At 32.8% G+C, this 72,089-nt stretch overlaps 1 protein-coding gene and 1 long non-coding RNA gene across 2 annotated transcripts; both read left to right on the top strand.

Moving 5' to 3' along the window:
* The first annotated feature begins 14,762 nt into the window (after positions 1-14,762).
* On the top strand, positions 14,763-25,041 carry LOC105956956 (copalyl diphosphate synthase 1, chloroplastic). The gene is made up of 15 exons (XM_088821896.1): positions 14,763-14,865; positions 15,091-15,180; positions 15,285-15,346; positions 15,453-15,732; positions 16,480-16,666; positions 19,441-19,655; positions 19,742-19,862; positions 21,267-21,382; positions 21,771-22,003; positions 22,647-22,762; positions 23,289-23,387; positions 23,531-23,779; positions 23,885-23,987; positions 24,477-24,677; positions 24,741-25,041. The coding sequence occupies exons 1-15, from the start codon at positions 14,769-14,771 to the stop codon at positions 24,966-24,968; spliced, it is 2,397 nt and encodes a 798-aa protein (XP_088678022.1). The 5' UTR covers positions 14,763-14,768; the 3' UTR covers positions 24,969-25,041.
* A 41,078-nt stretch (positions 25,042-66,119) lies between these two features.
* On the top strand, positions 66,120-67,189 carry LOC148768478 (uncharacterized). Its single transcript, XR_016032847.1, has 3 exons — positions 66,120-66,243; positions 66,458-66,622; positions 67,056-67,189. It is a non-coding gene; the product is annotated as an uncharacterized LOC148768478 (long non-coding RNA).
* Positions 67,190-72,089: the final 4,900 nt, after the last annotated feature.

Below are 72,089 nucleotides of genomic sequence, written 5' to 3'. Positions count from 1 at the left end.
TAATAATAATAATAATAATAATAATAATAATAATAATAATAATAATAATAATAATAATAATAATAATAATAATAATAATAATAATAATAATAATAATAATAATAATAATAATAATAATAATAATAATAATAATAATAATAATAATAATAATAATAATAATAATAATAATAATAATAATAATAATAATAATAATAATAATAATAATAATAATAATAATAATAATAATAATAATAATAATAATAATAATAATAATAATAATAATAATAATAATAATAATAATAATAATAATAATAATAATAATAATAATAATAATAATAATAATAATAATAATAATAATAATAATAATAATAATAATAATAATAATAATAATAATAATAATAATAATAATAATAATAATAATAATAATAATAATAATAATAATAATAATAATAATAATAATAATAATAATAATAATAATAATAATAATAATAATAATAATAATAATAATAATAATAATAATAATAATAATAATAATAATAATAATAATAATAATAATAATAATAATAATAATAATAATAATAATAATAATAATAATAATAATAATAATAATAATAATAATAATAATAATAATAATAATAATAATAATAATAATAATAATAATAATAATAATAATAATAATAATAATAATAATAATAATAATAATAATAATAATAATAATAATAATAATAATAATAATAATAATAATAATAATAATAATAATAATAATAATAATAATAATAATAATAATAATAATAATAATAATAATAATAATAATAATAATAATAATAATAATAATAATAATAATAATAATAATAATAATAATAATAATAATAATAATAATAATAGTAATAATAATAATAATAATAATAATAATAATAATAATAATAATAATAATAATAATAATAATAATAATAATAATAATAATAATATTATTATTATTATTATTATTATTATTATTATTATTATTATTATTATTATTATTATTATTATTATTATTATTATTATTATTATTATTATTATTATTATTATTATTATTATTATTATTTTTATTAATATTAATATTATTGTTAATATTATTATTATTATTATTATTATTATTATTATTATTATTATTAATATTAATATTATTATTATTAATATTATTATTAGTAATATTATTAGGGATTATTTTGTAGACCCCCCTCATTCCCAAATTATATAGAACTAACTACCAAGTGGATTACACTCTAAGGGAAACCCCCCTAATTTCGAAAATATTTTGAAATACCCCCCTAGGCCCCTCTGAAGTACCTTTAATACCCTTTTAAAATCAGTTTTAAACCCTAGACACTCACATTTCGGTCTCTCTTCTTCTCCCAGATTCAAAATCCCGCCTCCACAAACCTCCCACCGGTGAAATTGCTTCCCGGAGCCATAACTCTCTCTCCGGTGGTCGGAATTCGATGGTTTAACTACCGTTGGATTCATCTCCTCGAGCTCCTTCTTTTGGTGGTGATTTCATTCAGTTCGGAGCGCAGATCTGTTTCTGCAATTTTTTTCATTCGACGACGGTTGTCTTGCCGGAGGTGTATTTTGTGATCCACCGGTCGAAATAAGACGGGTGTTGAGTGTAGATATTACACTCAATACTTTTTACTATGATCTTTTGTTTAGATTTAATTATATTTGTGCTTTAATTGATGTATTTGTGTTTTATAGGTGAAAAACGAGAATTAGGTAGGGGTGGGTTTGGTAGGGCAGCCGTACCAAATCCCTCGAATCACTACCATTACCGAAATTTCGGTATTATGAAATCCATTACCATTGCCCTACCAAAAACTTTGGTATACCGATTTCGGCATACCAAAATTTCGGTACGGTAGGGTATGGTAATGGTAATTACCAATTTATATTATCTACTATTTAAATCTAAATTCAATATCATTTTTTTCAAAACCATTCAAGGTATATACATGTTTAAAATGTTCAAACTAGTATTTATGATATAAGTATTCTAAATATATGTTATTAATTTACCTAATATGAAATATTTCGTAAATACAATTATAAAATAAAAACTTTTAATATCAATTAAATCATTATTAATGAAAGCAATTTAAAATATTTTTGACATACCTAAAGAGCATAATTAATTTTAACTCATAATAGTTAACTCATAATAGTTAGTTAGGATACTATATTAACTTTCTATATATAATAAATTAATTATTAAAATAAAATTTTATTTATTAATAATATTTCGGTACGGTAGGGCAATACCATTGTAATAATATTGAGTGTCGTTGCCCTACCAAAACATTTCGGTAGGGTACGGTAGGGTACGGTAATAATTCGGTAGAAATATTTCGGTAGAGAATCGGTGGGGCTCGGTAGGGCAACGGGTTGGTAGGGCAATTTGGTAAAAAAAACCCACCCCTAGAATTAGGTGTCCATGAAGGAAAAAATATCAAAAAGAAAGGAAAAAGTTGCAAATAAGGAAACAAATCAAATTGGAAGAAGGAATCTCGCCACAGCTTTGACAGTGTCCACCATTTCGAGCATATCTCTCTCATACGAACTCCGAATTAGGTGATTTTGACGGCATTGGAAAGCTAATTTCAAGGGCTACAATTCTTATTTACACAACATTCCAAAATTCGGACTTCAGCATGGCACACATTGACGAACAAATCCTGATGGGGGAAAGTGGCGAAAATTGATTCCTATTAGGTTTAATTTCTACTACTTCCTTATCAAGAAAAGCCTATAAAAGCAACAAGTCTCAACACCATAAGTACGAAATTTTACACCACATAACACGAAGAACGAAGATCAACGAAGACTCAAGCATAGTTTTTCTTATTTCTTTTATTTTTATTTTGTTTATCATAAGAATTACGAGTAGCTAAGCTTTTAATCTAGGATTTTGTTGGAACCCTATGTGGGGATGGTGAACCCGTTTTCTTGACATTATGCAATTATGATTTTATGATTATTTCTTCTACTTGTTATGATTGTTAGTGCATGAACTTGATCAATTTATGTGCTTTATCTGTGATTATTGGGATTGACTCGACAGAGCTATTTTGATAATTAGACGGTAAGTAGAAGAGCCTTCGAGTAGTTTTCACCGGATGAGTGTGTCAATTGCATGTGGTGTCGTAGACGTACAGATATCACCTTAGGTAGCCATTTACGAGACTTGTTAGTTAATGCTTTATTCATAATTTGTTTGCATAGACATATAGTGAACCGTTTATGAATAATAGACTCATAATACACGCGACAACGGGTTATGAGTAAATTAGTGTCTCGGGTTAATAATCATGAATCATATATTTCATCATTGAGGGATTTGGGTGAGCAATTCTTGCATAGGGGGAAGATAAAATCCTAGGTCCGTTTTTATTGATATTTTCTCGTGTTTATTTGCTTTCATAATTAGTTTAATTATTTAGTTGATTATATTTGACAACTTTGCGTAGGCTGGATAAAAATCATAGTTGTTAGAATTTGGTACTTAGGATTAGGTAATTTGAGTATTCCCTGTGGGATCGACATCCGACTCTCACGAGTCCACTTTTACTACTTGTTTGCGATACGTGCACTTGCGTGTTAGGTATTTAGCACCCAACAACGGGCTATCCACCGTTGGATTCCTTTCGTTGAGATCTATGTTTTGATGGTAATTTCGTTGTTTTTATGTTTACAGATTTATTTCTATAATTTTTTGCATTTGTGGGTGCGCGAAACTGTGGGTGGTTATTAGCGGCGCCTAGGGTTTTGGTAGGAGGCGAGGGGGGTGAGGATTCACTGTCTGTTTGATTTAAAATTTGTAGCATTTCCCAGCAATAACCTCTCTCTCTATCTCTCGATTTCTTAGTGTTTGTTGATTTGTGAGTGTTTTGATGTTTCTTCAAATTTTGTTGAATTGCACTAAAGTAGTTTTTTTTGTTTCGATTTTGTTATTGCAGCTTAATGAAAGCCATTGTTTCTCTTCTTGAAGGTGTCAAAAATTTGGTTGAAGTCACATGTGATGCAGTGTTCAACAAACTGTATACATTACTATACATTACTATAGTAACATGTAGTTATATATGCATATATTTGTGTATTTTCAATTTTTTTTTTTTTTGGTTCTGAGGTGATTTATAATAAAAATATTGACATTTGTAAGTTTTTATTGGGGCTTATGAATTTCTTTTGTATAAACCAATATTCGTGTGTGTAGACAATTGATCGACTAAAAATATGGGGAAAATTAACGAACATAACTACGAATTACTATAGGTACTATAGTTACATGTAGTTATTTTCAGTACAACAAACATATTATTTTGAAAATTAAAAAAATTAAAAAAATTAATTTTTTTTTTATTTAAAAAAAAAATTAAAAAATTAAAAAAAATAAATATATATAAATTTAACAAACAGGTTTATTATTATTTATAAAAAAAAAATAATAATAATAATAATAATAATAATAATAATAATAATAATAATAATAATAATAATAATAATAATAATAATAATAATAATAATAATAATAATAATAATAATAATAATAATAATAATAATAATAATAATAATAATAATAATAATAATAATAATAATAATAATAATAATAATAATAATAATAATAATAAATAAATCAGCGAAAATGATAAATACAGTACCAGAAATGCTGAATGCAGTTTGGCCGAAAAATGCATATAAGGGTAGTATAGTACTTTCCCTTCTCTAGGGGGGTATGTCAAATGATGATTTGGGCTTGGGTTTATCCCTAGTTTATTTGGTGGCTAGGGGGTTATGTAAAATAACCCAGGACATAAGTGGAAAAATGGGTGTCTAAAATTTGGAGTGAATTTTTATCAAATGGTGTAAAATAGTTTGGGCATTTCTCCATAAAAAAAAGTATTGAGGAGTTATATCATAGAGCCCCAAGACTATAAGCCTCTCCTTGCCATTTATATTTGGGTTAATGCCAAAAAGGCCTATGACAATGACACTCAATTAAAAAAGGGGACATCCAACGTTCTTGTCTTTTAAATATTTCCAACTCATTCAAACTTATTTGCAAATAAGGAAAACGCTTTTATATACACCAACACCCAATTCATTGGAACCCAATTCAATTCCATTTCATGATTTACACCCAAAATAGCCCAATTTCACAAATTAATCAATTTTGACCATTATTCCAATTTGAAGCCCAATTTTGACCCGACACCGTCAGAAACCGCCGGTCAGCAGCCAGTCTTCGGTGTTAATTTTTTTTTCTTAAAAAAATATTTTAATTAATATTACTATCTTGGCTGCTAAATTACTGTTTCCAACAGTAGTTTAACTGTCGGAGACAGTAATTTAACTGTTAATTGACACTTTTTTTATTAAAAAATATTATTTTAATAAATATTACTGTATTGTCTGCTAAACTACTGCCTCCCACACTAATTTAACTGTCGGGGACAGTAATTTAACTATTAATTGACTTTTTTTCTAGAGATTTTGTTTTTTTCTTAAAAAAAATTATTTTAATTAATATTACTGTCTTGACTACTAAATTATTGTCTCCAACAGTAATTTAACTGTCGGAAACATTAATTTACATGTCTGAGATAGGGATGGCAACGGGTCGGTTCTGGGCCGGGTTTGCCTAAACCTAAGACCCGACCCACGAAAAATATTAAAAACCCAAGACCCGCCCCAACCCGTTTTAGCTAAGACCCAGACCCGCCCCAACCCAGACCCTAACTAAACGGTTCTGACCCGCGAGACCCGCTAGACCCGTAACATTCAAAAAGTTTAATATTTTTTGATTTTCATAAAATTTTGCTTGTATATTTTTACCAAATAATCTCAATACTAAAATACAATATTTTAAAAAATCTCTACAAGTTATATAACATGAACAATAAAATTACAATTAACTATATTTAACTTCGATAATAAGTAAAATTCAAAATGCAAGATAATTAGCGGTGGTCGACAAATGATAAATATTACCCACGAGAAATGAGATTCAAAAAATAAAATAGTGAAAATAGGTAAATGAGAATAGACAAGATGGAAACTGATAGTTTGATAAATGAAATCCGAAATTATATATATATATATATATATATATATATATATATATATATATATATATATATATATATATATATATATATATATATATATATATATATATATATATATATATACGGGTCGGTTCTGGGTCGGTTCCAATAAGACCCGTAACCCGACCCAGAACCATCCGGTTCTAAAAACTTAAACCCATTACCCGACCCAGAACCATTTAGCTGACCCAGACCCGCCCCAAACGGGTCGGTTCCGGGTCCAAGACCCGCCTAACACGTACCCATTGCCATCCCTAGTCTGAGACATCAATATTACTGGTTAAGACAGTAATTTTATTGTATTAATTAAAGATATCGTCTTGATCTGCAATTTTGCTGTCTTCGACCGTAATATTACTGTCTCTGACCGTAATATTACTATCTCATGCAATAATATTATTGTTTCGGACAATAATATTTGTAATATTACTATTCAGAAAAGTAATTTTCATAATATTACCGTCCCAAACAGTAATATTACTGTATGAAACAGTAATTTAACAGCCAAGCTAGAGGACCTCCAAGAATCATTGACAAATATCATAGAGATAAAGTGTCGTGAGAGAAATAATGAATGTACCTTTCTCTTGGAGGTGAATAACATATATATATAAGAGGGAAGTGAAACCCTGGGGGTTAGAACATACCTCATTTATGCTTGTGGGTCTTCCAAATTATCAGGTTTTGGACCGACATTAGTGAGGTCCAAGGAAATTGGCAAACTAGCCAATATCAGTCATTTTAGACTGAAAATATCTTATTTTCCTCCAATATCATATGTTCTCAAAACCACCATTCACTCCTACATAATGGCATTTCTTCCACTATTCTGCCTCTCTACTAATCCCGACCACGGACTGCCTAATTTCCGCCACACTATCATTCGAAATAAAATTATTCATCTAATATGTCTATTTTAGTCCAAATTCTTAATTACACTGCACGTTTTTAGTCTAAGTTGTCTATTTTCAATCTAAATTCTCTAACTAAATTGTATATTTTCAGTCTAAGCTATCCAACTAAACTGCCCATAATGACTTTTAGCAAATTTAAAATATCCCAATGGACTGTTATCCATACAAAATATTTTTGAAGGATTTTTAGGCAATTTTCCCATAAATTAAATGCTGATAACCGAAAGCACCTAACATATCAAACTAACCATACAATAACTTCAATAGTTAAGTCACACCTAATTAAAACAAGGCATATCTCCACATGTCATATAATAAGTTGAATATGTTTTAGAAATGTAGATGGACCGTCCGATTTAAATTTCGTCTTTTAATGTCGTCACGCACAATAATAGAAATAATAGACGGCACAATCTTCTAATATCCTATTAGATTCTAAAAAAATAGCATTTCATATTGAAATTTATTATTTTTCAAGTAGCAATTAAGAATAATAAAACCAACAAAGAAAGCAATAGTTTGGCAACACTACTAGCTAGTTAGTTGTATAGTAAAGTACTCTATGGAAAACAACGTTAACCAATACAATATTCAACGGATTAAAGTTCATGTGTATACGTGCACGTCTCTCTTTGCCATTTATCCGGAGTTCTTTTTTATCGATATTTATCTGGAGTTTGAAACTTCATTAATTTGTGCATATTGCTCAAGGTCTTCTCTATTAAGCTTTCGCATCTATACGGGAAAAATACTACCTAGTTGCTTTTAAAATTAGGAAGAAGGAGCTTTCAGCTAATTATCCCTAACTACTGACTCGTGGCAAATATATGAAGAAATTAACTATCTATAAACTTAGGCACTACAAATTACCAGTTTGGCAAGGCTATAGAACAATGTTCATTTATATTTTTAGTAAGTAACTACTACACCTACTGGTTGGACAAGGTTATACTCTATAAGCTAAACTTCAACTTCTTAAAGTATTCGCGTTTCGGACACATTTCGTGTCCAACACTCGATAACACCTTCCAGACACCTTATGGACCATTTTGTAATTTTTAAAAAGTTCGAAACATTTTTAAATAGTTAATTTTCCAATATAGTTGTTGCTTCCTTAATTATTTACATTATTTAATGATTAAGTGCAAATTAATAGATTTTAATAATATTTATTTTGAATATATTTGTATGAAAATATATTAAAAAAAATTATATATAAATAAAAACTTGTATATGTATGTTTATATAGCATATTTATAAATATATTCCTATACTTTCACGTTTTCCCTAGGATTTCTTATCCCCATTTTTTGGACATTTTGCCGTTTTCCCATGCCCATTTTTCCGTGTCACCGTTTCCGTGTCCATACTACATAGCTCTATTATAATGCTTTGTGATCTACAATACATTCTCTTGCATGTAAACTCAATGGAAATTATGTTAAATGTCATATGTAAGCAAGTAAATTTTCCAACACCATGTAATATTAACATTATCAATAACTATATTAACAAATATTAAATATATAGTTTGATTAGTTCATAGCAGATATGACCATATGCCTATAGTTTGTTTAATATTGTATTTGTTAACGTTATTTTCCAAAGCATTTAGTGTACAGTTAGCAGATATTTTTTTTATTCAGAAAATAACTTTTTTTCGGAAATTTTTTTTTCTGGGCAGATCCCGGCGTTGACCTTTTTTTTTTTTTTCCTTGAATTTTTTTTCATAGAAAAAAATATTTTAATTAATATTACTATCTTGGCTACTAAATTACTGTCTCAGACAATAATATTACTGTTTGGGACAGTAATATTATGAATATTATTTTCCCCAACAATAATATTATTAATATTATTGTCTAAGACAGTTAAATTACTGTTGGATACAGTAATTTAGCAGCCAATGCAGTAATATTAATTAAAATAATATTTTTTAAGAAAGAGAAAAAAAAAAAAGTCAATTAACAGTTAAATTACTGTCTCCGACAGTTAAATAGTTGCTGGAGACAGTAATTTATCAACAAATACAGTAATATTAATTAAAATATTTAAAAAAAAAGTCAATTAACAGTTAAATTACTGTCTCCGACAGTTAAATAACTGCTGGAGACAGTAATTTAGCAACGAATACAGTAATCTTAATTAAAATATTTTTGAATAAAAAAACAAAAAAAGTCAATTTACAGTTAAATAACTGCCGGAGACAGTAATTTAGCAGCCAAGATAGTAATATTAATTAAAATATTTGTTTTAAGAAAAAAACAAAATTATACAAAAAAAAAAAGTCAACGCCGGAGACACGGCGGTCAATTGACAGGCCGGAAAAAAATTTCAGAGAAAAAATTTTTTTCAAAAAAAAAAAAAAAAAAGTCAACGCCAGAGTCCGACGGTCTCCGGTGGTGGCGGGTCAAAATTGGGGTCAAAATTGAAATTATGGTTAAAATTGGTTAATTGATGAAATTCAGCTAAATTGGGGTGTAAATCATGAAATTGGAGTTCAATTGAGTTTCAATGAATTGGGGGTAATTTTGGTATATATAAAATGATTTTCCTTATTTGCAAATAAGTTTGAATGAGCTTGATTTATTTGAAAGAAAAAAAAGTTGGATGTCCCTCTTTTAATTAAGTGCCCTTGTCATGGGTTTTTTTGTGATTTACCCTTATTAATAATGTATTGGTAACGTTGCTTTCCAAAACATTTACCAAACAATTAGCTTGCGGCGGTACCAAACTATTGTTATAAAATACTTGAAAAATAATAAATTCCTATACTAGATGCTACTGTTGTTTAGAACATAGGTGATGTTTTTAGAAATAAATTATGAATTTTTTTCTGCATATAATTTGTTTTTTAGGTGTTTGCAAAAGAAGCTATTGTTTTTGCTTCTCTTAAAATAAGCTGCCATAAGTTATAATTTTAAAAGTACCCAGTATACCTGCTTTTCCCATTTTGGAAATAATCACTTAATTTCAAATTAATTCACAATCACTAATTTGTACCTTTAAATAAGTTTTTGCAAACACCATCTTAGTACGAGATTAGAAGATTACGTGCCCTATACTATCTCTATTATTGTAGACACGTGACATTTGAGTAGTTATTAAGAATTAAAATTTAAATGGGGCGGTCCATTTAATGAGTCGTGTAATACATATTCCACTTATTACATGACATGTGGAGAAATAACGTTAATTTAATGTTTGACTTTAACTATTGATGTTATCATAGTTATAAGGGTGGTTTTAGGTTTTCACCATTTATTTGGTTGCCGGTGATGGGAGACGGTAGGGGCAAGGGCGGGGGAGGTAAGGGAAGGATTTTATTTTCTTTTAACTGTGTTTATATCCTCTTGTAAGGAGATTTGATAAATAATCTCTATTAATAATAGAGTAGAGGTTGGGTTCCAATCATGCCCCTATCCCTAGCTACTTCCTCAATTTGTAGCATGATTTGAATATTGCTTAAAAAAGTTGTGTTTATTTCTTATTTATTTATATTTAATATTAAAAAATATGACACGATTACGTAAATTGATAGTATGCACTGTTTGTATAAAGTTCAATGTATTTAATTATATACTTAAAAACCTTATTATTTAGGGGTCATTACAAATAAACCCATTAATGGGTACTTATTTATAAAAAGATTCAGAAAAAAACTTTTTTACCAATAAGTCCACATATGGTCCAAATTTCATCCTTAACTTAATTTAACCTCAATTTGACCCCAAATTTCACAAATTATTCAATTTTGACCCAAAAATTTATTTAAAAATAAAAATCCGCCGGATTCCGGCTGTGACTTTTTCGATTTTTTTTTCCTTCCGGATTTTTTCGCCGGTTTCCGGCGTTGACTTTTTTTTTAATTTTTTTTTCTTTTCTTTCTTTCTGTTATTTTTTTTTCGTTTAAACAACAATATTGTTGTGATTGATAGTAATATTAACTATATTACTATTAAACACAGTAAAATTAACTAAATTACAGTTTAACACAGTAATATTGCTATATTAATCTCTAACACAGTAATATTAACACAACAAAACTCATTATTATTGTGTAATAGAGTAATATCACTATGTTGACCGTTCAACAAATGTATACATAATAAAAAGCCAAAAGAATTAATATTACTGTGAGTGACAGTAATATCACTATAACAACAGTAATATTACCATCTACCACAGTAATATTACAATAATAGACAATAATATTATTACGTTACTCCATGAATAGCTCAAACAAACAAAACAATACAAACAAAATAATAATATTGATGTGCTTGACAGCAATATTACTATAACAACAGTAATATTACCGTCAACCACAGTAATATTATTGTGTTTACAGTAATATTACAATAATAGACAGTAATATTATTGTGTTTCAGTTATTTTACTGTCAACGACAGTAATATAATTACGTTGACTTGTCAACAAATCAAAAAAATAAATAAAAAAATAACAAAAAATAAAAAAATAATAACATTACGTTAGTTTACTGTCAACGACAGAACAATTACATAAATGTATTGTCAACGGCAATAGAATTACGTTAATTAACTGTCATTGATAGTATAATTACGTTAATTTACTGTCAGTGACAACACAAATACGGTCAAAGTTTAGCGGCGGACATAAAAAAAAAATAAAAAAAAAAAAAACTTAAAAAAACACTAATAAAAGTCAACGCCGGAAACCGGCGAAAAATCCGGAAGGAAAAAAAAAATCCAAAAGTCAACTCCGGAATCCGGCGGGAAAAAATGTTTTAAAAAAAAAAAGTTTTCGAAATAAAAAAGTCTTGAAGTATTGAACCGTGATTCTATATACATTTTTAAAAGTTTATTATATTGCATTTGTTAATAATTTAATTAAAAATATTTAATAATAATTAATATGAAAATTAATAATTTATTTAACATATTTATCATTTTACATTAGCATTGTATTATATAAATTTATTGTCTACATTTAGTTAAATAAGTTCGTTGTCCCAGTGGTTAGAGTTGCCTAATTATGCCCCATTCACTCGAGTTTGAATCCCCCAATGTTCAATTGTTGGACAAAAAAGGCCCAAAACCCGGGTTGACCTGACGGGTCCTCGGGTCCCCCCGCCGGGTAGACCCGTCGGGTCTCGGGTCCAAAATATCTGGACCCGAAACCGACCCGTGCTTGGGGGGATCCGTGGTCAATGGGGCGGGGCGGGGCAGTCAACCGGGCGGGTCTGGGTCAAACCCGGCCCGTGGCAATGTCTAACGGGCAGGGACAAAATTTGAAAAAATAATGGCTAGAAATAGATGTGGGCTTTTCTCTAATGGAGAGAAATATTTTGGGCATCTCTCCATTAAAAGAACTAATGAAGGGGTTTCCTCAAAGAGCCCCTAAAAAAAAACCAAGATGGTATATTTATTTTGGAAAAATGGTAAATAGGCCTATGACAAGAAACATTCTTTTATATATACCAAAATCACCCCCAATTCCTTGAAATCCTAATTCAACTCCAATTTCATGATTTACACCCTAATTTTGACCAATTAACCAATTTTGACCCTTAATCCAAGTTTGACCGCCACAGCCGGAGACCGCCGGTTTCCGGCGTTGACTTTCTTTTTTTTTTTTTTATATTGAAAACCTTTTTTTTTCTGATTTTTTTCGTTAGGTCAACCGCTGTTGACCGTCGGTCTCCCGCGTTGACTTTTTTTTTAAAACAACCTATTTTTTCCTAAAAAATATATTTTAATTAATATTACTGTCTTGGCTGCTAAATTATGTCTCCAACAGTAGATTAAGTGTTGGAGATAGTAATTTAACTGTCTGAGACAATAATTTTAGTGTATTAATTAATTTTGTCGTCTTAGTGTGCAATTTTGTTGTCTTCGACCGTAATATTACTGCCTCCGGCCGTAATATTACTGCCTCATGCAATAATATTACTTTTTGGACAATAATATTATGGTTATTACTGTTCGGGAAAGTAAAATTCATAATACTAGTGTTCGGCATAGTAATATTAGTGTTCGGCACAATAATATTACTGTTTTGGTATTCAATATTACTATTTCAAACAACAATTTTGTTGTTAACACAGTAATTTAGAGATAAAAAAAAAATGTTTCAAAACAAGAAAAGGTCAACGCCAGAGACCATCGGCTGACCGGCCGGAAAAAAACTTCAAAAAAAAATCAACGCCGGAAAAAAAAAACATTATTTTCTTAAAAAAAATAAAAAATTGTAAAAATGGGGGTTAATTTGATATATTTGTTCAAATCAAGGGTCATATTAAATATTAAAGAAGTTATAGTATAATGGATAAAATTGATAAAATTAAATTATGAAAGGTATTGTAGACAATAGACATAGAGGTGAGTTTATTTACAAGACTTTTTTTTTTTTACCTATGTACATTTAAATCCGTTGTCGTTAGCCTATTTGTCATCCGCCCATTTATTTTAAGGTTTACTAACTAGCTTAGCCCTATATCAACTTACATTATCGGAATCAATACCAAGCACCTACTTTTTTGTTTATTTTTTATTTTTTGTTCTTACATGAATCCCCCTTAATTAAGGTCTAACTTTCGTTTGACATAATTCTAATAATTAACTTATACATTTCTACACATTTCAAAACTCAATTAGGGCCTTTTCTATTTATTTATTTTTTATTTAAAACAATTTAACGCTTCTATTTCTTGTCGCCAACAGCGGTGTGTCACTAGAGCTCTGATTAGTTAACTTGTATATACTTAATGATTAAGCTGAGTTGATTTAGTTGTCACTAGAGCTCTGATTAGTTAACTTGTATATACTTAATGATTAAGCTGAGTTGATTTAGTTGGTTGGTTTGTATTCGAAGTGTGGTGGTAGAGTGGCTGGTGGTGGATCGTTGGAGCTCTAATCAGTTGACTTCCAGTAATCTAACTTCCGATCAGCTGACTTCATTTACTTGAGTTGATTAGTTGGTTGAACTTTTAATTTTCCGGCGATGGTGGATTGTCGGAGCTCCGATTAGTGGACTTTTAATTAGTTTATAGATTAATTCACTGACTTTGATTTTGTCGCCCAATGTTTTCGGATGATGGCAGTAAGTCGTCGGAGCTCCCATTAGTCTACTTGATTAGCTAAATTTGATTGTTAACTTGATTTAGTGGACTTTGACATAAGTTAACCGATCAAAAGTCGCAAGTTAGCTGAAGTGGGAAGTGAGCTAACTAATTAAATCAAGTCTGTTTAATCAAGTTAAAAGTTAATTATCATAAGGTAACTAATCGGAGCTTCAGCGTCACACCGCTGCCGGCCTAGATATATTTTTGAAAGAATTTAAAAAAAAGAACAAAAAAAACGAAAATAAAAAATAAAAAATAAAATGGCCGGTATTGTGTTTTTATGTGGACTTATGTAAAATGAAACCTAAGAGGGTGCTTTGGGAATATGATTTTATGAGGGTTTTATTGAAATGAAAATAAAATGGTGGGTTGATATTTGATGATAGTTTGTTTGAAGGGGCTATGTCAAATTACCCAAGAAAAAATATATAGTTGTGGAGTTTAATGTTATCAATATGAATCAATGCTATATACATGGTGATTGGTAGGGGTCTTAAAGTTTTTCCTCTTACATTATATATATATATATATATATATATATATATATATATATATATATATATATATATATATATATATATATATATATATATATATATATTAGTATAGTCTTCAATTTGCTCATCATCAATGGGTTCTATGGCCACTTTAAATGTAAAATATTCTTCGTTACTTCGCAGCCGAATACTGTCATCCCCAAAACATTACATGCCGGAATGTTTCAGAGGTAACATATATATTTTGCTCTGCAACTCTTGAGTGCATGCATGTTAAATGTTAACATCGTACTTGCATCTTTCATTTAATTTATTATGTATGGAACTAACTCTCTCTCTCTTATATATATATATATATATATATATATATATATATATATATATATATATATATATATATATATATATATATATATATATATATATATATATATATATATATATTCATCTATTAGGTAAATCGGTGAACAGCAGCAGTAAACATATATCGTTGAATTATCAACATGATCAAAATAAAAAATCCAAAGCAATATTCGAGATTAGAGGTACATGTCAGGTTAATTATTCGCAACCTTTCATTCGGCCAAAATCACTGAAATCAACCAATGTATTAGCTGATTTACGATATCCTCTGTCATTATTTATACAGCTTCCAGTTCGGATGAGCAATACGAACGAGATAATGATGACCCAACAGCTCATGCCATTGAAGTGGGTAACATCAGTACTATATTTATAAGTCACTCATAAAATTGCGTATTGTTGTACTAATTTTTTTGTTTTCTTGTTAAATTTCTTTATGGTGAATAAAATGAAGGAGTGTATTGAGTACATTAAGACGATGCTGAGTACAATGGACGGTGGACGATTAAGCGTGTCTCCTTATGACACAGCATGGGTTGCCCTCATTAAAGATTTAGTCGAAAAAGATGTTCCCCGATTTCCATCAAGTCTCGATTGGATTCAACAACATCAACTGCCTGACGGCTCGTGGGGGGACGAACACTTCTTTTGTGCGTATGATCGGCTAATAAACACACTAGCTTGTGTGGTAGCATTGAGATCATGGAATGTTCATGCTGACAAGAGTGAAAAAGGTCTATTGATTCTCTCTCTCTCTCTCTCTCTCTCTCTCTCTCTCTCTCTCTCTCTCTTCTCTCTCTCTCTCTCTCTCTCTCTCTCTCTCTCTCTCTCTCTCTCTCTCTCTCTCTCTATCTATATATATATATATATATATATATATATATATATATATATATATATATATATATATATATATATATATATACTAAATGGAAAATAAAAATTTATAGTTTTATTGTTTCTCTACGTTTGTCTATTTAGGGATTTAGTGTCCTCTAACTTGAGTGTTACAATTTTACATGCAATGACTTCACAAATATACTATTTTTGTTCATATTGCATGAGTTTTTAATTTTATTTTTAGTTTTATAATTCGACAAAAAAATGTGATGGATTTGTACTTATTTATGACGCTTAAAATTATAAACCAAGTTCGATGGGCATTAATTTGTAGTTTTCTAAGTTTTCACATAAATACATTTTAGCTAGTTTGTTAGGTACATCATTAAGCAACAGGTTATAAAGTTTAAAGTTCGAGTGAAATGGGACAAAAAATTAATAATTTTACATGTAAAACTGAAATATGACAACTTAGAGGACTGAGTTGCTAAGCAGACCAACATACGTCATGAACAAATTAAATTGTAATTTTCCATATACTGATAATTTAGCTTAAATAATATATTTGTTTGCTCATTCTATGAATGAAAATTAGTTTAGTACTGAATACTGATCATAATTTGTTTGTATCTTTTTTCTAGGAATAAGGTACATAAGGGAAAATGTGTGTAAACTTGAAGACGCAAATGCTGACCACATGCCTTGTGGATTTGAAGTTGTTTTTCCCGCACTTCTTCAGAAAGCAAGAAACCTAGGCATTGAGGATCTTCCATATGATGCTCCGATCGTACGAGATGTTTATAATGCACGCGACCGGAAAATAAAAAGGTAATCAGTACATCTAACTATCTAAGTCAACATTAAATATAGTAGTTTTAGTAGCAGCTAGCAAGCGTACTGATTATTAGATATAATCATATAATATATCTCCATAGGCCAACTATTTTAGCCACTGCGAAATCATAAATTAGGGTTTATTGTGTTTTGCACCACATAATTAACGGTGATTGGCGTTTTGCACCCTAATCTGTTAAAATTGACGAAGTCCACCCTTACAATATATATATATATATATATATATATATATATATATATATATATATATATATATATATATATATATATATATATATATATATATATATATATATATATATATATATATAATGGCAATATACCCAACATCAATTTCTTGTGATACTTTAGCCAAACAATCAATATATGGCGGTAATTTACTCTTTGAAGGAATTTTCATTCTACCTTATGCACCCTATGTAACACTTTAGTACTTTGAAAAATATACTTATTGCCTCCTCAATTTATCGATCAACCTGTTGGATCATTAATGGTGTTAGTAGTAAAATAAATTTAATATATTTTTAATAATCTTAAATGAATGACAGCTTTTTAAAAAATCGATAATTCTATGTGGCAGTTTTGTAAATTTATAGAAAGGTTATTATGTCCAATTACAAATATATCCTTGACTTATAATATTAATTAATTTGAATTTTCTCTCTCTCTCTCTCTCTATTTTGATTACCATGATTCCAAATTTCAATGTATTAACATTAAATGTCAGATTACAACTTTCAATGAAATGGCATTAATTCATTTCATCATCTTCTTTATTTGATCTGATTCGATGTCTTCTTCTTCCATTATTTTTTCTTAATTTATATTTGAATATAAATATGGCAACACCTTATAATAATAATAATAATAATAATAATAATAATAATAATAATAATAATAATAATAATAATAATAATAATAATAATAATAATAATAATAATAATAGTAATAAACTGAAAGTTAAAATAAAATAAGATGTTTATTTAAAAAAAAAATTATAACTCATTTCAAATTTGAATCGCTTAACTTCATTTATTGACAAGAACATATTTATATTACTATAGGACAATTATTGATAAAGCAAGTTAATATACAAAATTATTAATTATTTTGCTATAGGACAATTATTGACAAGAATATATTTATAAACAAAATATCATACATGATGTTTATTTTAACAAGAATATATTATAACTCATTCCAATTAATTTTCCTGCATTAAAAGGCTACAGATTATGAGTAGAATCAAAATTTTATGTTGTGATTTTCCTTTAATACTTGGTTTAATGGTATTTTAAAGGGATATATTATTGACGAGAACATATTAATCGAATTGACTATTTATAATTAAAGTATAGTATTTTTTTAATTCAATTTTATCATAAAAATAATAAAATATAATTCGTTAAAATCGTAAGAAGAAATTTGTTAATCCTAAGATTTGAATCAGTTAAAATCAAGTTTTTCCAATTCGTAAGCTTTATTCAAAGATTTGAATTGAATATGCTCAACTATTGACAATGGTGTATTAATCAAATTAACTATTTATAATTTAAGTAATATATATTTTAATTGAATTTTATTATAAAAAAATAATAAATTTATTTTGTAAAAATCATAAGAATCAATTCGTAAATTCTAAAATTTAATCAATTTTTTTACATTTACATTTTCTTCAAATATTTAAATAGAATTTTAAGATTTAAATCAATTAAGCTCAAGTCCTTTTAATGTCTTTTTTTTTTTATTATTATATTACATTTTTCAATAATTTAACTAACATTGTTTTGATAATAATGAATATGCTAATTAATATTTTTTTTTCTAATTAAAAAAATTAGTAATCTATTTAACATTATTTATGCTAATTATTTTACACTCTTAGTTTACGATATATAAAGGTCTTGCTAGTTATTGCATAATTATATTGTTATGTCACAGTGGTTAGGGTTGCTTTTCTATTTTCGAGCAACCTGGGTTCGATCCTCAGACATCGCATTTTTTGATTAAAATTAAAAATCCGCCATGCATCCTGCTCGAACCCGTCATGACCCGCCCCGGACCGGATCTGCCTCCCGCGGGTTGGGTTTCGGGGGCCACAAAACTCGGGTCAACCATTAAATTTGGAACCAACACCCCAATAAGGGTATAAATGGTATAAAGTTTAAACAAAAATAAAAAAATAATTAAAAATTAAATTCTGGCCAGCCAGATTCTGGCCATTTAGCATTGTTCTTAAGAAATATGCATATTAGAAATTAATATTTATTACATCAAAGTGTGTGCATATAATCGTAAATGAAAAGTCAAGTTAAATAAAATTTGATGTACAAATAATATCATCAAAAATATTAGTGTATAAATACTTATTAAATGTATTTATCCAATATACTTAATGTTATCTTATTATATGTTACCTTAAATATTTCTTAAATGTATTTATCCATAGTACAATTTTTTTTAGTAATAACACGGTGATTTTTTTAATAAGTATACTAAAAAAATACATTAAATTTGACGATTAATTTATAAATTTATTTTATTACTAACATAACAGCATTAGTAAATAAAATATGTAGACCATTAAATTCAGATCGATGAGTTTATTTTTCAAAGTACGAGAGAGTATGTTTAACATATAAGGGGATAAAATGTATTTTACTCTAATTTCTTATATTGTCACAAAGTTAGTTATATGTATATAAATAGTGGATATATGCAAGGATTTTCAATGCATCTATTGACAGAATACCAATGGAGGAACTGCACAACAAGGAAACAACTTTACTGTACAGCTTAGAAGGATTGGAGAACTTAGAGTGGGAAAAGCTTCTTAAACTGCAAGCAACTGATGGCTCGTTCCTCTCTTCACCATCGTCAACCGCGTTTGCTTTCATGCAGACCAAAGACGAGAATTGCTTGAAATTTATCGAGAATACTGTACAGAAATTTGATGGAGGAGGTGCATTAAATTAATTACATTTTAATACTAAGATCATTGTCATATATAAAATTCTTTGAATTTTAGTTATTTGAATTTATGTGCAGCACCCCATAGTTTTCCGATGGACCTTCTCACAAGACTTTGGGCAGTCGACAGACTACAACGCCTAGGAATTTCACGCTTCTTCGATTCAGAGATTTCTGATATCTTAAGTTACATCTACAGGTAAAAATTTAAAATAATGTTTGTATATGTTGCAATATATAATGAAGAAATCAATCTAAAAATTTTCACTGTATAAATATGCTCTATTGGGATCTATTATATTTTAGGGGTCTTAAGATATATGTTCCTATTGACAAAACTAATTAGAACTAAATAACAAGTAAAACTAAACTTTTGCTTCATATCATTTATTAAATTCATTCCAAAAATATCATTCCACTCACAAATTCGAAATTTGCATTAAATAAATATCAAACTGCATTTATTATTTTTTTTTATTATGCATTTAATATATTATATTTTATCTAACATATTTTAGTTTATTTTTACAAACTTTGTCATCTTTATTTTTTCGTTTTTCACTCTAGCATCTTTTACGTTATTATAAACAACCTATTTTTTTTTTCCTTATCTTTAACATTTTATTGAAAATTATGATTTTTTTTTTCGTTTTTGTTTATGGTATACTATGGTGTACTATGGCATACTATAGTTATTAATATTAGAAATTATGAATGTTTTTAAAGAAAACTCGGTCGTAGTCGTCTATAGACACCTATAGGAACCATAGAAATTCGTAGTCATATACTCTTAAGATCCTAGCTCACATTTTGAACCCTAGTCGCTACTCATTCGTAGACACTCATAGTAATCAGTAGACACCCGTATTCATAGACGCTCATAAAAAAACGAAACCCTAGATCTGCAATCACTTTCCCCATAGCCGCCGCACGCAAAAGCCATCGTCATACATATTCCATAACCACCCCAACCATAACCGTGACCTCAATCACAACCACTCTAACCGCCTCTATACCGGTCGACTCCATAGCCGCCGCCAGGCCCGCCATCCTTGATAGCCGCCTTCATACCCTACGTCGCCATAGCCGCCGCCAGGTCCACCACTAGTCACAATCGTTTCTATAACCAAGCTCCACGTCCAAAGATCCATCTCAAAAGAGAGGGAAAGGGTGAAGATGAGAAAAAAAAAAAAAAACCCTAATTTTTTACTAGTTATACTAAGGGTATTTTCGAGTTAAATAAAAATCAAAGAATGTGGGACAAATTTTATTTAAAATTAAGGATTTAGTTAAAATGTTCCATTTGAGGTTCTCACTCATATCTAATTAAGTTTGATTTGAGGGGTGTCAAGCATATTACCCCTATATTTTAATTTATTATATTTGAATTAAAGTTTAGCTTTTATTAATTTATTTTGTGATATTCTTTTAGAAAATCCCTAGAATATTTCGGGGCACCGCCCTTGAACACCCATATGTTTGAACTCACCCTGTTATCATTTTATGACTCTAGAACTGTCTAATCACAACTAAAAAATCGAACAGTACTCTTGACAAAAATTTTGTTCATAAGATTTATAACTAATTACTTTTGACGACACAGACATTGGAATGCTGACAAGGGAATTTTCAGCAGAAGTGATCAGGAAATTGTTGATATTGACGACACAGCCATGGGTTTCAGGCTTCTAAGACTGCATGGATATGACATTGATCCAAGTATACTATATTTGGAAAATATAAATATGCTTCATCCTTCTTTGTTTTTCTAATGACTTGAAATAATATATTATAGGGTAAATTAGACCTACATCGCTGAGGTATGGTGAAATAACTTTAAGATCCCTATGATATCACTAATCACAATCGCCCCTGAAACACTGTTAGAACTTCTAACGGGATAATACATTTGATAAGTTATTCCGTCAGAGTTCTAACCGAATAACTTATTCATTGCCCTATCCCTTTAGAGTTTTTAACTATGTTTCAGGACGTAATTGTAATTACCGATACCACATGGACCTCAAAATTATTTTAGCATACATTAGGAGTCTATCTGTAATTTACCCTATATTATATTACTGAATGTATATTCGATTTTTGGCAGAGGTATTTATGAACTTCAAGAATGATGATGAAAAAAAATTCTTTTGCTGGGGTGGGGAAATGATCGAGTCCCCGACTCCAATATATAATCTCTACCGGGCGTCTCAAGTCCGTTTTCCAGGAGAAAAAATTCTTGAACAAGCCGAAAACTTTGCCTACGATTTTCTGCAAGACAGGGTAGCTAAAAATCAACTTCTGGATAAATGGTTTATATCCAAACACTTACCTGATGAGGTAATTCATTTATCGATCATATCTATTTTTATTCTCTCACGATATATATACAAAAAAACACCACGGATCGATAATATATATATATATATATATATATAGGTGAAGCCATAATTTCATTACTGATGACCAAATATACATTCAAAATTTTAAATAAAAAATAACATAAAGAAATTAATGACAATAATGATTGTTCTACGAATGGCGAAACTTTGATTTTCTATTCTTCTGACGTATTCCGAAGATAGGAAATAAAAGGCAAAGAAAAACTTCTAGGATTTTCTTTTTTGCATTTATTTGGATTCTGAGTAAACTAAATAATAGAAGTTGGTTGGATGAGTATAATATAGTGATTTTTTTTTCAATTGATGGTGGACTTGAGTCGCCCAAGGTGGACTTGTCACCGATTCCAAGTCACAATTTATAAACTAGGTATCATATTTGTTAGACTCACTTATTATTTTTCTTTATTATTTTCAATTAAAAATAATTAATTTTATTGTTTATATAAACTTAAACATATTAAGGCAATAAATTATATATACTTATAATTATATATAGTGTAAAAATAGTTAAAATTTGTGGGGAGTCATGGCTTCTTCACTATGCATATATCTGCTGAGAGGCTATATAAAAAATAAAACAGATAAAGATTGTATTGGAGATGCCATGGTATGCCAGCTTGCCCCGTGTCGTGACAAGATACTATCTACATCAGTATGGAGGTGGTGATGATGTGTGGATTGGCAAGGTTTTGTACAGGTTCGATTTTCACCTAATATATATATCTTTGTTGGATCGATTTAATAATACAGAGTGAAAACACACAGCGAAATAACTTAAAATAGAGAGGAGGAGCAGTGGAGAGGAGATAAAAATATATATTACTCACTCAATCAACACAAATATATAAACTCACTCAAGAACTCTCTTTTGATTCTCTCTAGAATCCTTCTTATTTTTAACTTAATCCAAATGAAAAACTACATATACTATTTAATTATAGGATTTTCCTAGCATGTATCTAAACAAATACATGAACACATAATTAATAATATTCTTCCTCCATAGCATTATACAGGAATCTCCCGAAAAGACACATTCATGTATTTTTCCACATTCATGAATTCTAGAACGTTCAATACTTTGAACTTGATTAATGAATTTAGCTTATTCATTTCCAACCAAAAATATATATATATATATATATATATATATATATATATATATATATATATATATATATATAGATAGTATGCCAATCTATGGTGTTTTGTGAAACTTATAGGATGCAAGAAATCAACAATGAAGTGTACATGGAGCTTGCACGACTGGATTTCAACAGATGTCAAGCACAACATCAGATTGAGTGGCTTTATATGCAAGAGTATGCACATAATATATATATACATATATATATATATATATATATATATATATATATATATATATATATATATATATTGTGTTTCAGATTAATTATTGAATTTGAGTGACATATGTAAACTAATTAGCTGATTCTATGAGCAGATGGTATGCAGATTGCAATGTTAAAAAATTCGGGATAAGCAAAAAAGACCTCCTTCTGGCGTACTTCTTGGCAACGGCAACAATATTCGAACCCGAAAGGACTAAAGAGAGATTTTTTTGGGCCAAATCTCAAATTGTTTTTAGGATGATTGAATTTCTTTTGAATAAAGAATCTACATCATTGGACAAAAAAACTGCGTTTTTAACTGAATATAGAAACATCATCAATGGACTACCCAAAACCGAAAGGTATATATATATATATATATATATATATATATATATATATCTATAAAGGTGTACGTAATAAACAAATAAGGTTATTTAATTTATGCTTAATTTTGTTGGCGGCAGTGTTAACGGAGATCTTGAAGTTGTGGACATTCTGCTAGAAACACTTCACCAACTCCTCAATCAATCCAACAAATACATTATTAACCTTCAACTGAGAAATGCTGTGAGTTTGAGATCCAATTATTGGGAAAATTACAGTTTTTGTCCCTCAAGTTTTGCACCAGTTCGTATTTGGTCCCATATGTTTATAAAAAATATATTTGGTCCGTCATGTTTAAAAAATCTGATACTTCTGGTCATTTTCGTCAATTTACCATTTCTCTTTCAGTTAAGAGAGAGATGCACACATGCTTGATTCCATTAGTATTATGAAAATTAAATGAAAAATGACCAAAAGTGTTAAATTATTGAAACATGATTGACGAAATTTGTTTTCTGTGAACACAAGGGACCAATTGTGAAATCGATGCAAACTTGAGGTACGAAAAGTATAATTTTTCCTCCAATCATCATATACCTTTGTTATGTTTTAATTTTTCTCGTAATTCATAACTTTTTTTTCTTCTTAAAATTAAATCCCAACGGATCGATCTTTTGTGGGTTTATAAGTTGATTTCATGTAAACATGTATATATATAATATATGTATATAGTGGGGCGAGTGGTTGATGAAAATAGAGCAAGGAGAGACCAGTATTAACGAGGTAGAAGCAGAGCTCCTCGTAACAACATCAAACATTTGTGCCGGTCGTATTGCTTTTAAGGAAGATATATTGTCCCACCACGAGTACCAGACTCTCTCGACGCTCACGAATAAAATTTGTCACAAGCTTCGTCAAATTCAAAACGAAAAGGTGCTTGTTTCTTTTGTGTGTATCAATTTGATATTTTATGTTTAAAATAAATAATATATATAGGTAATGGAAATCAACGAGTGGAACACAACGAAAGAGGGCATAAAGAAGATGGAAATCGAACAAGATATGCAGGGTTTGGTCAAACAAGTCGTCGAGATTTCTGGCATCGATAAGAGAATCAAGCAAACATTTATGTCAGTTGCAACAACGTTTTACTATAGCGCCTACTTTGATCCTGAGATAATTGGCGTCCACGTATTTAAAGTACTCTTTGAACCAGTCATATGAATATGTTACAAAATAATTTGAGAGATCTGTGTGGATTGATTTCATATAATATTTTTATAACGATCTAAGGTTAGGTACCGACTCTCTTAATGAGGGTAATGAGGGTTGGTTTCTTTTAATAATGTCCTTATAAGGATCTTCAGTTGAGAATTAAAAAGAAAAAGGAGATAAAGAAAAAATGAACCATATTATTATATATGTTTTGATTTTTTTTTAGTTTGATAATTAATTTTTTTGATCTTTTATTGCTCTCATTGGATCGTGAATTTTGAAACCAAGGGAAATGAACATGGGCCATATTCGAAAAAATTGAACACAATAACATGGGGAAACATGTAAATATTAAAAACATAGGGTATATTCATAAATTCTAAAAAAACTACAACACTATATATATATATATATATATATATATATATATATATATATATGAGAAATAGATTTGGACGAAAAGAGAGAATTAATAATACGTAATAGAATAGAAATCACCCCATTGTGTTATGGCGAAGGCGCGTGGCGTTGGAGTCCGACGACGGTGTTAGAGTATGTGATCTGTTAGAGTAGGTGACCAACAAGCCAACTTGTGGCTGTGGTCTTTCCATTTATTCTTGTAATAAATAATCATTTTCGTATTAATGATAAAAAACTACCTTGGCATTCTATATTTTTGTCCCTTTGTCTCAACCATACATATAGTCCTTACAGTTATTACAAGTACTAGTAATTGATCTTTAGGATCGTGAGATATTTACTTTAGTATTATAATTGTTAAACGTGTTCCTAGTCGAAGGGTTACACAACCAGTGGGGATATCGGTCTTTCCCATTAAGAGACTAGAACTTAGTGTATGTGCACTGCATCTCATCAGTAAACGGTATTGTGCTATCGGCATGCATAAGTGGGTGCTCGTAAGTTGACAAGTTCACTGAACTCCCTCACCCTAGAAATTTCTAAGTAGTTCTCAATAATCGAGTAGAGATATCTATGGTATAGTTGTACACCATTAGTCCTTATGACCTAGACATCCCCGTGACATCACTAGAGGACCAGCTGTATCGTGACCTGTCCCTGAGTTCCACCGAGGACCGCCCCAAGGGCTAGTGTTCGTGCAATCCAAAATCTAGTGGGAGGTCTGTGCATTGTAGTCGGGGATTTGATTGCTAGAATAGTCTTGGATGTCCTGTGTGTTCTCATAGTTTGTAATCTCTAAGTCTCTGGCCAGAGTTGACTAAGTCATGATTAGAGAACTCGATTCTCTAAGTCATGCACGTACCGATTACAACACTTAGAACGATCGCATCGTTATTGAACTACTTAGGAGGTCTCGATGAACCAATGCCTCTAGTTCAATCAGGACATATGAATCGAAGGGATCGTACTGTACGTTAACTATATCAAAATGTTCTTGCAGGCACTTCATTTGTATCTAGGGAATCATGACGCGTAGTTGCTAGACGCCAATCTTGATTCAATGGGTGATTAAGGTGAAACAAGATCTTAATTGTAACTCTAAGGGACGAGTTTAGACCACAAAGGGTTGTGGACCCACGGCTAGCTTACACCTGAACAATCGAGGGTCACATTGCTCGTGCACTCGAGATCTTTGAATAAACGGTCAAAGATAAAAATATTTAATCTTTTCATGATTGGAAGTCAATTTGATTGAGTCTAACATTCATAATTTGGAATTATGAATGAGAATAAGAAAAGGAAAAGAATAGGCGAACATCTTAGTGAACTTTCTAAATTGGGAAGTTTCCAAATTTAGAAAGTCCATTGAATTAGGGTTTCCACTTTTAGAAATTGGAAATCGAGAATTGGCACTCGTAATGACGAGGACATTACAATGATTCCGAAAATGTAATCGTTACAATTTTTTCGATCATTGAGTAAAGAACTAATGAACTTAAGTTGTCGGGCCCGATCCAACTTAAGCCCGTTAGGGATTTTATACAAGACACTATAAATACATGATTTATAGGTCTTGCACAATACACAACACATCACAAAACCCTAGCCGCTCGGATCTCACACCTCACGGCCGAACCACCACCACCATCGCCGGAATCTGCCACGTGCCTCATTCGCTGTTGGTAGTTTTCTTTCCTTTCATCTTTTCTTCCGTATATTCTAACTTTTGCATGTCTAGTGCCATGTATTTAGTAGATCTAAGTATACGAGGTGAAATCCGAGAGGAGGAAGATCAAAGAATCGAACAACCGAGAAGCCGTTGTCGAGCCACCGCCGCACGCGCCGCTTGTAGATAGCGCGTAGACTCCACACGCCGCCGTAGTTGAGCACGTACGCCACCACCGCACCGCCGCTACTCCTCCCGACTGCACGGATTGGTTTCCGTGGCAGTTTGCTTCGATCCGTTAGTTCGCCTCACGCTTCAAGAGGTAATCTTTCGGATCCGTTAGTTAATACGATTTATTTAATGAGATTAAATTATATGCTATATGTTTTTCATGAATTGATATGTATGTTTTACTTGATCGCTTTCATGAAATTATACGCATGTTTATTTTGTTTCGTTGCGAGCATGCTCTGTGTTTTAATTATCGAAATATAAGCATGATGTAATTTTAATTTTCGCTGGAAGTGCAAAGGTACGCAATTAATTGTTTAAATATGAATCGAGCATGTGTTTATGTGATTTAAATCGTTTGTTTCACGTAAATTTTTTTGTTTTCCGCTGCATACACGTGCCTGATTCCCAACATGACCAACAAGTCAACTTGTGGTTGTGGTATTTCATTTATTATTGTAATAATAATCATTTTTTCGCATCAATGATAAAACCCACATTGGCATTCTATATCTTTGTCCTTGCAAAAACATAGATATAGTCCTTACAGTTATTATAATTACTTATAATTCATCTAGTAGAATCATGAGATGTTTAGTTAAGTAATATAACTCGTTAAACCATGTTCCTAGTCAACAGGTTACGCCACCAATGAGGATATCGTCCTTTCCCATTCAAGACTAGTACTTAATGTATGTGTACTGTGTCTCATCAGTAATCGGTATTGTGATATCGGCATACATAACTGGGTGCTCATAAGTTGATGAGTTCACTAAACTCCCTCATCCTAGAAATCTCTATGTGCTTCTCAATAATCGAGAAAAGATCTCTATGACATAGTCCTTAAGACCCAGACATCACCGTAACTTCACTAGAGGACCAGCTGTATAGTTACCTGTCCCTGAGTCCCCCTGAGGTCCGCTCCAAGGGCCAGTGTTCGTGCAGTCCGAAATCTAGTTGGAGGTCTGTGCATTGTAGTAGGGGATTCGATCGCTAGAATAGTCTTGGATGTCATGTTTGTTCTTATTGTTTGTAATCATTAAGTCTCTGGCCAGAGCTGACTAAGTGATGATTAGGGAATGTGTTTCCCTAAGTCATACACAAACCGATTGCAATACTTAGAACGATCGCACACTTATTGAACTATATAAGAGGTCTAGATGAACCAATTCCTCTTGTTCAATCGGGGCATATGTATCGACGGGATCGTAATGTACGTTAACTATATCACACGGTTCTTGTAGGCACTTCATTTGTATCTGGGGAATCATGAAGCATAGTTGCTAGACGTCAATCTTGATTCATTAGGTGGTTAAGTTGAAACAAGCTTCATCTTAATTATAACTTGTATGGACGAGTTAAAACCACAATTGGTTGTGGGCCTATGGCTAGCTTACACTTGAACCATCGAGGGTCACACTTCTCGTGTACATGAATTCATTGAATAAACGGTCAAAGATTAAAACGTTGATCTTTGCATAATTGTAAGCCAGCATTCATAATTGTGAATTGTGAATTAGAATGGAAAGAGAAAAGAACGAGGTGATAATTTAAGTGAACCTTCTAAATTGTGAAGTTTCCCGATTTAGTATTAATGATCAACTTAAGCTTGTTAAGGTTTATGCGCAAGACATTATAAATACAAGATTTATAGGTCTTGTACATATAATAAAAACCCTAGTTGCTCCCTCTCTCTCCCTATCTCACAGCCGCTGCCTCTCCGCCAAGTCCCGTCGCTGCCGCCGTTCACCGCCTCCACGCGCCGCCGCCGTAGATCGATAGTCCTTTTCTTTGTCATTTCTTCCTATTATTCTAACTTTTGCGTCTCTAGTGCCACGTGAATGGAGAACTCAGTATACGAAGTGAAATCCAAGAGGAGGAAGACAAGGGAGTCGGATCGCCACTGCACCATCGTTGAACCGCCGCCACACGCGACGCTCAGAGAAAAGCGCGTGAACTCCACGCGCCGTCGTTGTCCGCGCTTCCGACACCACCGCTTCGCCGGTGCTCCGCAAGGCTGTACGGATTGGTTTCTAGGACAGTCCACTCTCGTCGAATCATCCACCTCACGCTTCAAGAGGTAAAATTCGAATCCATTAGTGATTAATTAATTGAATTGTTAATTAAGGTTAATAGTGAATTACGATTCTCACATGGATTCTTTAATGAATGATTATGTGAGTTATTTGATATATGATTTATGATTGAATGCGAGCATGTTACATGTTTAATCAAAGCAAATTAATTATATGCATATATGTTTTAATTTGTGTTGGAAGAGAAATGGTACACATTAATTGCTATATAGTGCACGTGTTTATATACAAAACCCTTTTTCATATAAAATTTTTATTTTTCTGCTACATGTGCCTGATTCCCAACAGTAGTACCAGAGCTCGTTGCGCAATTAATTGCGTTTGTGTATTGCTTATTCTCATGCATGCTTAAGTTTATTAAAATTATGATCGTTGTATTACTTAATTGGGTGTTTTTGAAAGTTTAAAATATTTATGAAATATTGTTTAGAATTTTTTCAACTTTAATATTGTTTAAAAATCAGAAAACGGATCTGAAATAATTAATTTACTGGTTTTTTTATTACCGGATCGAACCGGTTAGACCGGTCGGTCCAACGGTTTATTCCAATCCAGCCAACGGAACCAACTTGGCAATGGCTCAGTCAGACCGGTTTTCGGTCTGACTGATCAGGTCCGTTGGCTCGGCCAGCTGGACCGGACTAAACTGGACCGATTCGCTCTGAACCGGTCGGACCGGACCGGATTAAAATAATTATTTTTTTTTTCACATTTCTTACATTAAACTTAAACAAGTTGATTTTAATTTATTAAAAATTATTTTCAAATTAAAATCAATTATATAATTGATTCCACAATCTACTATTATAATAAATAGGTGTTAAATTAATTAACTAATTTAAAACTTTTTAAAATTAATTTTTTTAATAGAACAAATGTGTAATATTGATTATACTTCAACTTAATTATTTGTACCTCAACAATTTTGATTGATTTATGCTAGTTGAGGCCCTATAATTATTTTGAAAAATAATAATTAATTATTATAATTAATTATGAGATTAGGTCGAATGTTTCGTTTAGGACAATATGCGTTTACATATACCTCTAGAGAACATAGATGGAATAATCACACCGACCATTCCAAACCTTCTGATGAGATAACCTTTTCTTAAATTGCTCATTCTTAATTTAATTAAGAATTATTTCAAGTTATAACGAAAAACTAATATATTGAATTTTTCTTTCCTTATGCCAACGATTAAATTATGTGTAGCATCTTGCAATAATGGAGTAATGTGTTAGTGGAGACTGCTATTGTAGGATTAGCTGTAATTTAATTGACATAACGATGAAGATTGTCATAAAAGGGTTACACTAGATTAACGTTGTCGGCGAGATTAAGTAAGGGCTGCATTAGTTTAGTAAAATCAGTTCTATAGCGTGCGTCTTTGATTGGCAGGTTAGCCTTGACACACAAATATTTTTTAGTTTGCGAGATTAACATTGGTCATTATCAAGTGTGAGGTGAATATACTTTAGGATCATATACATATATGATCGATTGTAATCTACCTTTGGACAAATGTAATCGGGCTAGATTAACTACGTGTTATATTTGTCTATTGGACCTAAATCCCATTAAAGAAAAATCGGTTTTCTCGTTTGTTTACTAGAGGGTAGTGGAACGCGGTAATATTAAAGCGTCAAGGTACGTAGCTACCAATGAGTTGACCACTGCGAGACTGCGCGAATTTAATGGGTTTCGGTCCACGAGCACTGTCTCAAAATGATCACTCTCCTTGAGAAGCTAATAAACGTTGACGTTAATCTCCCAGCCAAGTTGTCATTGGATTTGATCCTATTTTCCTTCCCAAGTTCCTCTGAATCGTTCATAGTGAACTTCAACATGAACAAGCTTGATTCTCGTTTAGATGAGTTAATGAACAAGTTGGTCAGTTTCGAGTCCACCATCAAGAACGAGAAATTTGTTCCCATTGCTGCCACTTCTAGAAAGAAGAGTTCTTTCCAAAAGAAAAGAAAGGAAAGAGTTCCCTTCCCAAACTGCAAGTTCGAAAAGGGTGAAGGTAGTGGCGGTCCTAAGGCAAAGGTCAGCAAGAAAGCTGATGACGCTTGCCATCTCTGTGGAAATTAGGGGTGTTTGGCGCCTCAACTGCAAGGCTTACCTAAACCAGAAACGTTCTGACAAGGGTACGTATTTCGTTGAAGTAAATTTGTCTGTAAGTTCTTCTTCTTGGGTATTAGATACATGTTGTGGCTCACATCTATGTAATTATTTGCAACTAATGATAAGAATTAGAACGCTTAGAGTGGGTGAGACCTACCTAAGGATGGGCAATGGAGCAAGAGTTGCTGTAAAAGCTATAGGGACTATTTACATAAGTGTTTTGGATTATAGTTTTTCTATTGTTTTGATTAATTCTTTATTTGTTCTGTGTCTCATTCGAAACCTTATTTATATTCCTAGTTTGGATAATAAAGGTTTTACTTTTGTTTATGGAAATTCGATTTGCATTATGCAAAAGAATGAAAATGTGATTTGCAAGGGACAACTATTAAACAACTTATATGAACTAAATTCAACCCATTAATGTCATATCAACTAAAAGTAAGGAGATAGATCAAAACCCCCCACAACTTTGGCACACTAGATTAGGTTATGTCTCTTTAATAAGAATGAACGAATTTGTTAGTGAAGGATTGTTCACTTTGGACGATGTGAAATCACTACAAACTTGTGAATCTTGCCTTTAAGGGAAAATGACCAAATTATCCTACAAAGAGAAAATGGAGCGAGTCGAATGTCTTTTGGATTTGATCCATACAGACGTATATGGTCCACTAAGAATTAGTGCGAAGGGTGGTTTTAACTACTTCGATTCCTTTACCAATGATTATTAAAGGTATGTGTATGTGTACTTGTTGAAGTAGAAGTCTGAAACTTTTGAAAAGTTCAAAGACTTTAGACATGAAGAACAAAAACAACTCAGCCTAAGTATTAAGAAACTACGATCACATTTTGGTGGAGAATACTTAAGTATCGATTTTATTGATTATCTAAAAGAGAATGGAATATAATCTCAATGGACTCCACCTGGAACTGCTCAAGTAAACGGAGTTCGGAACGTCGGAAGAGAACCTTGTTAGACATGGTTCGTTCTATGATGGGGTTCACCAACGTACCGACATACTTATGGGGTCATGCACTCCGCACTGCTGCGTATTTACTGAATAGAGTTAACACCAAGGCCGTTAAATCCACACCATACGAACTTTAACATTCCCGGAAGCCCAACTTCAAACATATTTAGATATGGGGTCGTCCCGCTTATGAAGCAGTTAATGGGAGACAAGTTAGATAGCAGATACAACATGTGCTACTTTGTGGGGTATCCTGAGGATTCAATGGGATACAAATTCTATTATGTAACGGAAGCAAGGACGTTTGTTTCGAGAAATGACACCTTTCTAGAAAATGAGTTTCTATAAGATAGATAACAACATAATAGAACTTGAAGTAGTTCAAGAACCACTAAGCGAAGTTCAAGCACAAGAACAAGTGAACGTGCCATTATAACAATCCAATAATATACGTATCCCAAATGTCCTACGTCTATAGAATACGTATCTATAGAGATAGATTTAGAAAGATGCTAGGTTTATCCCAAACCCTGTACATAGACACCGTTCTGAAACGGTTTAGCACGGAAGAATCCAAAAAATGGATTCTTTCCAATTTCCCATTGGGTTCGTCTCTCGAAATTCACGCGTCCTCAGACACCGAGTGAAATTGAGGAGATGAAAAGGACACCATATGCTTCTGCCATATGAAACATACTATATGGCATGCTGTGTACCAGACCCGCTATTGCGTATGTTGTGAGTGTCACAAGCAGATACCAGTCTGAACCTGGTCCAGTGTTGGGAATCATGCACGTGTACGTAACGGAAAACAAAAATTTCATATGAAAAACAAGTTCAATTATATAAACACGTACTCGATAATAACAATTAATTGCGTACCTTAATGCTTCCAGCGAAAAATTAAATTACAACATGCATATTATTAATTCGATAATTAAATAACGTAGCATGATCCCAGTAAATCGCGAATTAATACATAAACAATCACGCATATTGATTCACGAAAAATCATACTGCGAATTTCAACATTTAGTTTAATCAAATTAAATTAAAACCTAATTTAAAACGTATCCAAAAATTACCTCTCGAAGCGTGAGACGAACTTTTTGATTGATGCAAACTGCCACGGAAACCAATCCATGCAGTCGGGAAAAGCAGTGGCGAAGAAACGGCGGCAGACGCGTGGATCAACGGCGACGCGTGAGGGCGCGTGCGACAGTGGTTCGACGGCGGCGTTTCGGCAGATTGCCTCCTTTGTCTTCCTCCTCTCGGATTTCACCTCGTATACCGAATTCAACTGATACACGACACTAGACACGCAAAATTCATAATAAAATGGAAGAATAATTAAAAGTAAATTACTACCGAAGAGCTATCGGCGCATCGGCACCTATTCTGGAGTTGGGGCGACGGCGACGGCGGCAGCGAAGAAGGGGCAGCGGACGTGAGGTGAGCGGCTAGGGTTGGGGTTATGACTTGTGTGTTGTGCAAGACCTATAAATCTTATATTTATATTGTCTGGTATAAAAGCCCTAACGGGCTTAAGTTGGACTGGGCCCAACAGCTTAAGTTCGTAAGTCTTTCTTCGCTCATTTATCACAACTCAATGATTGGAAAATTATAACAATTATATTTTCGGAATCATTGAAACGTCCTCGTCATTACGAATGCCAGTTCTAGGTTTCCAATTTCTAAAACTAGAATTCCTAATTCAGTGGACCTTCTAAATTTGGAAACTTTCCAATTTAGAATGTTCACTAAGATGTTCGCCTAGTTCCTTATTTTTCTTATTCTCATTCATAATTCCAAATTACGAATGTTGGAATCAATCATATTGACTTCCAATTATGCAAAGATTAAACATTTTTATCTTTGACAGTTTATTCAAAGAACTCAAGTGCACGAGCAGTGTGACCCTCGATGGTTCAGGTGTAAGCTAGCCGTGGGTCCACAAGTCTTTGTGGTTTAAACTCGTCTCTAGATTTATAATGAAGATGAAGCTCGTTTCAACTTAATCACCCAACGAATCAAGATTGGCGTCTAGCAACTACGCGCCATGATTCCCTAGATACAAATGAAGTGCCTGCAGGAACCGTGTGATATAGTTAATGCACAGTACAATCCCTTCGATTCATATGTCCCGATTGAACTAGAGGCATTGGTTCATCGAGACCTCCTTTGTAGTTCAATGACTGTGCGATCGTTCTAAGTGTTGGAATCAGTACGTGCATGACTTAGAGAATCAAATTCCCTAATCACAACTTAGTCAGCTCTGGCCAGAGACTTAAAGATTACAAACTATGAGAGCACACAGGACATCAAAGACTATTCTAGCGATCGAATCCCCGACTACAATGCTCAGAACTCCCACTAGATTTTGGATTGCACGAACACTAGCCCTTGGGGCGGTCCTCGGTGGAACTCAGGGCAGGTCCCAATACACCTGATCCTCTAATGAAGTCACGGTGATCTCTAGTTCTTAAGGACTAATGGTGTACAACTATATTATAGAGATCTCTACTCGATTATTGAGAACCACTTAGACATTTCTAGGATGAGGGAGTTCAGTCAACTCGTCAACTTACGAGCTCCCACTTATGCATGCCGATATCACAATACCGTTTACTGATGAGACGTAGTACACATACACTAAGTGCTACTCTTAATGGGAAAAGCTCATATCCGCATTGGTGGCGTAACCCTTCGACTAGGAACACGGTTTGACAATTATAATATTTTAAGTAATTATCTCACGATCCTAAAAGATCAATTATAAGTTATTGTAATAACTGTAAGGACTATATCTATGTTTGTGCAAGGGACAAATATATAGAATGTCAAAGGGGGTTTTATCATTAATACGAAAAATGATTATTTATTACAATAACAAATGAAAGACCACAGCCACAAGTTGGCTTGTTGGTCACATACTCTAACAATCTCCCACTTGACCTAAAACCAAGTACCCATAAATCGTAATCCCATCGACTCTCGATGTTTCTCGTGAACCGACCTTGGTAAAGGCTTCGTGAAGGGGTCTGCTACGTTCTTTTCCGAGGTGACTCGTTCTACTTTGACTTCACATCTATCAATGATCTCTCGGATCACATGATACTTCCTCAAAATATGCTTGGACTTCAGATGAGATATCGGCTCCTTAGCTTGCGCCTTGGGCTCCGGTGTTATCACAGTACAATGGTACAGGATCATTAGCATTAGGAATGACACCCAACTCTTGGATGGATTTCCATATCCAAGTCTTTTCTTTTGCAGCTTCGAACGCTGCAATATACTCAGCTTCGGTAGTGGAATCGGCTGTCATGCTTTGCTTGGAACTCTTCCATCACATGGCACCACCATTAAGCGTGAATATAAATCCCGAGTTTGACTTTGAGTCGTCCACATCCTATTGAAAACTAGAGTCGGTAAAGCCCTCTAATTTCAACTCGGCACCCCCATAGACCAAAAATATATCCTTAGTCCTTCGTAAGTACTTGAGGATATCTTTCACAGCCTTCCAGTGAGCTGGACCGGGGTTAGACTGATATCTGCTTGTCACACTTACAACATACGCAATATCGCGTCTAGTACATAGCATGCCATACATTATGCTTGCTATGGCAGAAGCATATGGTGTCCTTTTCATCTCCTCGATTTCACTAGGTGTCTGAAGACACATGGATTTTGAGAGACGAACCCCGTGGGACATTGGCAAGAATCGCTTCTTGTATTCTTCAATGCTAAACAGTTTCATGACGGTTTCTATGAACATGGTTAGGGATAACCCTAGCATCTTTCTTGCTCTATCTCCATAGATACGTATTCCCAATACGTAAGATGCTTCTCCCAAATCATTCATTGAGAAATGTGTGGACAACCAAGCTTTAGTCTGTTGCAACATTCCCACGTCATTCCCAATGAGTAGAATGTTATCGGCATAAAGCACCAAAAATATCACTGCCCTCCCACTAACCTTCTTGTATACACAATGTTCCTCCGGGTTCTTCTCAAAATCAAACTCTTTGATAGTTGAGTCGAACCTTATGTTCCAACTACGGGATGCTTGTTTCAATCCATAAATGGATCGCTGGAGTTTGCAAACATTTTTCTCACTTCCAGAAGATATGAAGCCTTCCGGCTGCGCCATGTAAATTTCTTCCTCAATGTTTCCATTAAGGAAAGCGGTCTTGACATCCATTTGCCATATCTCGTAGTCATACCACGCAGCTATGCCTAGCGAAACCCTACTGGACTTTAGCATCGCAACTGGTGAATTAAAAGGTTTTCTCATAGTCGACTCCTTGCCTTTAAGTATATCTTTTTTGCTACCAATCTAGCTTTATAGGTCGATACCTTTCCATCCACTCCAATTTTCTTCTTATAGATCCACTTGCAGCATGTGGGAACTATTCCCTTGGGCGGATCTACCAAGGTCCATACCTTGTTGGAGTACATGGAGTCTATTTCAGATTTCATGGAATTTAGCCAATGTCCCATGTCCGCATCCGATACAGCCTCATTGTATGTTCTTGGATCTTGTGCAAGTTCAATATCATCTTCATCATTTTTGAGGAGGAATAACCTATCTGACATTTTTCGAACTCTTTCGGATCTGCATACCGAAGGTTCAGGAGGTATATTAGTGGATTGTTGTACTGGATCGATTACTAGTTCTTGTGCTTGAACTTCACTTTGCGGTTCTTGAACTACTTCAAGCTCTATCATGCTGCCTTTTTCTATCTGATAGAAACTCCTTTTCTAGAAAGGTGGCATTTCTTGAAACAAACGTTTTTGCTTCATTGAAATAGTAGAATTTGTATCCGATTGAGTCCTCGGGATACCCCACAAAGTAGCATAAGTCGGATTTACTATCCAACTTGTCTCCCATTAGTCGCTTCACATAAGTGGGACAACACCATATCTTAATATGTTTGATGTTGGGCTTCGGGGAATGCCAAAGTTCGTATGGTGTGGATTTAACTGCTTTGGTGTAAAGTCTATTCAGCAAATACGCGACAATGCGAAGTGCGTGACCCCACAAGTATGCCGGTAAGTTGGTGAACCCCATCATTGATCAAATCATGTCTTAACAATGTTCTTTTCCGACGTTTGGAAACTCTATTTAATTGAGGAGTTCCAGGTAGAGTCCATTAAGATTCTATTCCATTCTCTTTTAGATAGTCAATGAACTTGATTCTCAAGTATTCTCCACCACGATCGGATCGTAGTTTCTTAATACTTTTTCCGAGTTGTTTCTCTACTTCGTGTCTAAAATCTTTGAACTTTTCAAATGTTTCAGACTTGTACTTCATCAAGTACACGTACTCATACCTAGAGTAATCATTGGTAAAGGTAGCGAAGTAGTTGTAACCACTATTCGCACTAACACTTAGTGGACCACATACGTTTGTATGGATCAAATTCAAAAGACCTTCGGCCCGTTCTATTTTCCCTTTGCAGGGTGACTTGGTCATTTTCCATTTAAGGAAGGATTCACAAGTTTGTAGTGATTTCACGTCGTCCAAAGTGAACAATCCTTCACTAACAAAATCGTTCATCCTTCTTAAAGAGACATGACCTAATGTAGGGTGCCAAAGTTGTGCAGGGTTTTGATCTATCTCCTTACGTTTTGCTGATATAACATTAATACGTATTTCACTTGGATTTAGTTTATATAAGTTGTTTAATAGTCGTCCCTTGCAAATCAAAGTTTCGTTCTATTGTATAATACAAATCGAATTTCTATAAACAAAAGTAAAACCTTCAATATCCAAAACATGAATAGAAATAAGTTGATCTAGGGAATCATGACACGTAGTTGCTAGACGCCAATTATAACTTAATTATAATTGTAACTTGTAGGGACGAGTTTAAACCACAATGGGTTGTGGGCCCATGGCTAGCTTACACCTAAACCATCGAGGATCACACTTCTCGTGTACATGAATTTATTGAATAAACGGTCAAAGATTAAAACGTTGATCGTTGCATAATTGGAAGCCATTATGATTGGGTTCTCATTGATTATTTCTATGAGCACCAATCAAGTATGTCGATGTAAAAACACCGATGATGAGACGTACAACACATACTCTAAGTATTAGTCTCTAACGGGAAAGGCCGGTATCCTCATTAATGGCGTATTCTCGTTGACTAGGAACTTGGTTTACCAATTTACTACATTAAATATCTCATGATTCAACTAGATCATTTAATAGTAAGTAGAATAAGTGTAAGGACTATATCTATGCATGCGCAAGTTACAAAGATATAGAATGCCAAAATGGGTTTATATCATTAATACAAAAAATATTAGTTATTACCATAATAAATGAAAACCACAACCACTAGTTGGGTTGTTGTTCACCAACGCTAACAATCTCCCACTTTACCTAAAGCCAACTATCCATAATAAAGGCTTCGTAAAGGGATCTGCTACATTATCTTCCGAGGTGACTCGTTCAACCTTGACTTCACCTCTATCGATGTTGTCTCTGAACACATGATACTTCCCCAGAATATGCTCGGATTTCTGATGAGATCTAGGGCTCCGATGTTATCGCAGTACAACGGTACTGGATCATTTGCATGGAATAACACCCAACTCTTGGATGAACTTCCGTATCCAAGTTCCTTCCTTTGCAGCCTCCGATGCTGCAATATACTCAACTTTGTTAGTGGAATCGGCCGTCGTTCTTTGCTTGGAACTCTTCCAACACATTGCACCACCATTAAGCGTGAATATAAATATGGAGTTCGACTTTGAGTCGTCCACATCCGATTGAAAAGAGTCGGTGAAACCTTCTAATTTCACCTCGGCACCCCCATAGACTAAAAATATATCCCTAGTTTTTCGCAAGTACTTGAGGATATCTTTTATAGCCTTGCAGTGAGCTGGACCAGGGTCAGACTGATATTCGCTTGTGATCCTCACAACTACACAATATAGTGTCTAGTACATAGCCCATACTATACTTTCTATGGAGGAACCATATGGTGTCCTTTTCATCTCCTCGATTTCATTAGGTCTCTTGGGACATATAGATTTTGAGAGAATAACCCCATGGGACATTGGCATGAATCCTTTCTTAGATTTTTCCATGCTAAACCGTTTCATAACGGTGTGTATGTACAAGGATTCGGATAAACTGAGCATCATTCTAGATCCATCTCTATAGATACGTATTCCTAATAAGTAGGATGGGTCTCCCAAGTGTTTCATTGAGAAACGAGTGGAAAACCATGCTTTAGTGATACGAACCCCGTAGAACTTGTTACGCGACCCAAATACCCTATGCGGAAGCAAGATCGAAAATATCCAAAAACAAAGACTCAAAGGGGTGGAACCGCGACCCGTTGCCTATAAAGAGGCAAGAACCTTGGTATGTGAAGACGCCACAATCGATTGTGAAAGATCGATTGATAAGTCGGGGTGAACAAACGGAATCCACCGATATGTTCGAAGAGTTCTTAAAGAACCAAAGAGAATATTCTCAATTAAATCATCAAAATTCGTCCCCTTCAAATAAACCTAATTGGCAATCTATTTATAAGTGCTAAAAAGACTCATTTTTTCACAACGAAAAGGACTCCTACCTAAACTATAAAAAGGAAACTTGTAAATAAGCAAATCCTAACCATAAAAGACTCTAAAATAAAAAAAAAAACATAATAAATCCTAAATTAAAAACGTGCATAAAAAAAGTAGATAACTAGATCTTCAAGTCGAGTTCTCCATCACCCTTCTAAACTTGCGTAGACAATTGGCTGTGCACGTGCATGAACTTGATGCTCCATTACGACACTGTTAAACTTCGAATCTCTCTCTTCTCAAAACATGAAAGTTGTAGAACTTCCCGTTGGCTTTCCGTAGCAATTTGAATCACCAAAATTGGATGTCATATGAGAGAGTTATTATCCGAATGGTAAACTCTACCAGAATCATACGAAACTTTCGGGATGCATGAAATTCGACTTGGCCAACGAATTTCCTTTTCCTTTTCTTCCAATTCCAAACCATGAACTCTTCAATGGTCTTATTCAACCATTTTCTCTCCAAGGACAGCTCGAATAATGTCTTTAAACTCGTACACTTTCGCGTCTTCCAATTCTTCTTCTTGGATCTTGTCAGGATCGTATCATTTAGTCTGTTGTAACATTTCTACGTCATTTCCAATGAGTACAATGTAATCGACGTAGAGAAATAAAAATAGCACTGCCCTCTCACTAACCTTCTTGTATTCACAAGGTTCCTCCAGGTTCTTCTTAAAATCAAACTCTTTGATAGTTGAGTCAAACTTTATGTTCCAACTACGAGATGCTTTCTTAATTCCGTAAATGGATCGCAATAGTTTGGAAACCATTTGCTCATCTCCAGATAATATGAAACCTTCTGGTTGCGCCATGTAAAATTTCTTCCTCAATGTATCCATTGAGATAAACGGTCTTCACATCCATTTTCCATATCTCGTAGCCATACCATGCAACCATGGCCATAAAATCATAATGGATTTCAGCATTACGACTGGTGAAATGGTTTCCTCATAGTCAAGACCTTGCCTTTGAGTATATCCTTTTGCGACCAATCTAGCCTTGTAGGTCAATACCTTTCATCTACTCCAATTTACTTCTTTTAGAATTACTTATAGCCTATAGGAACAATTCCCTTGGATGGGTCTACCGAGGTCCATACCTTGTTGGAGTACATGCAGTCCATTTCAGATTTCATGGAATCAAGTCAATGTCCCATGTGTCTATCCGATAAAACCTCACAAAAAGTCCTCGGATCTCGTCCAAGGTCAATATGATCTTCATCATTTTCGAGGAGGAATAGCCTATCAGGTACTTTCCGAACTCTTTCGGATCTGAGTACTGAAGGTTCAGGAGACATGTAGTGGTTTATTAAATTGGTTCGATTTATTGTTCTTGTGCTTGAACTTCACTTAGTGGTTCCTCGGACCTCTTCGAGTTCTATCATGCTGCCGTTTCTATCTGATAGAAACTCATTTTCTAGAAATGTGGCATTTATTGAAACAAATGTCTTTGCTACCGATACATAATATAATTCGTATCCCATTGAGTTTTCGGGATACCCCACAAAGTAGCACAAATCGGATTTACTATCCAATTTGTATCCCATTAACCGCTTCACATAAGCGGGACAACCCCATATCTTAATACGTTTGAAGTTGAGTTTTTGAGAATGCCAAAGTTCTTATGTTGTGGATTTTACTTCTTTGGTGTTAACCATATTCAGCAAATACATGGCAGTGCAGAGTGCATGATCCCACAAGTATGCAGGTAAGTTGGTAAACCCCATCATAGATCGAACCATATCTAACAAGGTTCTATTCCGACATTCAAAAAATCCATTTAATTGAGGAGTTCTGGGTGGAGTCCATTGAGACTGTATTCCATTCTCTTTCAGATAATCAATAAACTCGATACTCAAGTATTCTCCACCATGATCTGATCGTAGTTTTTTAATAATTCCCTTGAGCTATTTTTCTACTTCGTGCTTAAAATCATTGAAGTTTTCAAAAGTTTCAGAATTGTACTTCATCAAGTACATATACCCATACCTAGAGTAATCATCGGTAAAGGTAGCAAAGTATGAAAATCACCCTTCGAACTAACACTTAGTGGACCACATACGTCTATATTTATCAAATACAAAAGACCTTCAGCTCGCACCATTTGCACTTTGTAGGTCAATTTGGTCATTTTCCCTTTTAAGGCAAGATTCACAAGTTTGTAGTAATTTCATGTTGTCCAAAGTGATCAATCCTTAACTAACAAGCTCATTCATCCTTCTTAAAGAGTAATGACCTTATCTAGCGTGCCAAAGTTATGCGTCGTTTTGATTTATCTCTTTACTTTGATGATATAATATTAACGGGTATTTCGCTTGGATTTAGTTCAAGTAAGTTGCTTAATAGTTGTCCCTTACAATTCACATTTTTATTCTTTTGTATAATGCAAATTGAATTTCCAAAAATAAAAGTAAAACCTTTATTATCCAACACATGAATAGAAATAATGTTTCGAATTAGAGATGGGACAAATAAACATTTTTTCAATGCAATAGAAAAACTCAAATCCAAAAAATATAAGTAAATAGTCCCTATTCCTTCAGCAGCAACTCTTGCTTCATTCTCCATCCTTAGGTAGGTCTAACCTTTATTAGACGTCAGAGGAGAGTGGTTCTAACCAGAATGGTAAAAATGCTAGTAACAAGCCAGAAACAAGCTAGAATTTTGGGATGCATGGAAGTTGACTCGTCCAATGAATTCCCCTCTTCATTTTCTTCCAATTCCACACCATGGAGGCTTAAATTGTTTATTCAAGCCTTCATTATTCAATGTCAGCTCGAATAACTTCTTTAAATTCGTACGTTTTTGGTTCTTTCAATTATTCATCTTGGAACTTATTAGAAACGTATATGAGTCTTTTGTGGATTTATAATCGGTTGCCAATATGGATTATTAGTATGCTTGAATTTTGATATATTTTTATGGAAGCTAATAACTCCTTTGATGTTCTACATCAAAAGTTTTGTGAACTTTTGCAAGCGGATTCTTGTAATTATTCTTATGACATAATATTAGTTGCTGGTTCAATATAACCATGGGGTCAATATTCCACCTCGATAATGGTTTCTAGCTCTTCATGGCGATGTGGTAATTATTCCATGTTCCACCAACATTGAATAATCCCTTTTTGATGTTCTATGATTTTGCATCCGCATAAGGTATTCGATTTCGTAACAAGTTCTACATGGTCAATATTACGAAGGTCGAATTAAAATAGGAACATCCCCTCATGAATATTTGATAGTGGCATATAACTAAAGGAAACTAACGGATACGAACCCTCTGATACGAACCCCGTCGAACTTGTAAGGGACCTAATACCTTACGCAAAAGGAAAAATGGAACGTCCAAAAATAGAGGAATCAATGTTGGCAGAACACAGAATAATGACCCCATAACTATAAAGACCTAGAAACCATTATTATCAACGTTGAATATTGACCCTGTGGTTATATTGAATGTATGCTTTCAATAGGTCTCATCAGAAATCCAAGAGCATACTGAATCAGAATTATCTCATTAGTAAGATAATTAATAGGGGCAAACTTTAGTCCGAGAGTTGGCTCGGTAGACAACATTGTAGATCCCCTTACTTAACCTTTGAAAAAGACCAGTCCATGAAAAACATCAAGAGTAGATGGGACTTAGATAATAAGTAGTTGACTTTAGGTCAAGTGGGACATTGTTAGAGTACGTGACCAAAGAGCCAATTAATTGTTGTATTTTCTCACGCTACTTGTAAATAATCTATTTCATATTAATGATAAATACATTTTTGGCATTGTATATCCGTCGTTCCATAGATATAGTCCTTACAATTACTTAATTAATATAAATATATCTAGTTGAATCATGAGATTATTGAAGTATAGTAACTGTTAAACAATCGTTCTATTTAGCGGGTCACACAACTAATGAGGATATCGCGGTATCCCATTTGAGACTAGCACTTAGTGTATGTGTACTGCATCTTACAGTCAACGGTGTTGTGACATCGGCATACATAAATGGATGGTCATAAGTTGATGAGTTCACTGAACTCTCTCAATCTAGAGATCTCAAAGTGGTTCCCAATAATTGAGTAAATGTTTCTATGATATAGTTGTGCACCATTAGTCCTTAAGACCCAGACATCACCGTGATTTCACTAGAGGACCATTTGTATCGTGACCTGTCCATGAGTCCCACCAAGGTACGCTCCAAGGGCCAGTGTTCGTGCAGTCCAAAATCTAGTAGGAGGTTTGTGCATTGTAGTAGGGGATTCGATCGCTTGAATAATCCATGGATGTCTTGTGTGTTTTTACGATTTAGAATTCAAGAAGTATGTGGCCACAGGTGAAAGTGTCTTCATTACAGAAATGTGTTTGTCTAAGTCAAACATGAACGAATTATATAATGAAGAACGTCCACACAATTATCGATCTCATAAAGAGGTCCGCTGAACCAATGCCTCTAGTTCAATCGGGGTATATGTATCGAATGAATCATACTGTGCGTGAACAATGTCATACGGTTATTGTAAGAACTTTAATTGTATCTAGGGAATTATGGTGCGTAGTTGTTAGGCGTTAATCTTGATTTGTTGGGCATACACTGTTGAGACAATGGTTAAGATGAAATGTGTTTCATCTTAATAAGAGATTTAATAAAGAGTTTGTATAAGAACAATTTATTGTTCGAATCACAGTTAAATTTTGGGCCTACGGCTAGCTTACACATCAACCATTGAGGGTCACACTTCTCGTGTAAATGAGATCCTCAAATGCAACGAGTTACTATTAATTAGTTAATCTTAACTTAATTGGAAGTCAATTGGATTGAGTTACACATTTTGTAATTGTTGATTACCAACGAGAATAAGTAGAAGAAAAGAAATCTGATGGAAATTTAGTAGACTTTCTAAATTGTGAAGTTTCCCGATTTGGCAGATCCTAAATTAGGGTTTCCAATTTCGGAAATTGGGAAATTGCAAAGTGGTTCTCGTATCCATGAGAATTTAATGCTCGTCATGAAAATATAAATTTTGTATTTCTCCAAATATTCTTTTGTTAGAAACGAGGCGAGAAAGTGAGGTGGGCTTAAGCCGTTGGGTTTGGTCCAACTTAAGCGCAATAAAGTTTAGGGTTAACTGCAAAAAATCCCCTAAACTTTAGACGTTTTTGCGCTTTACCCCTAAACGGAAAAAAGTTGCACGATCATACCTGAACTCTATTATTCTTAACACGGATGTCCAAAATGTCCATTTTAGGCCAAAATTGGCCGGAATCCAATTCACGTGCCTTACACGTGAGAATAATTGGGGTAAGTTAGTCTTTTCCTTTTACACCAATTTTCTTCCTTTTCTTTTTAATAAATATAAATAAATGAAAAAAGAAAAATAAAAGAAGTTTTTTCTATATGAAAATATAAAGAAAAAGAAAAAAGAAAAAGAAAAAGAAAAAGAAAACTTCATCTTCTTTCCGTTTCTCGTTCTCCTGTCACCGCCAATATTCACTCTTTCAATTTTACAATCAACCAGTCAACCAATTTCTTGACATGAAATCACTCACTAAAACTTTGGGTTTTGCGGCGGAGAGGGGGTGGCCGGTGGGTTTTGACCCAATCAATTTCCACCACCAATTGTGGGTTTTGACTCGAACATGAAATCACTCACCAATTTCCATCACCATATAACTTTGACGAGGCCGGTGGGTTTTGTGGCGGAGATGGTGGCGGTGAAGAGATTGGTGCTGTGAGTGAACTCTAATTCTGCCACTCCCCATCTCTGCTAAGCTTTAACCCAAGCCTTTAGAATTAATTCTTAGGGAATTTGGGTCTGGAAATGGCGGTGGTAATTGGGTCTCGAATGGATTCTGATGGGGTGATTTCGATGGTTGGGGAAGGAGGAGGAGGAGATTGAAATTGGGAATTATTGGAATTTGGTATTTTTGGTGCGGTGGTTTGTGTTTAGGACTTTTCTGATGGGTTTTGGAATTTACGGATGAATTTCATAAATTGTTTAGGTATTTTGGGACCCTAATGAAGAAAGCAAGGAGAAAAAGGAGATCAAAATTTACCGAGGTTTGGTGTTCATGGTGTTCATCTTCATCCCTGTTTTTTTTTTTTTTCTGTCGCTGTTCAGGTGCAAGAGGGAGGGAGAGAGGAAAGGCCAATATTTTTTCTTTTTTCATTTTTATAAAAACCTTGTGATTTGACGATTTTACCCCTCCTCAAACACGTGGGAATCGCTCGTGCACCATTCCGGCGAGAAATGAGCCAAAAATAGATTTTTTAGTCGTCACTGCAACGGAATAGCAAGTTCAGGTATGCTCGTGCAACTTTTTTCCGTTCAGGGGATAAAATACAAAAACGTCCAAAGTTTAGGGGATTTTTTGCAGTTAACCCTAAAGTTTATTTGATAGGCCCTATAATTACCTAATTAGTGTCTTATTAAGAAACTAAGAAAACCTATCCACTCTATCTCCATCTACCGACCACCACCTTGCAGCCGACTCTCCCTTTCGCCGCCAGCTGCCGCGGCGACGCTAGTCACTGCCCGTCGCCACAGTCATTTTCCCCTCATTTTCTTCTTCGTATTTACCCAATCACATATCTGGTGTTGCGTCGATAATGGATTAAAGCATACGATATGAAATTTAAGAGGATGAGGAGTCATCCGTCGCCAGCGTCGCCGCGACTTCGCCTCTATGCGCCGCCACAATACGGTGCGGAGAGAAGGGAGTCATGAAAAACTGCTCTAGGATTTTCTACGCAGTCCAGCGAGAAATTCACCATAAATGAACCGATGATCAGATGAGTGTGAAATTTGGACAAAATCTTTGCTGCTCGTGAAAATACAATCCCTCTAAATTAACTATTCATCAAATCAATGGTCATAAAGATATTGGAGTTGAAGCAGGCTTGAAATTCCAGATCCGAAAATTGTTTTGATTCACGCGCCGCCAGATCACAACTATGTTGCCGTTGCTGAGTTGGGTTGGGAAGTACCAGCTAGCCATATCCTCGAGTTTCATCCAATTCATGCTACAAGGGTAAAATCCATGTATCTTAATTCACGTTTTCATTAATTTTATTAATATAATTGTTAATTAAATCACGATCCATGTGATCTGATTGTGTATGGACTTCAGCATGTTAATTTATTTAAATTGATTCATGTAAGTATGCTACTTGATTTAATTTATGTAGTTTAATTTAATTGAATTATAAGCGAGCATGTTTGTTGGTGATTTGTAGAAATTAGGTACATGTGTTTATTTATCTAAATTAGTTTGTATAATTTTTTTTTTTTAAATTCCGTTGCGTACACGCGCCTGATTCCCAACACATGGAACCTTGAAAGTTATTATTCAAGCCTTCATTCTTGAGGCTAACTCGAATAACTTATTTAAAATTGTACGCTTTTGGTTCTTCCAATTCGTCATCTTGGAGCTTGTTAGAATCGTATATGATTCGGTTAGGCTTTTTAATCGATCGCAAATAAGGATTATTAGTATGCAAACCGTGATATATTTTTATGAGAGTTTATTTCTCCTTCATTGTTCTACATCAAAAGTTTTCAAGATTTTTGCAAGAGGACTCTTGTAATTATTATTACGACACAATATTGGTTTTTGCTTCGATCAATATAACCACGGGTTCAATATTCCGCCTTTGTAATAATGGTTTCTAGCTCTTTATAACAATGTGTTCTTATTCGGTGTTCCGCCAACATTGAATACTTCGTTTTGGTTTTTCTGTGTTTTTTGCTTCCACATAAGGTGCTGGGTGTCGTAACAAGTTTATCGGGGTTCGTATGAGTATTATGAAGGTACAATTAAATGAGAAACCAAACCCTTAAGAAAATGAGATAAACTAGGAAATTAAACTAACTGATATGAACCCTGTAATACGAACCCCGTAGAACTTGTTATGGGACCCAAAACCTGACACGAGGCAAAAACGAAACGTCCAAAAGTAGAGGAATCAATGTTTGCTGAACAGGGAATAATGACCCCATAACTATACAGAGCTAAAAAGCATTATTATCAAGGTGGAATATATATCCTGTGGCTATGCTGAATGAGAAACCAATATTTTATCGCAAAGAATAATCACAAGAACCCACTTGTAAATATCCCGAAAAGTTTTGCGATAGAAGAATGAATGAGAACTAATTTCTCATTAAAATATTTCAAAATTCATGCATAATAATAAGCATATAATAAATTTTATCTATTTTTATTTTACAAATATTGGATGCTTGAAGCGATAACATGAATTTTTGTTCTTGGCAATGGTGATCAATTAAATATCGTTGAATTTTAAGGTTGTAAATTTTCGAGAAGTGTCATGAAAGTTGCAAGTTCTGAAAACGTGAAGTTGACCATATTAATCTATATGATGAGATGCATTTATTGATTTTGTTGCTTTGCAAGTTGCTAGATATTGCTTGAGGACAAGCAAAAGTTCTAGTTTGGGGGTGTGTTGAGTGTAGATTTTACACTCACTACATTTATTTTACGGGGATCTTTTGTTTAAATTTAATTATATTTGTACTTTAATTGATTGATTTTGTGTTTTATAGGTGAAAAACGAGAATTAAGTATCATGAAGGATAAAAGATCAAAAAGAAAGGAAAAAATTGCAAATAAAGAAGTAAATCATATTGGAAGAAGTAATCTCGCAATAGCTTTGGAAGTGTGCACCATTTCGAGCATACATCTCTCATACGAACTCCAAATTAGTTGATTTTGGTGGCACTAGAAACCTAATTTCAAGAGATACAATTATTATTTCACGCAAAATTCCAAAATTCGGGCGCCAACATGGCAATAATCGAAGAACAAATTCTGATGGGGGAAAGTGGCGGAAATTGATTCCTATTAGGTTTCCACTACTTACTTATCAAAAAAAGCCTATAAAAGCAACAAGTCTCTACATCACAAGCACAAAAATTTTACACCACAAAACACGAAGAACGAAGATCGAAGACTCAAGCATAGTTTTCTTATTTCTTTTATTAAGTCTATTTTGTTTATCATTAGAATAACGAGTAGCTAAGTGTTTTTTTTTCTAGGATTTTATTCGAACCCTATGTGGGATTTGTGAACCCAATTCTATGATTTTATGCAAGTATCAATTTTGATTATTTCTATTAAGTGCATGAACTTGATCAATTTATGTGCTTTATTGTTATTATTGAAGGCATGTATCAGACCATCGGTTTAACAATTGGAACTGTGGTAGAAGAGCCTTTGTGGTGTTAGACTAGGAATATAGTTAACCTCTTAGGTAGCCATTATTGAGATATGTGCTTAATGATTTGTTCTTGATTGAATTGCGTAGGAATACAATAATTTAGTCTTGAATAATAGAATCGTAATACACGCGGAAGCGGGTTAAGATTAATTTAGCATCTCAGGTTAGTAATCCGAATTATATGCTTGCTTAATTGAGGGAATTGGGGGATCAATAATCAAATAGGGGAAAGATAAAATCCTAGGCTCGTTTAAGTTGATCAAACTCCGTGCTATTTGCTTACTTAATGTTTCTTTCTTTTTATTTGTATTTTATATTTAGTTTAATTTAGTTAAGCTTCTCTAAATTCGACTGTGTAGGTTGAGCTTGAACATAGTCGGGATAATCTAGCGCTTAGAATTAGATAGTTGAATATTCCTCGTGGGATCGATATTTGAACATAATTGTCCACTATATTACTTGTACGATACGTGCACTTGCGTGTAGGTAAAATCACCAACAAGGTCACTATTCCGTGTTCCGCCAAAATTGATTCCTCTATTTTTGGACGTTTCGTTTGTGCTTCGACGTAAGGTATTAGTTCCCGTAACAAGTTCTACAGGGTTCCCATCAGAGGGTTTGTATAAGTTAGTTTCCTAGTTTATCTCATATTATAAAGGGTTGTTTCATATTCTAATTCTACCTTCTTAATACTGATACGAAGACAATATAACTTGTTACGAGACCTAATACCTAATGCGGAACAAAAAACATTGAATCCAAAATGAAGGATTCAATGTTGGTGGAACATGAAATAATGACCACATCGCTATAAAGATCAAGAAACCATTATCAAGGTGGAATATTGACCCGTATTGAACCAGAAACTAATAATATATCGTAAGCATAATTACAAGAATCCACTTGCAAAAGTTCTGAAAACTTTTGTTGTAGAATAGCGAAGGAGAAATTAACTCTCACAAAAATATATCCAAATTCGTGCATACTAATAATTCATATTGGCAACCAATTATAAATCCTAAAAAGAATCATATACGATCCCGAACAGTTCCAAGATGAATAATTAGAAAAAAACGAAAACATACAAATTTAAAGAAGTAATTCGAGTTGGCCTTGAAGAATGAAGGCTTGAATAAAGACGTTGAAGCGTCCATGGTGTGGAATTAGAAGAAAAGGAAAAGAGGAATTCATTAGACAAGCTGAATTTCAGGCATCCCAAAATTCTAGCATATTTCTAGCATGTTCCTAGCATGTGTCTGGCAGTTTTATCATTCGGGTTATAACTCTCTCGTCCGACGTTTAATAAAGGTGGTTAAAACTTCTTTGGACTGACAAATTAAAGCACCAATATTTTCATGTGTTGAGCGTCGAGACATTCGAAGTGGAACAATGTTGAAATCGAACTTGAAGTCTTTCCATGTGCACAACCAAATGTCAATGCGAGTTTAGAAGGATGATCGTGAAGTCCACTTGAAGTAGAAATTATCTAATTTAGTTTGGAATGTTTTTAATTGGGACTTATTATGTTTTAATTATTTTGCTGTTATAAACAACTTAATTATAAGTTACCTTATTATAGTTTAGGTAGGAATCCCGTTCATTGTAAAAAATGATTCTTTTTAAGCTTTATAAATAGATTGCCAATATGGCTTATGATTATGGATGAATTTTGATATATTTTTATGAGAAATTAGTTCACATTTGTTGTTTATAGCAAATCTTTCTGGGATATTTGCAAGTGGATTATTGTGATTATTAATTGCGATAAAATATTGGTTTTTTGTTCAATATAACTATTGGGTCAATATTCCACCTGCATAGTAATGGTTTCTAGACCTTTATAGATATGAGGTCATTATTACGTGTTCCGCCAACATTGATTCCTCCAATTTTAGATGTTCAATTTTTTCTTATGCGTAAGTTATTGGGTCCCGTAACGAGGTCTACGGGGTTTGTATCAACGGGTTCGTATATGTTAGTTTCCTTGTTTATCTCATATTCTGAAGGGCTTATTTCCTATTTTTATTCTACCATCTTAATACTGATTCGAACACTGTAGAACTTGTTGCGACATGCAATACCTTACATATAAGCGAAAACACGAAACATCAAAACGAATGATTTGATGTTGGCGGAACACGAAATGATGGCCACATCGCTATAAAGAGCAAGAAACACAATTTTCAAGGTAGAATATTGAACCTAAAGTTATATTGAACCAGAAACAAATGTTGTCTCATTAATATTATAATAATTCACTTGCAAAAATCTTGACATTTTTTTTTGTAGAAGAACGACGGGGAAATAAACTCTCATAAAAATATATCATAGTTCGTGCATACTAATAATCCATATTTTCAATTGGTTATAAAGCCTAAAAGAATCATTTACCATCCTGACAAGCTCCAAGATGATGAATTGGAAGAAGCGAAAGCTTACACATTTAAAGAAATTATTCGGTTTGGACTTGAAGAATAAAAACTTTAAAGGGTCCATGGTGTGGAATTTGGAGAAAGAGAAGATGGGAATTTGTTGGACAACCGAATTCCATGCATCCCAAAATTCTAGCATGTTTCCGGCAGCTTTATCATTCATGTTATAACTCTCTCTCGTATGAAGTCTACTAAAGGTGTTTCAAACTTCTTTAGAAAGCCAAAGGAAAGCAATACACCTTTCATGTTTTAAGTGTCGCGGCATTCGAAGTGGAACACTGTCAAAATCGAGCTTGAAGTCTTTGCACGTGCATAACCACATGTTTACGCGCTTATAGAAGGATGATCGTGAAGTCTACTTGAAGTAGAAGTTATTTAACTTAGTTTTGAACGTTTTTATTTGGGAATTATTATGTTTTAATTATTATAGATTTCTTTTGATGTTAGAGTTTGCTTAATTATAAGTTTCTTTATTACACTTTACTTAGGAGTCCTTTTCATTGAGAAAAAATGAGTCTTTTTCGGCTTTATAAATAGGTTACTAATATGGCTTATTATTATGCATGAATGTTGAAATAGTTTTTATGCATTAACTAAACTAAACTAATATTGCTAGGGTTTTTTATGCATTAACTAAACTAAACTAAATAACGAAGACGAAATTGCTAGGGTTTTTTATGCATTAACTAAACTAAACTAAATTAAAAAGCAATCAAAAACAAAAAAGCAATGTAAAACGAAGACTTAATCAGAGAAAACTAGCCTAGGATTTTATTATTCCCCCTATGTGATTATTATTCCCCCAATTCCTTCAATTATTGAAGTACTTAACCCGGTTTATTAACCATAGATGCCAATTAATCATAACCCGCTTCCGCGTGTATTGCGATTCTAATACTCTAGATTCAATTACTGTATTCCTAGGCAATTAATTCTAGAACACAACATTAAGCACAAATCTCAATAATGGTTACCTAAGAGATTAACTATATTCCTATGTTAATACCACAAAAGCTCTTCTACCACAGTTCTAATTATTAACCCGATCTTCCGATTCATGCGATTAACAATAACATAAAAGCACATAAGGTGACCAAGTTCATGAACTTAATAAGTAGAAGAAATAATCCGGAATTAAAACTTGCATAAAATCATAGAAAAGGGTTCATAAATCCCACATGGGGTTCCAAATAAAATCCTAGAAATAAGAAAATTAGCTACACATGAGTAAAGTAAAAACGCAAATAAAATTAATCATAAACGATAAGTCTATGCTTGGAGTCTTCGAATTCTTCGTCTTCGTTATTGCTTTGTTGCTCTTGAAATTGAGTAAAAGATGCCTCCCCAATTGTGTGATTGGCTTGGTCTTATATAGGGTGAAAATTTTGGAGAAGAAGGTAGTTTCCTTGTGCAATTAGGATTCCTTTACTGCGCCTTTTCGTCATCTCGGACGATCGTCCCAAATTTTGTACTAAAACTCGGACGACCGTCTCAAAACCAGAGACAACTTTTGCTTCTTAGATGGCCGTCTCAGTTTGAAGTGTATTTCTCAGACGGCCGTCCCGGGCTATATTTCTTCGGATTTTTGATATCTTCACTTTTGGCCCATATTTTCTCCAAAATTCCAGTTTTTACCCCATACTTTCCCAATTCTTCAATTTGTACCTAAAATACAATAAATCAACTTTTTAAGCACCAATTATCGTTAAAAAACATCAAAAGATCCAATTAAAATGTATGATAAAGTGTAAAAATATACACTTAACACACCCCTAAACTTGAACTTTTGCTTGTCCTCAAGCAAAATCTACTAATAAGCAAATAACTCAACTACTACATCTCATTGCATAGATCAATGATCAACTTCACGTTTTCTGAATTTTTAATTATAATGACAATTCTTAGGCTTTCGCAATCTCAATATTCAACAGCACTTAGTCACTTACCATTACAAAAAACCACAAATCATACAATTGCTTCAAGCATCCAATATTTGCAAATTAAAGATAGAAAGAATTTATGCATACATGCATATGTTTGACCCCAAATACTCACCAATTTATTCTACTCAACTAATATCGAACATTAAGCTATTGGGATCATTGGGGCTTTGTGGCTTTCAATTGTTAGGCTCTTTGGTTCGAGGTAGGATATATGAGTATATGTGGCTATTCTTCTTGAATTGAGGTGATTACGCCAAAATTTGAAAGATAGGCGTTTGAAACAATGAATTCACCTCTATGGACTTTAATAAACTCGATTCTTAAGAGTTCAAAAGTCTCAACTTTTGCTCTTAAGACAATGGATCGAGCATTCAAAACAATTCAACAACTAGTCCTTACTTCTCCCTTCTAGTCTCTTTTTTTTTTCTTTTAATATATATATATATATATGTATATATATATATATATATATGTATATATATATATATATATGTATATATATATATATGTATATATATATATATATACATATATATATATATATATATATACATTTATATATATATATACATATATATATATATATATATACATATATATATATATATACATATATATATATATATACATATATATATATATACATATATATATATATATATATATATATACATATATATATATATATACATATATATATATATATATATATATATATATATATATATATATATATATATATATATATATATGGGATAATTATATTTTTGGTCCCTCATGTTTGGCCCGATTTCACTTTTGGTCCCCCTTGTTCCAAAGTGAACAAAGTTCACCTCCAAGTTTCAATTTTAAACACTTTTGGTCTCTGCCGTTACATGTCCGTTAGCAAGTAACGGAAAACACTATTTTATTTTGGGGTGAAAATTGAAATTTTAAATTTTTTTGGGGCTAAAAAATAATTATAAATTGAAAACAGACTACTTCTAATTAAATTTTTAATAATATTAAGTATAATGAAATTTTATTAATTACTTTTTTTTATTATTAAAAAAATAATCTTAAGTAGTATAATTAAAACTATATTAAGTATAATTCACAATCATTTATTTAATTAATTTCTTTTTTATTATTAAAAACATAAGAATCGATAGGGTCGCTTCGGATTTTTTATTACCAACGAGGCCCCAAAACGTTTTATCATAGTGGAAAAATAAAATCATTTTGGCAAAAAAAATTATCATTAAAAATTTAATTATAAGTAGTATCTAAATGCTAATGTCAAAAGGAAAGTAAGAACACTTAGCACAAGCTAATTCCATTAACAGAGGAACAATGCTTAGCTCAAAGCTAATGCCAATAGGAAACTAATATTGCTTAGCTCGAAGCTAATGGCAAAAGGAAAGTAAGAATGCTTAGCTCGAAGCCAAAGCCAAACAAAAAGTAAGTATGCTTAGCACGATCTAATTTCATAAGAAAATAAAATATAAATATAAATATCAATAGAAATAAAAATAGAAAAAAATAATAAAAATAAACATAAAAAAAAAGTTAAAATAAATAAAGATATAAAATAAATAAATATATAAATAGGGGCAATTTGCTATAGGTCCTCCTATAAGAGATTTTATGTCTGTAAATCCAACTAATAAAACTCAATTTTTAGTAAATTTATTATTTTTAATATGTCAAAAATATCCCTAACAATATATGGAAATAAAAATCTCCAAAATAAATATCCCATAATTTTCTCCTTGCAGTTAATCAACACATTCTACAATTTCACGTATTCTCAAATCTCAATCTCAAATTCAACCACTCCCAAGAATCGATTCCATCAAATTTCACCGCTCCAAAACATCGATTTCATCAATACCAAACCTAACCAAATATCGCATTGAGTCTGCCGTTTGCAATCCACAAAATTTCGTTTGTTGTCTACGCTGTGAAATCTGTTTTTTTTTCTTTTCTCGTTTGCTATTTGGAGATCGTTTGTTGTTTGAAGACATCGTCTGTTGTTTCTTCATTTGTTGTTTGTGATTTCTACAATGGCTCAAACACAATTTAGTCTCGGTAAGCAATACTCCTATTAACTACATGTACATATGATTGTTCGATTTTGTCAATACTCATTCAAAAACCCGTTTTTTTTTCTTGAGACAGCGAACGAGGATGATGAATTCGAATCCCCGAGAAATCAGATATAAATTGCAGAGTTTGTTGAAGTTAGTAGTCTGGTTATATTTTTTTTAATTGCAGTTTGCACTTTGCGATTCTCTATTGCAATTGAAGTTGTTATTGGTTGTTTGCAGTTCATGTTTGGTCTTAATTGGAGTTCGTATTAATTGTTTGCAGTTCATGTCTACATTTGTAAGATGAACTGTTGTTTTTATCTCGAATTAATAATTACTATTAAATTCTTTTAAATTTTACTTAAGCAGTTTTTATTAAGCTACTTTTTTTACACTTTGAAACATGTTTGTTGCAAGAGACATTTATTTGCAATTTTAATTTTCACTTTGAAACTATTTTGTAATGTAATGCTTGCCGTATGTTGACGTTCTTGAGTTGCGAATTATGTTGCTAGCAATTAGGTTTACATTGTACTCTAATTCTCATAAATTGGACTTTAGATTAGTTTTTCTCTCTTTACACATGTTTGCAATCAATTTTCTATTTGCATTTTTCAGATTATTTTGCAAATCTTGTTTGAACTTGCGTATGTTGTTTGTTGTTTGCAATCATAATTCTTTTTTGTTATTTTCCTTAACTTTGCAATTAGTATGTCGTGGTTAAAGTTTGCAATTTATTTTTTGTAGGTTCAAGATTGTACATTATATCCTATCGTGAGATTGTTTCAACCCATACATGCCTGGGTAAAAAAGAATGAAGACAATTTTTGGTTAATGCCGCTGACATGAAAAAGTTCCTCGATAGTGCCAGTGGTAAAAAAATTATTGTTTAATGATTTACATTTATTTTTCTCTTTGAAGTTTAATTTATTGTTTGCATTAATATGATTTATTGTGAAAATATTACACTTTTTAAAGTTTTGTTGCACATCATGTAATATTGTTATAATTTTTTTTTTCTATTTCAAATTGAAATTTGTATTTTTATTTTTTATTGCAAACATATTTTTCGTTTTAAATAACTTTGGTAGTTTACAGTGTACAATTTGCACTTCATTCTTTATCATTTTTCGTGTACAATTTGCCTTCAGTGTTTGTATTTACAGTTTGTAATTAGTGGTTGTTAATGTTAGCAACTATTACATTTGTTGTTTTATATCGTACAGCCATTATCACATTTTGTTTCATATTCAACATCCACTGCAAAAAAAAAAAGATCAAGTCATTGTTCAACAAGATCGAAGAAAAGAAAAGCAATATTAAATGCATGCAGACGTGCGCTGAATCAATGTCAATGTGTGATAACAAACTTATAATTTAATTTTCACTTATAAGTTGCAAGTTGCAGTTTTCTATTTTATGTTGCAAATTTATTATGTTGTTCAAATTCTTTATTTTGTTGTTTGTTCAAGTAAAACTAATTAGAAAATGCAAACAAAAAAATGCAATATTGTCGAGAACATACAAAAATAACAATTAAAATCCAAAACATATGATCTCAAGAAAATTAATAATTGAAAGATTGCTATAAAATACTTATGTAAAAAAATTTAAATATTTTTATAAAGTAATAAAGAATTAATTTTCAAATTAGTTGCCTTGAGAGAGAGTGAAATACGTGTGTGAGAGAGAAGGGATGAGAATGATGTGTGTAGATGTGATGGGATGGGAGAGATGTTTAACCGTGTAGAAAGGAGAGAGAATGAGAGATTTGTGGGATTTGTTCCCTTAATTTCTAAAATAACTATTTACAAATAAATATTAATTGGGGGCATCTATCTCTATACACTAATAATTTAATTTCATTTAATTGATCAAAGATCTACACCAATATTCATCTAATGGATTGGATCTCCACTTATATAAGTCTAGAATAAGGGGTGTCTAGCCAATTTCCCCATATAAATAAAGGTAATTCCATAAGGAAAGGTATAATGCATAGCTGGAACTAATGCCAAAAGGTAACTAAGAATGTTTTGTTCAAAGGTAATGCCAAAAGGAAAGTAAGAATACTTAGCACAAGCCAATTCCAAAAGGAGAGGAATACAACTTAGCTCGAAGTTAACGCTAAAAGGAAAGTAAGAATGCTTAGCACAATAAAATTCCATAACGAGAGGAATAATGCTTAGCTCGAAGCTACTACCAAAATGAATGTAAGAATGCTTTTCTAAAAGCTAATGCCAAATGGAAAGTAAGCATGCTAAGCACAAGCTAATTCCATAAGAAGATGAATAATGCTTGGAGAGGAACAATGATTTGTCGAAGCTAATGCAAAAAGGAATGTAAGAATTCTTAGCACAAGCTAATTCCCTAAGAAGAGGAATAATGCTTAGCTCGAAGCTAATGCCAAAAGGAGAGTAAGAATGCTTTGCACAAGCTAATTCCATAAGGAGGAGAATAATACTCTGCTCAAAACTAATGCTAAAAGGAAAGTAAGAATGCTTAGCACAAGCAAATTTCATAAGGAGAGGAATAATGCGTACCTTGAAGCTATTGCCAAAAGGAAAGTAAGAATGCTTAGCACAATCTAATTCCATAAGAAAATTACAAAATAGATAAATAAAAAATAAATAAATAAATTAAATAAAAAAAAATATTGATAATAAATAAATATATAAATAAATAATAAAAAAGGGTAATTCGTAAGAAAATGTATAATGCTTAGCTCGAAGCTAATGTCAAAACGAAAGTAAGAATCCTTACCACAAGCTAATTCCATAACGAGAGGAACAATGCTAAGCTCAAAGCTAATGCCAATAGGAAAGTAATATTGCTTAGCTCGAAGCTAATGGCAAAAGGAAAGTAAGATTACTTAGCTCGAAGTCAATGCCAAACAAAAAGTAAGAATGCTTAGCACAATCTAAGTCCATAAGAAAATAAAATATAAATTTAAATATCAATAGAAAAAAAATAGAAAAAAAAAAGTTAAAATAAATAAATAAATATATAAAATAAATAAATATATGAATAAAAAATAAAATAAAAAGCTAAGTCCATAAGGAAATGTATAATGCTTAGCTGGAAACTAATGCCAACAGCAAAGTAAGAATGTTTAGTTCGAAGCTACTACCAAAAGGAGAGTAAGAATACTTAGCACAAGCAAATTCCCTAAGGAGAGGTATAACGCTTAGCTCTAAGCTAATATCAAACGGAAAGTAAGAATGCTTAGCACAAGCTAATTCAATATGGAGAGAAATAATGCTTAGCTCAAAGCTTATCCCAAAAGCATAGTAATAATTCTTAGATCGAAGCTAATGCCAAAATGAAAGTAAGAATGCTTAGCTTAATCAAAGCTAATTACAAAACGGAAGTAATAATGCTTAGCACAAGCTAATTCCACAAGGAGAGGAATAATGCTTAGCTCAAAGATAATGCCAATACGAAAGTGTAACACCCCACATTTTCGAAACCTAATCCCTAACCAAAATTCCATAACCCGAAAATTCACACGTAGAAATCATTAGAAATTTTACTAACTTAAAATTCTTTAAGTGCCTTATTTGCTTAGATTATATAATTATGTGCCTTATGTGCTAGAAATTCATTTATTACGTGCCAACCTTATTTCTATAATTATGTGCTAGATTAATTTATGTGATTTATGTGAATACATGTGCTATAGTAAATTATTTTTATGACAATTGAATTCTCTAAGTTCTTTATAATGCATAGTATAATACATGCATGCATACATATATATATACATATATACATATATAGCTATATACCTATGCATGCTACACCTACATAGGTGATATACATATATATATATATATATATATATATATATATATATATATATATATATATATATATATATATATATATATATATATATATATATATATATACATATATGTGTTTTCGGATATGTGTGTGTGTGTGTGTGTGTGGGATTAATTAGTAGTTTTATTAATTAATAAACTAATTAAAAAGATGCATGACACTTGGCAAAGAGTGAGGATTTACACTAATCCTACACTCAAGCATGCTAAGTCATCCCAAGAGACACCCATCTATCTTCATCATTTTACACCTACACTCCCACTTGTCTTCTCTCCACCACCACCACCGAAGCACCACCTACTCCATCGGACACCACCTCAAATTTCTTCAAGGAAAAAAATATAGAAATCAAAATGCAAATTGCCTATATAAGTTTCACCCTTGAATATGCCAAGAACACCATCAAAAACACTTTCCCTCTTACGGGAGATCTAAACTCTTCCCAACTTGATATCAAAGCTCTTACCTTCTCCATTCAACAAGTTTGGTTCAATCTTGGAGCCACTTCTTGAAGGAGGTAACATTGTATCTTCGTTTTTTCATTTCTCTTCATCCTCCTTTTCTTCCTCTAAAAACCCTCTTTTGTTTTGAAGATTTTTCTTTCTTCGGCCAACACTCTTTGATAGGTAAGAAATCTCGAATTTATTGCTACAATTAAAGGGTATCATAGTATGGAAAAGAATTTTTAAAACTACTTAAAAGATTTCCTCACTTTTCGAAAAATTAGGGCTTTTTGTGTAAAATTCGAAATCTTGTGCTAATCTTGATATTTGTGTTCTTGCATGTCTAATGCATGTTATAATCTGTGAATCTAAGCATTTTATGTTTAAAGATTTAATAATTCGAATTTTTATTTGGGAAAAGAACATGAGTTTTCAAGATTTTTGGGGTTGCATGTGTAGATCTATGAATCTTTAGGGCTAATCTGCAATTTCTTGAAGTTTCAGCATGAAAAATGTTTTCACCTTTAAAATCTCAGTAGGAGTAAGTGGAATTTTGTTACCTTCTATTTGACCATAGTTTGGGATTAATAACTGTTGGAAAAATCACTTTTTGGTTTCAACACTACTTGCCGAGCATTTTAATTTTTATAGATCCGATTTTTGAGGAAACTGCAAAATTCTTTTTGCATCTGTTCATTTAGTCAGTTAGGCAGCCTATAATTAAATTTGAGAATTTTTAGAGGCCATTTTCTATTATTTTGAGATATTGGTTGTGCATGTGTCATAAATGGAACTTTTGTGTTTTAATCATTATGCCCTGAGTATTAATTGTGAGAATGTGAATTTATGGTTAAAAATCTGCAGCTGAACTATGTTAAGGGGCTGTAAGATTTTTTAATTCATTTAATGAATAAAAGTGGGAGAAATCCCATTAATGAAAAGATAAAAATGTTGCTGCTTTAAGGGCATGGAGTGATAATTTAATGCTAATTAAAGTGTGTTTTGGGGCTGCATGTTATGTGTATATGTGTGTGACGTGTGGGTGTGCAGTTGTGTGTGTAATTTATGATGTATAAATATATAATATGATATATATATATATATATATATATATATATATATATATATATATATATGTGTGTGTGTGTGTGTGTGTACTGTGTGTGTGTGTGTGTGTGTGTGTGTGTTTGTATGATATGTGTGTAATTGCCGTGTATATATGTATATTATGTGGATAATTGGATTTTGTTTGTATGCTCGTTGATTGATATTTGTGATGTCGTAAGAGTGGCCATTTTTGTATTAGAGTCTCATTTGTCTCATGGTCTTGCATAAAAAGAGATTTCATTTTTACGAAAGGAAAGGTTAATGCAATGCTTGGGTTGGATACGTCGGGATACGGGGGGCCAGTATTCCAACCATAGTTACTATGATAAAGGGGTGGTTTGATTGCACCAAAAGAACGGGCTCTGAATAATATGCTTATCATCCAAGTAAAGAAGTTAACTTTGCTCGAAGCTAATGCCAAAAGGAAAGTAAGAATGCTTGGCACAAGCAAATTCCATAAGGAGAGGAATAATGCTTAGTTTGAAGCTAATGCCAAAAGGAAAGTAAAAATAATTAACACAAGCTAATTCCATAAGGAGATGAATAATGCTTTGCTCGAAGCTAATGCCAAAAGGAAAGTAAGAATGCTTAGCTCAAAGCTAATGCCCAAGGGAAATTAAGAATGCGTAGCTCGAAGCTAATGCCGAACGGAAAGTAAGAATGCTTAGCACAATCTAATTTCATAAAAAAATTAAATAAAAAATAAAAAGAAATATACAAAAATAAAAATAAAAATGAAAATAAATGTAAAAAAAATAATAAAAAATAAAGTAAAATTAAAAATAAAATTAAAAAATAAACAAATAAATAAATAAAATAAATATATAAAAAAACTAATTCCTTAAGAAAAGCAATAATGCTTACCTCGAATCTAATACGAAAACAAAGTAGGAATTCTTAACACAAACTAATTCCATAAGCAGAGGCATAATGTTTATCTCAAAGGTAATGCCAAAAGCAAAGTAAGAATGCTTAGCTCGAAGCTAATGCCAAAAGGAAAGTAATAATGCTTAGCTCAAAGCTAATGCTCAAAATAAAGCAGGAATGCTTAGCACAATCTAATTCCTTAAGGAGAGGAAGAATGCTTAGCTCGAAGCTAATGACAACAGGAAAGTAAAAATGCTTAGCACAAGCTAATTCCATTAGGAGAGAAACAATGCTTAGCTCAAAGCTAATGCCAGAAGGAAAGTATGAATGCTTAGCACAAGAAAATTCCATAAGGAGACGAATAATGCTTAGCTAGAAGCTAAAGCCAAAAGGAAAGTAAGAATGCTTAGCACAAACTAATTCCATAAGGAGAGGAGTAATGCTTAGCTCGAAACTAATGCCAAAAGGAAAGTACGAAAGCTTTGCACAAGCTAATTGCATAAGTAGGGGAATAATGCGTAGCTTTAAGCTAATGCCAAATGGAAAGTAAGAATACAGAGCTCGAAGCTAATGCCCAAAGAAAAGTAAAAATGCTTAGCACAAGCTAATTCCACAAGATGATGAATAATATTAAGCTCGAAATCATAGCACAAAAGAAAGTAAGAATGCTTAGCACAAGCAAATTCCATAAGTAGAGGAATAATGCTTAGCTCGAAGCTAATACCAAAATGAAAGTAAGAATGATTTTCTAAAAGCTAATGCCAAAAAGAAAGTAAGAATTCTTAGCACAAGCTAATTCCCTAAGGAGAGGAATAATGCTTAGCTCGAAGCCAATGCCAAAAGGAGAATAAGAATGCTTTGCACAAGCTAATTCCTTAAGGAGGGGAATAATATTTTGCTCGAAGCTAATGCCGAATGGAATGTAAGAATGCTTAGCAAAAGCAAATTCCGTGAGGAGAGGAATAATGCTTAGCTTGAAGCTAATGCAAAAAGGAAAGTAAGAATACTTAGCACAAGCTAATTCCATAAGCAGAGGAATAATGCTTTGGTCGAACCTAATGCCAAAAGGAAAGTAAGAACGTTTAGCACAAGCAAATTCAATAAGGAGAGGAATAATGCTTAGCTCGAAGCTAATGCCAAAAGTAAAGTAAGAATACCTGGCACAATTACAGATTCCATAAGAAATTTAAAAAACTAAATAATATATATATAAAACAAATAAATATATAAATAAATTATAAAAATAAGTTTATTCCATAAGAAAAGGTATAATGCTTAGCTCGAACCTAATGCCAAAACGAAAGTAAGAATGTTTAGCACAAGCTAATTCCATAACTAGAGGACCAATGCTTAGGTCAAAGCTAATGCCAATAGGAAAGTAATTTTGATTAGCTCGAAGCCAATGGCAAACGGAAATTAAGAATGCTAAGCACAATCTTATTCCATAAGAAATAAAATAAAAATAAAAATATATGTATTAATATAAATAGAAATAAAAATAAAAATAAAAATCAACATAAATAAAGTTAAAATAAATAAATAAATAAATGTATAAATAAATATTAAAAAAAAAAAGCTAATTGCATAAAGAAAGGTATAATGCTTTGCTGGAAACTAATGCCAAAATGAATGTAAGAATGTTTAGTTCGAAGCTAATGTCAAAAGGAAAGGAAGAATGCTTAGCACAAGCTAATTCCATAAGAAGAGGAATCATTTTTAGCTCAAAGCTAATGCCAAAATGAAAGTAATAATGGTTAGCTCAAAGCTAATGCCCTAAGCAAATTAAGAATGCATAGCTCGAAGCTAATGACTATAGGAAAGTAATAATGGTTAGCTCGAAGCTAATGGCAAAAGGAAAGTAAGAATTCTTAGCTCGAAGCTAATGCCAAACGGAAAGTAAGAATGCTTAACACAATCTAATTTCATAAGTAAATAAAATAAAAAAAGAAAGTAATAATGCTTGGCTCGAAACTAGTGGCAAAAAAGAAAGTGAGAATGATTGTCATAACAAAATAAGAATGATTAGTAAAGGCAAATTCCAAAAGGAGACGAATAATGATTAGCTCGAAGTTGATGCCAAAACGAAAGGTAGAATGCTTACTTAGCTCAAAGCTAATTTGAAAAGTAAATAGGAATGCTAATCACAAGCTTATTCCTTAAGGAGAGAAAGAATGCTAAGCTCGAAGCCAATGCCAAAAGGAATGTATGAATGCTTACCACAAGCTAATTCCACAAGAAGAGGAACAATGCTTATCTAAAAGCTAATGCTAAAAGAAAAGTAAAGAATGCTTAGCTCGAAACTAATGCCGAAAAAAAGTAAGAATGCTTAGCAAAAAGTAATTTCATAAGAAGAGGAAGAATGCTTAGCTTGAAACTAATGCCAAAAGGAAAGTAAGAATACAAGCTAAGTCCATAAGGAGAGAGTAACAGTTCTTAGCTCAAAGTTAATGCCAATAGGAAGTAATAATGCTTAGCTCAAAGCTAATGGCAAAAGAAATGTAGGAATGCCTGGCTCGAAGCTAATGCTAAACGGAAAGTAAGAATGCTTAGCACAATCTAATTCAATAAGAAAAAATAAATAAAAACAAAATAAAAAAAATGAAAATAATAATAATAAAATAAAGGGTAAATTACACACACCCCCCCCCTGAGGTATGCTTAAATAACTGTAAGGTCCATGTGGTATCGATAATTACACTTAGCCCCCTGAAACGTAGTCAGAAACTCTAATGGGATAATGAATTGGATACGTTATTCCGATAGAGTTCTAACGGACTATTGGTTTCAGAAAGTGGCGAAGACAACAAAGAGCTATGGGGTGACATGGCTCCCAGAACATTCCCGAACATTTCTTAAATCACCCATAGCTCTTTGTTGTCTCCACCACTTTCTGAAACCAATAGTCCGTTAGAACCCTATCGGAATAACGTATCCAATTCATTATCCCATTAGAGTTTCTGACTACGTTTCAGGGGGCTGAGTGTAATTATCGATACCACAGGGACCTTATAGTTATTTAAGCATACCTCAGGGGGTGTGTGTAATTTACCCTAAAATAAAATAAAAATAAAACTAAAATATATATATATATATATATATATATATATATATATATATAAATAAAAATAAAAATAAAAATAAATATAAAAATAAAAACAAAAAAATAAGTAAATAAAATAAATATATAAAATAAAAAAATATATAAATAAATAATATAAAAAAAGCTAATTCCGTAAGAAAAGGTATAATGCTTACCACGAAGCTAATACGAACACTAATTCCGTTGGCGATGTTTTTTTTGGCGACGATTTGTGAATAGTCGCGAACTTGCGACGATTTATATTAAAAAACGTCGCAAGATGTCGAAAAATAAGATTTCGGTGGAATATCTTGCGACGATAATATTAATCGTCGCAACTTGGAGACTATATGTCTAAAAAGGTCGCAAAAAGAAAAAAAAAAAGTCCTCTCGTAGCGACGTCTTTATATAAACGACGCACGAAAAATATTTTTTGTAATTTAATTTTTTTACCGTAGCGACGAATATGACGTATACGTCGCTAGTGCAATTGTGAAAAAAATACATTTTATTGGGTTGGCGACGAATTTGGATAAACGTAGCGTTATAAAGTGGAAATATTAAATAATATTTATTCGTAGCGACGAAAGTGTACTAAACGTTGCAAGTAAAACATTTTGTTAAAAAAATTATAATTTTTATTTGCAACTATAGTGTATTAATCGTCGCCAAAATAATTATTGAAAAAATTCCCCTTTTTTCTAACGACGTTTCTATAGGAAACGTCGCAAGTCTATTTAATTTTTTTTTTTTTATATTAAAAAAGTCGCCAAGAGATTCGTTTAAATCTCAGTTTGCTACGATTTGGTAGAAATCGTCGCAAATAATTTAATTAGAAGACAGACCCTAATTCTATTTCCCCATTTCTCTAACTCTTTCTTCTCGTTTCTCTCTCTCCCCCATCTGCCATCTGCCGGTGCCTCCCCCTCCGCCTCCGCCGCCGCCGTCAGCCCTCTTCACTCCGCCTCCGTCTTCCTCGTCCGCCGTCCGCCCCTGCTCTCCGCCGTCCGCCCAGCTCTCCGCCCAACATCTGACGAGGTCTATACGGCGGCGCCGCCACCTCCCTCTTCTCCCTACGGCCTCGTTCATCTGTAGCTAGCCCTAATCTCCTCCTCTCTAGCTAGCCCTCGATCAACAACCACAAAAAGGTAATCTTTCTTGCCCTATTTTTTTATGAAGGCATTATGTTCAGTAAACACGAATTGGGGATGTTTAGCCTTGACAACTGGTTTGCACTTTCTCACTTTTAAATTTAATTTTTTAATGTAGGTTTGGCTACGGAAAGTTGAGAATCGTAAGTATTTCTTGGGGTCCGTTACTTCTATATATGCTAAATCATGATCTTAATTTGTTATATGGTAGAATGGTGCTAGTGTGCCCCGGTGAAACTTGCTCGCAGCTTTGTAGGCACTTATGTTGTACTACGAAGTTCGATTTTGCAAAGGCAACATATATTACACTAGAACTGAAGTTCAAAGGCTGCGTGATAATCACAGAACCGGTTGTTGTCTCGCAAGATTCGAGATGGTATTTTATTTTATTCTTTTCAATAAATTATTATAGGTAGTTCACGGTTTCCGTTTATACTTACAAAAGTCATTTCAATTGCTCTTTAATGTCAAATGTAATCTGTTCTGATTTAAGAACAACCATTTTCTGAAAACGTTCCACATTGCGTATTTTTTAAGATGGATTACACTTTTCGACAAGTAGCTGAAAACGTCATTTTAACTATGGAACTCCATTTCTATTGAGCTGTTATATTTGTGCTTCAGGAGATTGTTTAATATCATAATTATTATGTGATACCGACATATGTTGAATTTTAATTAGGGCAGACATATTTGAAGTAACGAAAAACCAATATTTATCATGTCTCCTCCTACCTTTAAAAGTACAAATGATTTATGTTTTTTTAATTTTTTTTTTTAATTTGTTTCGATATATCTGTTTGTCAGAGCTCCCCGTATGTACCCGGGATTTGGAATGATGAACAAGTGAAAGAATGGCAACTAATTAACTATGCTTTGGAAGAAGAGTGCAACCCCCACATTAAAATTTTCTGCCAACTTGTGCATTATGGCTCTGCTCATGGTATGTAGGCAAAAAAATTTGTTTATGTTCTTTATAATTAAATTTGTGAGTAGTCTGTTCAATAACAAGTTCGAAAGTCCCACAATTATGTAAGTAATTTGATCTATAATTTTGATTTATTTAAGTTTAAAATACATACTTACTTTATAATATTTTATTATAGTTTAAAAAATGTGGCAAAAGCCCTACGGTGTTTGATATGTATAAGAAAGCATATATGGGTATTGATGCACTGAGGCTAACAGGACCAAATATTAGCAAGGAAGGAGATAGAAGAACCATATAATGGGATAGCAACTCCTGAACAACTTCGCATTTCGTTAAGTGTAATGCAATTTTATTCTTCAATTGGTTGTACGTTAATTATTTATGTTTATTGTTGTCGCATGTTTATCATATGTAAATTATTTGATATGTTAAATTAGTACGTAGTTGAGATACATGGATGGTTTTTTTGGGTATGTTCATTTATTAGTTGTTATGCTGTCGAAATTTTCGCTGAACAAGTGTACTTAATCATTTTCAGGATGATTTGGAACGAGTCTACGATGAGACAATGCGTGATGGAAGTGACGAAAGCACGGCCAACTCAACTGCCATAGAAAAAGTGCTCGGAAAAAGCAAAGGGCTTGGAATTAAGATTGCAACCATCACAATGAGTTCAAAGTCGAGATTTTCTTCAATTCCGCCGGAAGTGGAAATAAAGTCAATGAAAGAGCAAATGCAACTTAAAGATGAAAAAATGGAAAGATTGGAAGAGGAATTGAAAGAAACCCGAGAAATTGTGAACACCTTGGTCGGGCGTTTTGGACTACAAGCCTCGACATCGACTCCTTCCAATGATGATGGAGTATAAAAAGGGATGAACTTTGTTTGATTTTTGAATTAAAGTTTGAAACACTACATTATATGCTTTTCAATTTTTATGTACTTTTTTAATTTATGTTTTGTGCTACCTTGATATTTAATACGTATAATTGGTTTTAATATTTTTGGTAAAAGTGTTTTTTTTTCTTTTTTCTCTACAACTTTTGAATACTGGCTGAATTTGTAAATTGAAAAAAAAAAAAAAAAAAACTTTGCGACTACAATACACAATAGTCGCAAACAAAAGCAGTAGTATCTAGCGACGAATCACATAAATCAATCATCGCAAATAAGTCGTGGACTTGTGACGAAAACTATTATTAGTCGCAAACATTTTCGCAAACCTAGCGACGAAATCATCACAAAACGTCGCTTAATGTGGCGAAGAAAAGATAATTCGTCGCAAAAGGTTGCGACTTATTAGGTATTCGTCGCAATTGGTAAGCGACGAAAGTATAGGATCCGTCGCGAACATAAAAAAAACATTATTTTTCGGTAAATACAAATTTGGCGTTGATTTGTATGATTTGTGGCCAAACCCGGCGTCGCAAATGATTTTTTGTCGCAGACCTTGCGACGCGGCGTTTGGCGACGTTTTTTGTCGGATTTGGCGACGAAAAAATTTCTTCGCAAAGCTCGAAAAAGCGTTGCCAAATAAACATTTTCGTCGCCAAATTTCGTCGCCTGCCGTTCATTTTGGCCTAGTGTAAAACGAAAGTAAGAATTCTTAGCACTGTCTAATTCCAGAGGGAGAGGAATAATGCTTAGCTCGAAGCTAATGCCAAAAGGAAAGTAAGAATGCTTAGCTCAATCAAAGCTAATGCCAAAAGGAAAGTAAGAATGCTTAGCTCAAGCTTATTCCATAAGGAGAGGAACAATTCATATGTCAAAGATAATGCCAAAAATTAAAGTAAGAAGGCAAAGCTCGAATCTACTGCGTAAAGGAAAGTCAGAATGCTTCGCACAAGCTAATTCCATGAGGAGAGGAAGAATACATTGCTTGAATCCAAAGACAAAAGGAAAGTAAGAATTCTGAGCACAAGCTAATTCCATAAGGAGATGAACAATGCTTAGCTCAAAGCGAATGCCAATACGAAAGTAATAATGCTCAGCTCGAAGCTAATGCCAAAAGGAAAGTAAGAATGCTTAGGTCGAAGCGAATGCCAAACGGAAAGTAAGAATGTTTAGAACAAGCTAATTCCATAAGGAGAGGAATAATGCTTAGCTTAGAGCTAATGCCAAAAGGAAAGTAAGGATGCTTCGCTCAATCAAAGCTAATGCCAAAAGGAAATAAGGATGCTTAGCTTAAGCTTATCCCATAAGGAGAGGAACAATTCTTAGGTCAAAGATAATGCCAAAAAGTAAAGTAAGAAGGCAAAGCTCGAAGTATTTGCGTAAAGGAAAGTCAGAATCCTTCGCACAAGCTAATTCCATGAGGAGAGGAAGAATACATTGCTTGAAGCCAAAGACAAAAGGAAAGTAAGAATTCTTAGCACAAGCTAATTCCATAAGGAGAGGAACAATGCTTAGCTCAAAGCGAATGCCAATACGAAAGTAATAATGCTTAGCTCGAAGCTAATGCTAAAAGGAAAGTAAGAATGCTTAGGTCGAAGCTAATGCAAAACGGAAAGTAAGAATGTTTAGAAAAAGCTAATTCCATAAGGAGAGGAATAATGCTTAGCTTAAAGCTAATGCCAAAACGATAGAAATAATGCTTAGCTCGAAGGTAATGCCGATAGGAATTTAAGAATGCTTAGGTTAATCAAAGCTAATGCCAAAAGGTAAGTAGGAATGCTTAGCTAAAATCTAATGTCAATAGGAAAGCAAGAATGCTTAGCACAAGCTAATTCCATAAGAAGAGGAACAATGCTTAGCTCAAAGCTAATATCAAAAGGAAAGTAAAGAATGCTTAGATCGAAACTAATATTAAAATAAAGTAAGCATGCTTGGAAAAATCTAATTCCGTAAGATGAGGAATAATGCTTAGCTTGGAGTTAATGCCAAAAAGAAACTAGAATGCGTAGCACAAGCTAATTCCATAAGGAGAGGCATAATGCTTAGGTCAAAGCTAATGCCAAAATGATATTAATAATGCTTCGCACAAAGCTAATACCCATAGGAAAGTAAAGAATGCGTAGCTCAATCAAAGCTAATGCCAAAACAAAAGTATGATTGCTTAGCACAAGCTAATGCCAAAAGGAAATTAAGAATTCTTAGCACAAGCAAATTCCATGAGGATAGGAATAATGCTTAGCTCAAAGCTAATGCAAAAAGAAAAGTAAGAATGGATAGCACAAGCTAATTCCATAAGGAGCGCAATAATACTTCGCTCGAAGCTAATACCAAAAGGAAAATAAGAATGCTTATCTAAAAGCTAATATCAAAAGGAAAGTAAGAATGCCTAGGACAAGCAAATTCCATAAGAAGAGGAATAATGCTTGGAGAGGAATAATGCTTAGCTCGAAGCTTATGCCAAATGTAAAGTAAGCAAGCTTAGCACAAAACTAATGCCAAAAGGAAAGTAAGAATTCTTAGCACAAGCAAATTCAATAAGGAGACGAATGATGCTTAGCTCGAAGCTAATGCCAAAAGAAAAGTAATAATGCATAGCAGAAGCAAATTCCATGATACAAACCACGCCAACCATGTGACGAAACCCGATATCAATACTTCGGATTTCAAATCATAGACTGTCCAAAGATGGAATCAAAGGTTGAACCGTGATCCGTTGCCTATAAAGAGGCAAGAACCTTGGTATGTCAAGATGCCACAATCAACCAGGGCATATTGATTGATAAGTCAGGGAAGAATGCTTAGCTCGAAGCTAATGCCAAAAGGAAAGTAAGAATTATTTGCACGAGCTAATTCAAGAAGGAGAGGAATAATGCTTAGCTCGAAGTTAATGCCAAAAGAAAAGTAAGAATGCTAGGCAACAACTAATTCCATAAGAAGAGGAAGAATGCTTACCTCGAAGCTAATGCAAAAAGGAAAGTAAAAATGCTTAGCACGAAGCTAATGCCAAACATAAAGTAAGAATGCTTCGCACAAGATAATTCCATAAGAAAAAAAATTAATTATAATTAATAAAGAACTAAAAAAAAAAAGCTAATTCCATAAGGAGAGAAACAATGCTTAGCTCAAAGCTAATGCCAAAAGGAAAGTAAGAATGCATAGCACAAGGTAATTCCGTAAGGATCGGGATAATACTTAGCTCGAAGCTAATACCAAAAGGAAAGTAAGAATGGTTATCAAAATGCTAATATCAAAAGGAAAGTAAGAATGCTTAGCACAAGCTACTTCCATAAGAAGAGGAACAATGCTTGGAGAGGAATAATGCTTAGCTCGAAGCTAATGCCAAAAGGAAAGTTAGAATGCATAGCACAAGAAAATTCCATAAGGAGAGAAATAGTTCTTAGCTCGAAGCTACGCCAAAGGCTCATCGAATACTTGAGCTATTGGGATCATTGGGACTTTTTGGCTTTCAATTGTTGGGCTCTTTGGTGCAATGTAGGAAATATGGGTATAAGTGGCTACTATTCCCATTTCGATCTTCTCACTATTGAATAAAGAGTTGCACTAAGCAAGATTCTTATCTTCTTTTCTTGAATCGAGGTATTTTTGCCGAGATTTGAAGATTTGGCTATTTGAATTATCGTTTCACCTCTAATGACTTATTACCCTACTCGATTCTCAAGAGTTCAAAAGTCTCCACTTTTGCTCTTGAGGTATGGTTCGAGTTTTTATTTTAATATTTGCGCATGTCCTCTTACTCACGTCTAGTTCTCTTCTTCTTTCTTTCTTTCTTTTTTTTTCTGTTTTTTTTTAAGAAGAAAAACGTAACAAATTTTCCAACCAAACTCCAAGGGATAATTTTTCAAGAAATCCTCCATCTAATCTACCCACTTTATTTTGGCTAAAAGAAAGAACATCATTTCTCCAATGCACAATCAAGGTTTTAGTGATAAATATGTTGAAGGTAGGCTTGAAATGCTCAAACGGTTCAACGAATGCCCAAATCACATCCCAAATCGCT

This window comes from Erythranthe guttata, chromosome 8 (genome assembly GCF_056151865.1).
Source record: "Erythranthe guttata isolate IM_541 chromosome 8, IM_541, whole genome shotgun sequence".
Taxonomy (NCBI): Eukaryota; Viridiplantae; Streptophyta; class Magnoliopsida; order Lamiales; family Phrymaceae; genus Erythranthe; species Erythranthe guttata.
This window is presented reverse-complemented; position numbering and strand designations above follow the sequence as displayed.

Excerpts from the sequence above, each read along its gene's own strand:
- LOC105956956 (XM_088821896.1), top strand. The coding sequence starts at position 14,769 with ATGGGTTCTATGGCCACTTTAAATGTAAAATATTCTTCGTTACTTCGC. Across the intron at positions 16,667-19,440 it reads CGCGACCGGAAAATAAAAAG|AATACCAATGGAGGAACTGC; the intron begins GTAATCAGTACA and ends ATCTATTGACAG. Across the intron at positions 21,383-21,770 it reads TGGATATGACATTGATCCAA|AGGTATTTATGAACTTCAAG; the intron begins GTATACTATATT and ends GATTTTTGGCAG.